Source organism: Trachemys scripta, chromosome 2 (genome assembly GCF_013100865.1).
Source record: "Trachemys scripta elegans isolate TJP31775 chromosome 2, CAS_Tse_1.0, whole genome shotgun sequence".
NCBI lineage: Eukaryota > Metazoa > Chordata > Testudines > Emydidae > Trachemys > Trachemys scripta.
Genome location: NC_048299.1, coordinates 269,721,308 through 269,793,396, shown reverse-complemented (window position 1 = coordinate 269,793,396; position 72,089 = coordinate 269,721,308).

Genomic DNA, 72,089 nt, shown 5'->3' with positions numbered 1-72,089 from the left:
CATGCCAGTGAAAGGTTCGGTGTGACAGCCCTGAAGACTGAAGTCCTCTAGTTATCCTCACAGGAGGTACAGCACACATAGAGGAGCATTGCAAACTTCCCCTGTATCGCCTCATCAATGTACCTGAAGAATGAGTTCTGGAGGAATCATTTCTGAAGGGGACACACTAGGTCAGTTTCCATGGCTCATTTGGTCCTTGGCCTCTTACCCATAGAAATAATGTACTTATAATAACTTACAATTAGGAAATGTAGACCCTAATCCATCAAGGTACTTAAGCATGTACATACCGTTAACCTTTTGAGCTCAATGGGATTTCTCTGAGCTGAAAGTTATGCACGAACTTAAGGCCCTGATTCAGCACAGTGTTTAATATCTTCGGAATAGTAAAATGGGTCTGTAATTTTTAGCAAGATTTAGTAATTTCTAGTAATTCAGTATCAAGTTACTGATTGCCTTAGTCTTGTTGTTGTTTTTTCACCATAGCAATTGAATTACATCATACTTAGCTACAACAAATTGCTGAGAGAGTTGGTAACTTAATAAAAATAAGCACAATAGAAGATGCAAGTTGGAAGCAAGACTTGCCCCATAGGAACTGAGAGTAACAACATATCAATCAAGCAGAGTTATTAAGGACTAAGGTATCCCCTTCTCTAAGGGCAGAGAAGGACAGGAAAACTCCATGAAATGAACTTCACCATGGGACATAGATTATCATCAGTATTTAAGCAGAAGTCTGCAGTAGCACAACATGGCCCTGAATTTCCAGGTGCTAGAAGCTTAGGTAGGCATGAAGTGGACACAGGGTTTGGCTTCCCAGTCACACACCTCCTGGGAATCTAGAAGGAAGGAGGTCTCCAAATGGGCAGAGGCAGAGAGGTAGGTGTAACGGCCACTTGGAGGACCCAAATGATCACGGGCTGCAAAACAATAGGTCATAGTAAGGCATGAGTTATTCTTCCATCAATGGGCCAGATCTGCGCATTCCATTGACTTCAATGGATCTATGCTAGTTAATACCAGCTAAGGGACCCTAAATCTTTAGCCTTGCATTTCAAATGCATGTATTCAATCTGGATCCATTACATATGAGCCATCCTGCTATGAAGACCCCCGGCGAACAGGCTGAATAGGAGCCCTAATGTACATCGTTCTCTTTTATGCAACATTTACCTGCATAGTTAACATTATGCAGCTAATTCATAGATGCAGTAAACTATATATTATTTCTTTTAACTGAAAGATCCATTTATCCAACACATTTCCTACTGCCACTGCTAACTATTCACAGCTTATAAAATGTTGCGTTATGGGGGGATGAGGGGGGTTGTTTCTTCACACTCTTATTGCAGTCATTGAGATTTCCCTTAAAAAAACATAGTGATTTGCAAAAGTATAAAGATGTAGTGGGATAGGGATGGGAGATGTTGCCTGAAAGTAGGTGCAAATTAGCTGCCATTTTGAACTCTGATGCTTCTGGACAGTTCAGACAGAGTGCTGATCTATATTTAGGCTGTAATGAGGGACCAACTGAAGTTCAGTGCCTCTAAGCATAAAAAAGCAGTTGTGTGAAAAGAAAGACAAAGGTTACGAAAATCCCTAGGTAGGAATATAGAGAAAGGCATTGTTCCTTCTGAGGAACAATGGGGAGGGATAGCTCAGTGGTTTGAGCATTGGCTTGCTAAGTCTAGGGTTATGAGCTCAATCCTTGAGGGGGCCATTTAGGGATCTGGGACAAAAATCTGAGGATTGGTCCTGCTTTGAGCAGGGGGTTGGACTAGATGACCTCCTGAGGTCCCTTCTAACCCTGATATTCTTTTAAAAAAAAAAAAGGAATGAGAGAGCAAAAGATGTGGGTTGGCTGAGAGCCAGCCTTTTCATCTAGGGGTGAAAAACAGTTATATAAGTACTCCATCCCCAAATGTTGCTAGCTCTTTTCAGTCACAGTCACTCACTATGAGCAGACCCGGCCTCAGGATCTATAAAAGGATTATGACAGGGCAGGGCTCTCCAGGCCACCACCAGCCACCTGCTGCTGGAGATACAGTGCTCAACTGCTTGTCCTGGTCTCTGAGCGTAATTTCTAATGTCTATAGGAAGGTTTGCCAGTGATGGCTGTCCAGTGGCTGAGTCACCAGCCACTGGCCAATTTTGTGTCCATGTTCTTGTTAATTTTATCACTTCCTTAGCAACATCAACTAATTAACTGTCACCATTGTCACCCCTGTGAGGATGACTTGTCCCAGAGAGTTAGTGTCACAGCAGGAGTCACAATCCAACAGTCCCTTGTTGTCACTCATCTAGACTAGGTTCTCTTCCATGCTAATGAACTGCCCTTAGCTATGGCCAGACTCATATGAGTGGCTCAGGACTGGAGTTGGATTAGCTGCAAGCAGGCAGGGAGGGAGAAATCTTGTGGTGTCACATACTTCAGACAGAGGGACACTGCCCCTCTCAGCCACAAATTATATCAAGGCCCACCCAGAACTAAGGAATTAGTTTCCCAGTCCCAAAGATCAGCCTGGGTGCCTGTAGGGTGGGCCATGTAGCATAATAGCACCCAGAGACCCAGTGAGGATCGGGACCCCTACTGCTGGGAGCTGTGCAAACATATACCCCCAAAGAATATTTAGATGAAATCTGAGACGCTCCTTTATGTTCATAGGTCTCCAAAATCAGGCAGCAGCTTCTTGGGTCCCAAAGGCCTCAGCATTCCAGGCCAAAGTGGCACTTTGAGTGAGGGGCTCCTTTAATGATCAAAGGATCAAATCGTACAAGCCTTCTGAATGCAGCATTGTATCTTTAAGAGGAAAGGAGCATGAAAATCCAGACGTTTGAGGTTTCTGCTAGGAAAGGTGTTTGCTAACTTTTACTGCCCTATAGGGGTAAATCCTTTCTCTCTGAGAAATGCTGAGCACCCACAACTCTCACTGATGTCAACTCACCCTGCCCCTTAGCCAGCAACCCATGCCCCCTCTTGTGGCTATGGTACATTTCCCAGGGTGTCTGTTGAGCTCTAGGTAGGAATCTTGACTTCCCATTGTGTAGCTGATAGGAAGGTTTCCCTATGCCCCTCTCCCACTGTCATGTGACTTGGCAACACAGAACAAACTTGATCCCTTCTTCATATCTCTCCTTAAATTCCTCTCTCTCCCCTCTATAAAACTCTCACCTATGCACAGGCAGCTGGTATGCTGTGACTGGTGCCTATTACACTGATCACTAAGGCTAAGAATTTGTCAAGGTTATTTTTAGTAAAAGACACGGACAAGTCATGGGCAATAAACAAAAATTCTCAGAAGCTGTGACCTGTCTGTGACTTTTGCTGCTGCAGCTCCATGAGCTCCCCTGCCACCGTGGTGACTGGGAGCTGCGGGGTCCGCTCCCCCTCTGCCCACGGCAGCTGGACGCTGTAGGGGAGCTGCCCTACCTCCCGCCCATGGCAGCTGGGACCTGCAGGGTGACCATATTTCCCAAAGAGACAATGGGACACCCCCAGCTGCTTGCCTGAGGCATCCCCTGCCCACCTTTCCATTCCCCCCGCACGAGGCTGTTGCCTGTCGCTGGAACCCTGAGGAGGGCCCCCTCAGAAGTCTGTCACCTGTCACTGGAACCTTGCAGGGAGTCCTCTGTGGCTGCTGTCGTCTGTTGCTGGAATCCTGCCAGGGCCACACTGGCTGCCAGCTGCAACCCCTGGGCCTGAAGTAGAGAATGCCATGGATGTCTCTGGAATTCAGGTAACTTCCATGACCTCTGTGACATAAACATAGCCTTACTGATCATCACTGTCTCCCCATTCCCTTGTGCTCCCACCGTCTGTTTGGTACACCCACCTGTTGTCTTATATGGAGATTGCAAAATCTATAAGGCTGGGTCTGTGACTTTGCAATATGGTCGTACAGCACCTGGAAGGATGGGAGTTCTTGGTGCTACTGCAGTGCCAATATAATATTAATAGTCAGTAATAATAAGTAATCTCAGAGTTTTAAGCAATATGAAAAACAACTGTTTGCAACTGGTAATGTTTTCTGAGAGGGATCAGGCTGTTCCTAAACCTGATAGAAATGATGGCGTGTGAGAGAACTAATCCCTTTCTGTAGCCTTGATAAAGAAAAAAGTATTCCAGTTGGAAATAAAATTTGAAAAGGAGTGGTTTGAGTGGCTGCAGTGGCACGTTATCGCAGCTGGAAATGCAGGTTTTGCTTTCCTTTCCCCCCAACAATATCAGAATGTCGGACACATTCAATGTGTAATATCCCTTTCCCCTGCTACTCTTTAATAACTCTTGCTATATAGCTTTCTCTCTGGATAGAATGAGTAATTCCGCTGTCCATCAAACAAGGATGTAACTGCTTGTAGAGAAAATAGAAGTGTTGGTGTTACAGATATATCCTTGGTCATACTTACTCCCTACAATGTCAATTCTCCCTTCCCACACCCCCCAGCAAGAGGTGTTAATATCAAACTATTTAATTAAACACTAAACAGAAATTAGATATCTAGTTCCCTAAGACTTTCTGGTTCTACTATAGTTACCGTACACTCCATGCTTTGTCATTCTGGTGCTATCGTAGTTGCCAGACTTTCAATATCTCTTCACTATATTCAATTGATGTAATTGTCAAATTGCATTAATCTCTGCAATGGTTAGTTGCTTCTTAATAATCAGAGATCTGCAAATATATAGAAAACGCACTGGAGTAAAGAATAGGAACCCAAACAAGATTATTATGAGTCGGGTTACTCATTGTAGTAAGAGACCTAGAGATGGTAATGGGCAGCAGATTAGACATGAGCATACAATATGACAGAACAAAAAAGGCAGTGAAATTATGGGCTGCAGACCTAGCGACATGGAACAGGAAATTGATAGTCAATCTAAGCATCAATAGTCAAAAGACAAATAGAATCCTGTGCTCTCTGCTGGGCACCTCAGTACCAGAAAATTGTTAACCTTGTAGAATTTGGAGAAAAACAACAAATGATTAAGGATCTGGAGGTACTGATTTATAAAGGAAGATAGACTGAACTAACTATATAATTTGGCTAAATAATACTTGAGACTTATACAGCACTTTCCATCCAGAGATCTCAGAGAAGTGTACAAAGGTGGTAAAGTATCCTCTTTTCCAGTTTACGAATAATAAAATGGAGGCATGGAGAGGTTGTGTGGCATGCCCACATTCACCCAGCAAGGCAGAGCCAGTCATACAAATGTCCAGGTTCCCAGTCCCAAAGTCCTTTTTACTGCATTACACTGCTTCATTGCCCGATAAACATCCCCATGTGTTAGAAAGTTCTCAACACCGTCTAAAAACAAAAAAATAGTATTAAGGGCAAAATGGTATGAAGCTGAGGTGAGGAGAAGTTAGGCTCAACAGCAAGAAAAAAAATCTACCCAAACTGATGATTGTCTATGATGGAAACCAGCTCATTTGGGTTTCTTAAACCCAGGTTGATCAAAGTATTGTATATAATGTAGGGAACAATCCTGCACTGGCAATTAGATAACAATGGATTTTTTCTTGTTCTGCTTTCTATGATTCCACCCTGTGTCAGGTTTCTTGCCATCTCTCTCTGTTGGGAGGTGCAAGATCTTTGCAGTTACACTTAAAATGCTGCTATAAGCAGTATCTCTCTTAAGGCAATCAAATGTCTAGCTGAAAAAGTGCATTGTTAATAAAGCAAAGGGTTAGTACATTGATTTTGTTAAGGCTTACTTGGTCCTGGAGTCAGGATAAAAGCACCTGTTTTTTTTTTTTCCATATTGTGGGGAAAATAATAAAGCCAAAATTCTCTTCTATTCTAGTCTATTCCATGTAGGTTTTTATACTGCACTCCTCACTGTAATATCTGTGCCTCCTCCAACTGTGCATTAAGCAACATAACTACACATTTTTCATGTGTGGTTTGTTCTCTCCTCCTCTGCCCAGAGGGAGAAGCATGTGAAGTGGAATGTCTTGGTTTGGATTTTGGGGGAAGAGGAAATGAGAGTTATGTTAAATATACCGGTTGCTATGTGTTTATATTAGAGAAGGCATGTCAACACAACATGCCTTGCAGTTGGAGGGGACAGTACTGAGGTTTGTGATAGTTCTGAGTTCCTGGGGGAGTTCATTCTTTACCCTTGGAGAAGGTTTTGTCTCCCACACTTTACGAGCTTTATGATACTTTAGAGCATGTCTCTGCCACCTTTATTCACAAATAGCTTGATCTAATGCCCAATGAAGTCAACAGGAGTCTTTCCATTGATTTCAGTGAGTAATGGATCAGGCCTACAGAGCAGTACCTTACTATGCAATCAGTCCTATTGATTCCAGGCGCTCTCTCCCGCTTATAGCCACAGTCATTTTAATTTATAAAGGCTGGTGTGACATGTTCATCTGGAGGATTACTATCCAGAGTCAGACTCAGACAGGGCATCAGCAGGTTTAAATCCCAATGGAAGTTGCATCTGCCTTGGCCAGGACTGAATTTGTCCCTGCACAATTTCTGAAATATCTAAAATAAAAATAAAAGGGTCCCCCAGCATGTTTCCGCCCCCTCACTGTTGCATCTCTTCCCTCCATCCCTTCACCCGCTTGCTGCTCTCTCCACCCATTGTGTTTTTTGTTTATATTAAACTGCAGTTCCTTGGCAGAGCTTGCTCTCACTTTCAGCCTGTAAAGCACCACATTCAACCATGGGCCCAAGCCTGCATACTTTGTGCAACTACATTGACTTCAGTGGGAGCTTCAGGTGCGTAGGGAACCCAGGACATGCTGAGGCCTAAATAAGAACTTTCTGTCTGGGGAGAGAACATGTACTCAGGTAAGGGTTTTGTTTGCAAACTCAGAACAAGGCCTTTTTTTATAATTAATGGAAATATCCCATCTCCTAGAACTGGAAGAGACCTTGAAAGGTCATTGAGTCCAGCCCCCTGCCTTCACTAGCAGGACCAAGAACTGATTTTGCCCCAGATCCCCAAGTGGCCCCCTCAAGGATTGAACTCACAACCCTGTATTTAGCAGGCCAATGCTCAAACCACTGAGCTATCCCTCCCCCCATGTTTTGTTTTTGTTTTGTTTTGTTTTTTTAAAGCAGTGTGGTCAGTGGGTAGGACGATCAAAAGTGGGCCATTTTGAAAATTTGCACTGAAAACTAAACAGTTTGCATTTGTTTCTCTTTGAGATCTTGCATATATTTAAACCAAAAACTCAAGCTGAAACTCATCTGGGCTGGGTGGGGGTTAAAACTTTGCACGGAGCTGAAGAAACTGTTCACAATCCTGAGAAAGCTGAAACTGCCAAGGGTCAGGAGGCGTCAGAAAAATAAACACCCTCCCACAGCCCCTCAGTGGATTAGCAGTTCGCTAAGTACAGTTAAGAATATTTATGCCTTGAAACCAAATGCACCACTGCTGGCCCTTTGCCTTTCTGAAATATTTAGCAATTCCTAGAGGATCCCAATCAGAAAAGCAGTGAGTGAAATTGTGAATTCCCCTGGCGCAGCAGAGGTGCTCCATACTACTAAAAATTTATGAAAAACCTCCTTTAAGCATCTGAGGCTTTGGGAGCACTTCATCCAGGGCCCTGCTACCAATACCTTTTTATGTATTTCCCCCCTCCTTTATTAACTTTTACCAACATTTTTAAATATGACACAGTTGATAAGTGAAACTATAAATAAGCCTTTTTTTTCCTTCCTGGTGCAAATACAGTAGATTAGGTCTGAAGCCATCATTTCTGTTTTGCATAATTGACATCATTATCTGTCAGGTTGCTCGGCTCAGCCTGACAGTCATTATGAGATCATTAGAAAAAGGGTTGTAATAAGTTCAGAAGGCCAGTCGGCTGTATTCTAATCACTGGAGAGGAGAGTGCTGATGGGGGCCTCGGGGAGAAAGTATTGAAGCAACTAGAGGATTTTTAATGACCAAATCAAGTTAGGAAAATCACCACCTGTGCCTCACCGAACAGGATAATTTCGGCTTGGAGTGAGGGCGCGCGTAGAATGGATGTGTAATCACTTTTTTCTTCTTTCCGTCCTTACGGCTGATTGTGCAGTCGGTGAGCAGAGAATCAAAAAATCTCCAAGCAGGGAAAGGAGTAGCAAAGGAAAATGAAAATAAAATACAGTTTTCAATAAGAAATGATTTGGAGAGGGGACCAGAGGCATTGCAAACTCATTTACGTGTCAAGCTGTTCAGAAGCCAGGCAGGATAGTCTCGTGGTTAAGTGGCTGGAGATCTAGGGTCAATTCTTAGCTCTGACACAGAATCCCTGTGTGACCATGGGGAAGTCACTTTAACTATGTATGCCTCAGTTCTCCATCTATAAAGGACATGGTTTCTCCCTCCTTTGTCTCTTTTCTATTAAGCTGGGGATAGAATTGCCACTCTTTGTCTGCTTTGCCTGTTGGACTGTAAATTCACCAGGGCAGGGACAGTCTCTCGCTGTGTGTTTGTACAGCACCTAGCACAGTGGTGCCACACTCTCAGTTGAGGCCTCCAGGTGCCTCTGTAATACACTAACCTTGGGGGCTGCTTTGTTGCTGTTAGCCATAACTTTGTCAAAATTTAAAAAACCCCACAAAGATAAGAAGAAAAAAACCCACATGTCTAATGGAAAGACAATTCATTTGAAAACCTGTCTTTCTACAAAGTTCACCGGATGTCCAATTTCAACAAGTCCTATTACCAGGAGTCCATTTACTCTGTAGCCAACAGAAATATAAAGGGATAGTGGGGAAAATTTAGAGAGAGGAACAGATAATGTTCGAGAATGAATGCATTGCTCAGTAGTGCTGAATAACACAGCTTCGATCACCTAAAGTATGCAGTTCCAGTAACCTCCCTAAACCCAGGCATCACTATGGAGACTGGTGCTAAAAGACAGTATTAGGTAAAGATTTTTTTTCCAGTGGAAACCTTTGACTTTAACTATTGTAGAGTTCAACAAAGGAGGTGATTTAAAACAGAAGACAGATGGTGACACCGCTCCTCCAACTCTCAAATGTTTTAAGGCTCCTGATTTATTTTGTTCAAAAATAGGTTATAGGCTGCCCAAGAGCAGGCTATCTTGTGTAAAATCAATACATAAAAATAGCCAGCACCTACTTGTTTTCACGGAGATGGGATTTTGTTTCCACAAAAATAAAATATGGATCTGAAGATCCCCCACCACAGGGTAGCCCTATGTGGAGCGCCCTCCAGTGGCTGCAGCAGAACAGGCACGCCTACTTCAGTTTCCCTCCTTTAGAGTCCCCACCAACTCCACACATGCTTTCTTGCCTTAGTAAGACCCCTCCATGGGGCCAGTTCATTACAAAAACATTGTCGGAATAATCCAACACCAAAGTCCCCAAACCTAGTCCATTTATCATCCCAGTGCCTGTACTCCTTAAAGTCACAACATCTAGTCCCTTGATGCCCCTCATAATATACTCTGGCATCTTCCACCCCACCTGCCCTCTTCATCAGTCCTCTCCTGTCCTTCTGCCAGGACAGTCCACCCAGCCCTTCCAGCGGGAGTGCAACTCTGCTCTTCGCAGTGGGAATCCCCACAGACTCTCTGCGGGGTGTTCCTCCTCAGAGGATCATCCCTCACTTCCTCAGCACTCTCCGGCCCTCTGGCTCCAGCTGTCCATCATGGAGATGTCAATGGGTAACCCCCCTCCAGCCTCCTGCCCCTAACTCTGACTTTGGGAGGTCAGCTGGGAAACCCCTCGTGCTGCTCTCCTGCCTTCACCCTTCCCCCAGGAACCACCTACAACTTCTTTCAGGGACCTCCTACGGTATTCTGGTCTCTGGAAGTTATCACCAGCCCATCTCTCACGCCCAGGCAGCTCTCACCTGCCCTTTTCCTGACAGACCCTCCATAGTCACCGGCCTCTCCCCATTTATGTGGCCCAGATGCCTTCTTTTAATCTCAATTAGGCAGCGGCTGATGAGTTACAGGTACACTGGCCTCTTCCTTAAAGGGCCAGTGTCACCCTGTGACACCCCCCTGCCCCCTCATTTTTTCCCTATAACCAAAGGAATCAAAAGATTCTTTAGCTGAATTTCATGGTGAGGAGTGGAGGCAGATTTGCCACTATGAAATTTGGGTAGAACTCTGTTTACTGTAGGTGAAGTAGAACACAGCCTCCAGGAACTGTAGAACTATTTGGCTATAACTGGAGTCACTGAAAGATAGAGGATTTATTTGTCCTAGTTTTGGGAAGACTGCCGCAGTTATTTTTGTTGACTGTATTTTTTTTTAAATATATGGCAAAGTTGCTTGCAGCCTTGGCTAGCTGATTTTTTTGTCTATGACGATTCCTCCATCATCTTTGCATGGATTGAACCAAGGATCTTCAGTACCAAGTGTGTTATTCTCCGTATTAATACAAGGAGGCCTGGTGAGAAACAAATATGTCCCCTTATTTATAATTGCACATCATCTGACAGCACACAGAGCCTATTCCTGGCTGCACTGTTCCGATCAGCATTCAGAACCCTACATTGCCATGTGATGAGTGACCCTTTGAACTCTAATGTCACACCCTTACCTGAGAACATCTGCTGCTCCACACACTTAGGACCTGATCCAAAGTTCATTAAGGTCTGTGGAAAGATTAAAATTAATGGGTGTTAGGTGTCTAAATTCCTTTGAACAATTTGGCCCTAACTCTCTTAGCAACGGTCTATAATAGGCTCTTCTCCTCTTATATGGCCCCTACAACTAGAAGAGAGACGTAGCACATGCCAGAGCAGTGGGTGATATTTACATCTAAATTAATTAACAATAAATAAAAAACCACAGCCCAGCACGGCACTGAAACACCTGCCTTGTTATGACAAAAGAGTTTGCACATGGATGCATCTGTATGAAGAAAATATTGCCAAGCAAATGACAAGATGCAGCATCATGCTTTTTTTTTTATTTCCCTTTCAGCTCCTGTTTGTAGCTCAGGCCCCAACTTCCAGTCAGCTTGGCCTTGAAGTTTATGCTGGCATTTCTGCCCAAGCAGCTTCCTGTATTCCTGCAAAGCATGTCTGTTCATGCTGGCAATGTTTGCTCACCACTAAAAACATGCGGAGACCCTCCGATGAGAGCAGTTACTCAAGTGTAAATTTCTAATGGTATGGGGCTAAATTCTGCTACCTTTCCTCCTGCTGAGGAATACCTCACTTCCAAAGCAACTTCTCTGCAATTGGTGGACCTGATACTGCCATCCTTACGTTCATCGAGCCATAGATTCTAATGCCAGAAGGGACCACTGATCATCTAGACTAACTTCCTGTACAAAAGGACTTCCCCGAAATAGTTTCTGTTTGAACTAGAGCAGATCCTTTAGAACAATGGTCCCCAACCCTAGGGTAACACAAAGGAACTTTTGGGGGTCACTCCCTCTCTGTTCCCCCCAGAGGCTGGCCCGGGCACCAACTGTGCCCCCTCCCCGAAAGTTCCTTTGTGTTACCCTAGGGTTGGGGACCATTGTTCTAAAGGATCTGCTCTAGTTCAAACAGAAACTATTTCGGGGAAGTCCTTTTGTACAGGAAGTTAGACTAGATGATCACAGTGGCCCTTCTGGCATTAGAATCTATGGCTCAATGAACGTAAGGTTGGAAGAATCAGGTCCACAGATTGCATCAGGTCCACCAATTGCAGAGAGGTTGCTTTGGAAGTGAGGTATTCCTCAGCATGAGGAAAGGTAGCAGAATTTAGCCCCATACCATTAGAAATTTACACTTGAGTAACTGCTCTCGGAGGGTCTCCACATGTTTTTTAGTGGTGAGCAAACATTGCCAGCATGAACAGACATGCTTTGCAGGAATACAGGAAGCTGCGGGCCCTGGCTGCCAGCCCCATGCCCGAGGATCTGGCTGTCGTTCTTATGGTTGGGGCTTTGCTTCCAGCCATGGTTGCTGGGACCATGCCTGGCAATCTGGCTACCGGCCCTATGCCTGGGGATCTGCTCCCGGCCGCAACTGCCAGCCCCGCCCTTGGGGCTCCAGCTGCTGGACGAGGCCCCTGGCTGAGACTCTGTTCCCACCCGCACTCCCAGATGTGGCCCCAGCCTCGGCCTCCTTACCTGGTCACGTCCCCCCTTCCAAGAGCTGTGGCGCCATGCCTGGCCCTGTTCCGGCTCTGGGAAGTGAGGAGCATGGACATGGGTAAGGGGGAGCGTGAGGTAAAAAGTTTTTACCTGCTTTAGAACAACATCCAATCTTGATTTTAAAATTGCCAGTGATGGAGAATCCACCACACCCCTTGGTAAATTGTTCTAATGGATTATTACCCTCATGACATTGCGTAGTACCTTTTGCTGCAAATAGACTCATCCGACAAGATTCTGCCATGCTTACTCACATTAATAAGTACCTTACTAAGTACATAAGTTCATTGATTTCAATCAGGCTAACCATTAAAAAGATACCGCTCAGTGTCAGTATGAGTAACAGAATAGGGCCCATAGTTATTATTGATATACATGGTAACAACTGCAACATTTTCCTTTTCATTTTAAATGCACTGTGTTTCTTTATTAAAAGTAAGTAGATTTTCTGATATTTGCTTTGAAAATACAGTGTTTCTTTCAAATATCAGCAATGGTTTTGGGAACCTAGCATGTGCCGTTACTTAGGTGCTTCCCTTCCTTGCCTTTGAACTGCACAGAGAGGAGTATTAATCTGATAACTGCAATTTACATAATTATGATTCTCTTCTCTAAAGAATCAGTTTACTGCAGAAGTGGACAAATAAGTTCACATTTCTGTTGACAAGTATGGACTTGTTATGTGGTTCTTCATGATATGGTTATATTATTCATCTACTTAAGTCTGCTTTCACATTTACCTTTGCTGAGAGCAGTATAAACACAGCAAGGGAACAATGAAAACATATTGGTCATCGGTTTTAAGTTATCTCCTTCAGATGTCTTTCTTTCTCCCTTTTAATGGCACAGTGCATCCGTTTTATTTTTACTATTACAGACAAATGCACATGGTTAGCTATTTCCTCTGGATTTAAAATCACTTGGTCCAGAGATGTAAAGGGGCTGGTGTCATTTATCAATAGAAACTTTCTGAAAGTTTGTATTCCTCAACTGGAGAAGCCACTTTGGATCGATTTATGCCCAGTGTATCCATCCCATATTGATTTCCTTCTGAGCAGATGGTCCTTCTTGCCAAAGGGAAGTCAATGTAGCAGAATTTTAAAGCCAGCTTAATGGCTGATTGATGTTTAAAAGTAAAAACAAACAAAAACTACAACAACAAAAAACCCCACACCCAAGAACCATATTATATCTTCCATAAAAGCAACCCCCTTTTTTGCTTCTTTTATCTACTAAGGATGTTGTCTTCCAAATTCTCTTCTTTATTTAAAAAAGGCCCGTCCTTCAGCAATTCCTGATTGCACACAGTTGGTAAAAGGGTTATTCTTCAAATGCAATTTACTTCTGTGTAGCTTTCATCATGCAGATGATATGAATGACAACTGGAGGAACCACTTAAGAGGCACAGGGTTGGGAGTGATGTAAATGAAGTTTATCTTTAGCAGAAAGAACAATTGGGAGTGTACCATAGACGTCCGAATACTGCCATTCTGGATCAGATCAGTATGGAGCAATGGGTTAATCTAGTCTAGCATCCTGTCTCCCACAGCAGCTAGAATGGATTTTTTGGTTTGTTGGCAACTCTGAAAAATTAGGGGGGAAAATATTTTGGGTCAAACAGAAAACTGTTTTTGAAATCCGGTGAATCAAAATGTTGAAAACAAATATTTTGTTCATCCTCAAATGAAATATTTTTATTTCAACCTTTAAAATTTTTTTTAAATTTTTTTTATTTTTTTAAACCAAAACTATAATGGTTAAATTGAGAAAACATATACAATGTGTTTTGGTGTTGCCAAATCTTCATTCTTCACCGACAAAATGTTTTATGCAACAAATTTCACCTAGCTGTAGTGGATAGTACCTGCTCCTTCAGAGGCAGTAATCCTGCAGTAGGCTATTATGGGGTACATCACAGAATGCTCCCTCCTAACCTCCAGTAGCTAGAGGTTAGTTTATGCCCCGAAGCTTGAGAATTTATATCCCAAAGTTCTTTTTTGTAATATTTGCTATTACACTTCTACATATACTTGTTATCCATATAAATATCCAGTCCTTTTTCAATCTGGCAAAGCTCTTGGCATCCATCACATCTTGTGGCAATGAGTTCCATGGGTGAGTTGTGCATTTTGTGGAAAAATATTTCCTCTCTCTGATATCACTTGACATGCACTTGTATCTGGTATCCTACTCTCATCCCAGCACAATGGAGACCCTACCACTATCAGAATGAAATAAATTGGCCTTCACCTCATTTCCACTCCCCATTCGCAGTTATTGCTATTTTAACTTTTCCCAATGATAGATCCTTGTGGAGCAGCTGCTATATTGTAAGTGAATATCTCAGTGGACCCAAAAGCAGCAGCAGAACTTCATTGACCTGCCTGCCAGTCACTAGGCAGCACAGAGGGACACTTTCAAACAGTGAATGAATATCTTCATATAGATCCAAGATGAGTTTTGGCACCCATTTTCAATTGTTGGCCTTGAACCGCTATGCTCCCTGAATTTTTTCTTACCAGCAGAGTGTGCTCATGAGTCAGTGTTGCCCGATGTTGCTCAGAATTTCACTAGAACTCTGCATATTGTTCTTTCAGGAACAAAGGAGTTACCATATCTGACCAAATCAATTGTCTCTCCAGTTTGGTGCCCTACCTTCAGCAGCAGCCTACAACTTCAGAGGAAGGTAAAATCAGACATAAAGGCATTTAAACAGCTATCCAGAACTATATCATGAGGAATTGCAATTGACCACCAGGTTATTCTTTAAAGCACAAAAACTGTTAGATTCTATAGTATTTATCCTAGCTTGAATAATTGCATATGTTATCCCAATTTCTACAGTAGATACCTAATCCTTTCTTTGAGTTCTCTTATGCCTGAATTTACTAACGAGCAATCTCCCGTGTGGCAGATTTATGCCTTATGTCTAATTCGCTTTTCAGTTTTTTTCATGGTGTATGTCTCTATTGTGCCTCGTGTTTCAGAAAACTAGAAATAAAGTGGAAGAAAGAACAAGTAATCTTCAGCTTTCCTCCCCATAGACATCCCAGACCAGATGCACAGTTTTTATCGAGTCAGTCCTCAGAAAGGATTATCTTTAAAATACTTCAAAATCATAATAATTAAATGCATGATGTATTTAATGCAATAGTCTGCAATTTGATGCTCCAGTTTTCCTAAGGAGCATTCAGGTTCCAGATGGAATCATTAGAGAACAAATTATTCTATTTATCTTCTAAACAGGTATAGCATGGGCAGGAGAGGTGCAAGTTTCTTAGGGCTCGATTAACAAAGGGACTTCGATACCTAAGTGCCATTTGAGGCACTTAAACCCCAGAATCAGGCCCCTCTGAGATTCACAAAATCCCCACTCATCTGTCACCAAACGCTATAGGTACCTAAACTCGCTCGGCCCTAAATTTTTGCTGTAAGCATTCCCTGGGTGCCTATGTTTCTGTCTCTGAGCATACACATTGCTTCCTTCCTCTAAGTGTCCTGATGTCTAGCCCCTGGAGCAATTCACATCCTGTGAGAAAATCCTTGTTCCTCCATTGAACTCACCTGTGGGACTTGAACCAGTAAGCATGCTCTGACCTCACCTACTGGGTCTGCCCCATAGGTAAGCTACTACAAAACAGCAAAGATGGAGGAAGCTGTCCATCATAACTTCTAACCTAGTGGTCAGGCTACTCAGCTGGGGTGGGGAGACCCCTGGTTCAAGTCTCTGCTCCATCTGAGAAGGAGAAAGGGATTTCCCACCTCTTATGTGAGTGCCCCAACCACCGGCCTAGGGGATATCCTGGTGTTGGGGTCTCTCCTGTTGAAGCCTGTTCCACTGTGAACAAATAATGAAGGAATCACTGGGTCAGAGAGAGAGCAAGCAGGAGTGACTCTGTAGCCTGATGGTTCAAGCACTCACCTGGGTGGTGGGAGATCTTGGTCCAATGACTTTTTACAATGATTTATTCACAGTGGAACAGCTTCCACTGAGCGGAGGGAGGGAGGAAGCTGCCCCCCTCCCCTGTCACAATATCCTGATGCCCAGTGGCTAAGGCATGCATCTGAGAGGTGGCAGATCCCTGTTCAAATCCCTTCTCTCCCTCAGGAGACTTGAACTGGATATCTGCATCCCAGGTGAGTCAACCCAATCACTGGGCTAAAAATTTCAAGGGAGGGCCTCCTGCTTCTCCCCTGGCCTGGCCTCTTGCTGAAACAGCACAGACTCCTAACCCCAAGAGAGGCTTTGCAGCAGAGAATTCCAGGCAGAGAGAAACACCTCCCTGTGTCTATCTCCGTGAGAGAGGCAGGGCTTAGCACACACTCCTCAGCTTGGCGGCTCCTATTGGCAAGACAGAGAAAGGACAGGAGGAGAAACAGCCATAGAGATGTGAACAGACAGTGGCAGAACTGCAGAGGGCAGCCCAGTCTCTGAGTCTCTAATTTAGTGCTGTTCAGAAACAGAATTTCTACTTCATGGGAAATTCTGATATCTTTAGGGTGACCAGATGTCCTGTTTTTAAAGGGACAGTCCCATTTTCAGGACTTTTTCTTATATAGGCATCTATTACCCTCCCACCCCCCATCCCGTTTTTTCACAGTTGCTATCTGGTAACCCTAGATATTTTGACATTTGTTACTAACCCAAACCACGACAGAAAGCTCAGGTATCAACAACTGGCACAGGATGAAAGGTTCTGAAATGTTTTGATTTGGCAAAGTCACCGTGCAAAATGTTGATATTTTCAACAGAAACCAAACATTTCATATCAATTTGAAAGTAATCTTATTGAAAAGTCAGCATTTTTGACATTTTCAACATTTTGAAACTGAACATTTCATTTTGAATTTTCCCGTTATAAAAATCAGAAAATGTCATCCAAAAAATCAGCATTTTCCCATGAAAATCTCAATGCCTATAGAACCTCATATTTTGTCAGGAAAATGTATGGTTTCAGTGTTTTGACTGGCTTCTGTTCTAATTGAGCAACTATCCTCTAGGCCATACTGCCTCTCAAACATCAGACCTCAAACTTCTCATTTACTTGTGGGAGAGAAACCTACACAAACTCCAGGTTCTGGTATTATCACACAGGGCTGGTCTTCCACATATTTTGAAGAAGAGCAGGTACCACTTATCGGGAAAGGTAGTTTTCTCAATTTCCCTAATTTCTCACCTGCCCCCACATGAAATTTTCCATACTCAATCCCTGATCAGAATGTTGGTACTAACTTCACCCCCAATGTGTCTTAGTGGTTACAGCACTGGACTGGGACACAGGAGACCTGGATTAAATTCCTGGTTCTGCCATTGGCCTGCTATGTAACCTTGGGCAAGTCACTTCTGTTGCTGTGCTTTGGTTTTCCCATCTATAAAATGAAGATAATGATGCCGGCCTCCTTTGTAAAGCACTTTGAAATACACAGATGAAATGCTGTATTTAAGAGCTAAGTACCACTATTCCGATAGAAAGAAAGAAAAATATATACTCTGAGCTATTCTCAGTCCCAGAACTTTCATTGCCAAGTAAATACACCTGATAAGGGGGAACTATATATTTTTCATATTGCTAGGACTAATTTTGTCCCTAGGTTGAAAGTATAAGCAAAGTTTAAGAGCTCAGAATTGAGAATATTAAGGCAAGTAAATCTCAGCCTGATATCATCTCTGATTCTTGCTTCAAGCCCTGCTACTTTCACTACCTGTATGTGCTTTGCCAGCTGAACACCTAACACACCCAAGTGGGCATGACCTTTCTGTTCAGACACATGCTATCATCAACAAGGACAATAGAAAATGGCAAGTGGTAATTTTTGATATATATTCTGTATGCTTGGTGGGTTGGCTATGGCCCATTTTACTTCTCAATGAAATAACTGGTCCTGAACACACATTCATTTCTGGTAATTGCTTTCTGTTTGCATCACCGAGCTGGAGGAGGTATTTTTTGTTTGTTTTTCTGCTGAAGTTTATAAGGCTGCCTAATGGAGTTGTTTCTCTTTCTTTTTACTTAACTTAAGGTTTTGGGCATTGTTCTAGCAGAAGGAGCTGAATAGATGGTGTATCACCATGTCCAGGTTGCACCTGCGTGGACAGCTGGCAGCATGATGCATTTTGGGAGAGGTAGCAGTTTCCATGTCAGATTCAAACCTATGAACTTCTCACTAGTATTAATTGTGCTTATTACAGTAGAGCCCAGGACCAACCCAGAATGGCATCCCATTGTGCAACTACAAAATAGTAGACAGGCCCTGCCCTGACGAGTTTCAAGGTAAATAGACAAGACAAACAAAGGGTATGGGGAAAAGGCTAGACCACACTGACTAGTATCACAGGTTCTGTTTTCAAAGGTTTAGATTCTGACTTTGGGTACATACCAGAGCCAGGGGTAAACTGTACTACCTTAGCAGCTTTGCACCTGAGACACAACTGTGAGACAATTCCCTCCCTGTTCCCCCCTTCTCAGGGGCAGGGGAGACAGTTATTTCACCTTCTGTAGAGCTGTTTATTCATGCCTCTGCACCCAAGCAGCAAGTAGGGGAAGGTGGAGCCAGGCGCCTCCCACTCTTCTCCCCCCCTTCGGCTTTCTCACTCTTAGTGATGACTGCCCTTGCTCTCTCCACCCTGGCTGGAGTCAAAATCTGAGTCAGTGCATAAGTGTGTATGGTGGGGAAGGACATCTCCATCACATTCCTCCTCACATCCAAGGCCTGTGACCATCTAGCCCAAAGAGGGTAGAAAAGGTGATCCCCTTGCAACACCTAATTTGAAGAATCGTTTTCATAGTCTTCAGCAAACCCTTGGTCTGTAACGTTATTGGGCTACAACCCAAAGTCTTTATTCAGCTTTTTCCTCGGTATAAGGATTGCAGGATTTGGTGCACATAATGTTAATACTAGACCTGTTTCATATGTGTATAGCAACTTTAATCCTTTCAAGGATACTTCGGAATATGAGTCACTTTACCCGTCTGTCAAATGCAGTTTCTGTTTGGTGGGTCTCAGTAAAGTTAGGCAGGAAAAGAAGAAGAATACTGTAATCAACAAAATCTGCAGGGCAGTTCTCATTAGCAGAATGTAATGGTAGCACTTGTATTTTACCCAGAACCCTGAAGTTATGGCTGGATCTCTTGATAGTAGTGATGTGGGGTCCTTAATGGCTTTGATCTTGGTAGGTTTCTCTATATGCCATTCAAAGTATGATGCCTCTGGTAGCTTTTAGCACTCTCTCCAGATCTGAAAGTGGAACTTTCATTCACATTCTGACCTACCATGTCCCTACTTAGCTCAGCTCCATAGCAAGTGATTTTAGCATTTTTACCTGAAAGATCCATAGTGCTCTGACTCCATCTGCCATGGGCTGTACAGAACCCACTGACAGATGCAATAAACAAAAACATTATTAATTAGTTCATTGGTGACATCATATTATTTTCTCGGTTAACCTCTAGTGTTGCCAAGTCCAAAGTGAAGACATAGCTGATGTAGTCCCTTTAAAAGAAACTGCCTCCACAAACTCATAGGTAGAAACCACTGTTCCATGTCCTATGTCGCAAGGTATTCCAAATAAAAACAAAGGTGTCTAATTCAACATACAGCATAAATAGTTCTCTACTGTGAAACAAGCGTCCTCATACCAGAACATTTTTTTATTGTTTTGGCTGACTGGTGAAAATTTCTCCTCTTAAAGGAATAATTGTGATGTACTGAGATACATCTGTATGATTGATTCTCACTAAATGCCTGATCCAAATTCCACTGAAGTCAAAAGTATGTGAGGTGCTGAGGTAACTTGGCACAGAGATTGCCCTTTCATGTGTATACAGCACCCTAGCACAAAGGACAGCCAATCCCAGCTTGTGTTCCCAAGGGAGTTCAGAGGAAAAGGATGGTGAGTCTGGACCAAAAGTCCATAGATTCCCTTACAAATATCATATAACTGAGATGGATACAAGGTAATATGATACAAGGTAATTCTGCACTATTTATCTGCCTGAATGAAGACCAGGTAAAATACATCTCCCTCACAGGCAAGGTAGGTTCCCTTCCAGACATAAAGGTACATGGGCTTGAGCAGTAATTGATGTCACCATGGAAAACCAAGGGAGCAAAACTGAATGAAACATAAAAGGAAGGAAAAGTCACACATCAACGGCTGACATAATGAATGGTGTAGTTGAAGGGAAGTCATATGGAAGAATGCAGCAGCTAAGAAAATAGAAAGATCAGCAGAAGGCAAAACATCTAAGGTGCCTTTCAACTTAATGATATCTAAGGTACTGATGTAGCCCTCATTACTGTAGTATCTGGGTACCTCACAATACCCCACTTGGTAGGGAAGCTCTATTATCCCCATTTTACAGATGAGGAACTGAGAGGCAAAGTGACTTACCCAACATCACACAGGAAGTCTTTGGTGAAAAAGGGAATTAAACCCACTTTTCCTCATGTGCTAGGCTGCTCCCTAGCCACCAGACCAATTTTCTTCTCTGAAACTGACCCCCACCCACTGTTATTTCAATACACAGCCTCCCCTTCTGTAGTTAGTTACATTACTGTTGCACCAGGAGGTTGCTGGAGCTTGCTTATTCATGGATTTGGTGAGCATAGCGGGGCAGTTATCCCGCTCCTAGAAAAAAAGGCTAGGCTGATTGGGGAAGCAGCCACAGCTGGGGACATGCCCAAATCAGGCCACACCTGGCCCTGTTATAAGGGCTCAGGGAGGAGCTGAGAGTCTCTCTCTAGCTGTGAAGAGAGAAGGATCTAACTGCTGGGGAGAAAAGGGTACCTGGAGCAGAGCAGGGCTGGGGAAAGGCCAGAGGAGCTGGGGAGCTCCAGCCTGGCAACTCCCCAGGCTAAGGCCTTGGTAAAGGTCTATGCAGGTACCGGGGCTGGGAGGTGCAGCCCAGAGATAGGCAGCGACAGCTGGTCCAACCTCCTTGCCAATGACCAGTGGCCATGACAAATTGAAGTTTGCCCCAGTAAGTGGGGGCTAGATGATGACTGGTAGTAGCTGCTGAGACAAGGTGGGTGAAAGGGTTGGGGGTTCCCCTGGGAGGGGAGACCCAGAGCATGGTGGGGTACTGCTGGGATGACACCCCAAGATAAAGGGCACCGGGGTACGGGAGGGACACGGGGGCCAGCAGCAGGGGAGACACCAGCCAGTCGGAGGTGTTCCATATGCTGGAGAGCTAATTCCCGAGATGACCAGCAGGAGGTGCCGTGGCAGTGAGTCAAGCTTTGCTGCAGTGAGGAAAGTCCTAGGTAGTCCCACTACTCCAGTGCAGCTTCTCGCGTGCCTAGAATAAGCACATACATAAGTGCTTGCATGACTGGGCCTAAGTTGCTATATTGTGTGCACAGCTATTCTGTGCTAGATCATGCTCACATTACTGATACTCATATTACCCATCCGCATTCCCCATTGCCCTGTGACAAAGTCAGGCCAAGCAGCTCCCAGACAGTGGTGGTATACTAGTCCTAAAGTGCTAAAGGCCCTTTTCCCTGTGACCTGAAAAGAGGTAAGCTCAGGTCAACTGGGACACGAGCCCAATTAGGGGCTGCCTGTGACCTTTAACTGCCCCCCTTTCTAGTGAGAGAGAAGGAGAGATAAGCTGCAGCAGGGCTAGGAGCAGTATGGGGAAAAGGCTTCTCCTGGGAGGAGGCTACTCTTCTCCTTTCAGAAGAAGCAACTGAACGAATGGACTGTTTGGGAAAGGACTAGCACCCAAAGGCCAGCATTACAAGCCAACACCTTGGAGAGGGGGCAGGGAGAAGTATTTTCTTTTTGTGTTATGAATTTGTTTCTTTTTGTTTGGCTGAAGAGTACTGCTTGGGCCTACCCCGAGGTCCACTTTCTACACACTGCAAAATAAAACCCAACTGGGGAATAAAAACTCTCCAGAGTGGGAATGATTTGCTCCAGGCCCCTCCACCACCAGAGAGAGAAACACTGAGCCTGGCAAGGTGGTGGAGACTCCTTGCCACAGCCCCCATCTGTTTATTCTTTCATCCGTGTACGCATGTTGTTAGTTACCAAGATTGTAAGTTCTTTGGGGCATAGAGTGTCTTTTTCACTACATGTGGGTATAGCACAGAGGTTCTCAAACTGGGGGTTGGAACCCCTGAAGGGGTCGTGAGGTTATTACATGGGGGGTTGCGAGCTGTCAGCCTCCATCCCAAACCCTGCTTTGCCTCCAGCATTTATAATGGTGTTAAATATATTAAAAAGTGTTTTTGATTTATAAGGGGGGGGTCGCACTCAGATGCTTGCTATGTGAAAGGGGTCACCAGTACAAAAGTTTGAGAACCACTGGTATAGCACCTAGCCCAATAGTGTCCTGATTTCTTATTACAGTCTCTAGAGTCTATTATAATACTCAAAATAAATAACAGTGATTATAACAACAATAAGTTTTCTGCTTTAGGGGATGAAGCAGATGAGAGCAAGCCATAGACAATGTTGGTCCAACCAATGACCAAGAAATGAGTGATAGGGAACCTCTTAAAGAAAGGAAGAGCTGATAATAACTTGTAGATGAGAAATCTGAGCTGAGGCGCGAGGAGCCTAATCATTGTAATGGGAATCACAAAACAATTCTCTGTTTCTGTGTTCAATATTGTTTTATCCTGAACGTTTTGCTGGTAGGAAGAAGCCCTTTTCCTTTATAGCAACATCGCACACAACTGGCCCAAGTGAGTATGCCGAAGGGAGAATTGTTCAGCTAACAGTGGAAGTTCAAGTTTTAGCTGTCAGAAGAAAAATCAATGCTGGACCAGACTTTTGCTTTGTCAAAGTGAAAGTCCCCTCTTGTGTTGCAACATGAGAGATAGTAATAATGACTAGTTTAGAAAGAATACAGCCCTGGGCACTAAATAGCACAGAACAAATACATTCTGTCTCTAGAGACCAGTTGAGCTCATAAGTAACCTAGTTTTGTTAGTATTTGATTCAGACTTTAACAGAGGCCTTAATGTCATACCACTTTTACAGTAAAAAGCCAGCGTTAGGTATCTGGCAAATCACATCTTTGGTCCTTAGTTTAAGGGATCCTTCTAACTACAGCAAGCTGACCATACTCCCTGCTTTGATCTCAGAGAACTCTAAATGAGGGGGAATCACTTACTGCTTTAATCAATTTCTATGCCAGATATGGTTAAAGCAAAGTAGGTGTTACTTTTGAAGCTCCCAATGGAATCTATGGATGCTCAGAACCCCTAAAAATCAGACCATGGATTTAGATGACTGTAACAACTTTCATTGGGCCAACTTCTGTTGGTGAGTGAGACAAGCTCTTACCAACAGAAGTTGATGCAATAAAAGATATTACCTCACCCACTTTGTTTCTCTAATACCCTGGGACCCACATGGCTACAACTACACTGCATGTAATGACTTTAGGCACCCACGTTTGAAAGTTTGGGCTTTGATTTCTCTGTACAATTGTCTCATCTGTGAAAGGGAGTAATTATATTTACTCACTTTTGTAATGTGCTTTAATGGAAAACTCTAAATGGAAAGAATAATAATAATTATTATTATTATTTGATTCCAGTAGGAATTTTGCCTCAGAAAAGAGTTCAGGGTTGGATCCCAAGTATGCATATCATTGTATAGTTTCATACCATGTACTATACAAGACACTTGTGTACATGTCAGTTCTATTTTGCAGTCCTGCACAGTACATTTGGACACGTATATGTAAAAGTAAAGTGAGTGTTTATTTTCCTCCAAACGAGTTAGTGTTCCCGTGCTTCAGGGTGAGTGCGTCTGCATTTCTCTCTTTTATAGCATTGCTAGCTCTCTAACATCAGTCTCCATACGCTGAGGAGGGACATGCTGAGTGCTCGTGCTTGCAATTGTGGCAGGTGCACAGCTCTCACAAAAGAAAATAACTGATCGAAAAAGGAAATGTGAAGCCTTTTGTGGCAGGAGAAAATCGAGGACACAGAGAAGCAGATGACTCAGTGGTGACAAATTCAGCCCTGTCTTAAAACAATCTGTCACTCCATCAAGAACAATCCCTCACAAACCCAGTGCAAAACTTCTAATCACAGGGGGACCTTTCAGCGGTGATGGGAATGTAATGAAGTATCTGCTGTGTTGAACGTACCATAAGATAAAGCTAGAGCTAAAAAAGAAAATGTGCAGGGAGATGCTAAAAACCGTCTAGCAATAAGCACACTGTAAAACTAACTACTGGCTCACAGAATGTAAAACAAACACCTCAGGTTACCTGTGCCACTACCTAGAAGAACTAGGACTTTAGATTCTATTACATCCAGCAGGGGATATTTTAATGGACTAATTACACATATTAGCCACTAGATCTACAGTAGGACTCAGACCAATTGTACTGAGCAGGATTGAGGGAGGGGAGGGCTGGTTGCCTCTCGTTTACTCCATTAGTATAAAACCAGATTGGTACAAAGTGGCCTTAGTATAAATGTGAAAGAAGGCCTAATTTTTGTGGCTCAGGCCCTTCTCTACTTTTCATTTAAGCCACTCAAAAGCAAGAGTAACTCTGCTGTAAGCTCTTTGGGGCAGAGGCCATCGATTTTGTTCTACGTTTGTGCAGCACCTAGCGTAAGCAGAACCTAGTCTATGACTGGGGCTCCTAGGAATTACAGTAATACCAATAATAAATAGCAGCAAAACCAGGCACTCAGTGCTTCAATTTAAGACTATTTCAGTAACCTGGCTTACAGCATCCACCACACTACAGAATACGTGTCCATACATTGGCATACAGTTTGATACTGCAAAATAATAGAGCTTGTGGCAATGAAGGGCTTTTTTCACCCACCATCTTGCATTTGAATGTACTCTTTTTTTTTTCATTTTGGTATTAATTTACCTAGGGGAAGAGAGCAAAAGGCAAAATAAAATATACTACTTCTGTGTCTACATGTATCAGACTAGATTACCCAGCACTTAACTGGTGATTTATTCAAGACATAGTCCAGACAGGTGCCATGAAGTTGCAATAGGAAAAACAAGAAGGCAGCCTCAGACTGGTGCGAGACATAATGACTAAGAAAGGGAAACTTCAGAACTGTATTGAGAAGGAATGGTATCAGAGTTAGATCAGCCGCTGGAAAGTTATCAGTCATGACTGGTACTTACAGCGCTTGACAGATACTCAATGTTTTGATTTACTTTGGTAATATTACAGAAGGAATCCTTTTGCAAATATGGCCTTTCCTTCCATTTACAATGACCCAGGCTATCCAAATATGCTCATTTGACACTGATGAGCCAACATATTCCAATTGTGTCCTAGGCAGAAAAATTCTTTCCTTCAGCACTACACAGAGAATGACACATTTCCTCGTGCCTTCATGGTTTTAGGGTAAAAAGTGTAACCTTGCAAAAAGTGCAGATTCAAAAAGGGGATGTGCAAAACCAGTTTTGTAAAACTGTGAAACACCCCAGCCTGTCTGTCTTAGTACCCCACTATCATGTATCTAAGAGCCTTGCAATCTTTAACATATTTCTCCTCACAATGCACCTATGAGGTAGGGAAGTGCTATTATCCCCATTGCTCAGATGAGGAACTGGGAGGCCAAGTGACTTGCCTAAGGGCACACAGGGAGTCAGTGTCAGAGTAGTGAACTGGACCCCGGTCTCCCAAGTCCCAGACTAACAACCTAGCCACTGATTTTATTTCCTATAGGAAGAACTGAATCTAGTTGTTATAGGGGCAAAGCTATGGGTGATGAAGGGAATCTTACCATTTTAAAATCTAGATTGGATGCTTTTCTAAAAGATCTGCTCTAGGAATTATTCTGAGGACATTCTCTGGCCTGTGCGTTACAGGAGGTCAGACTAGAGGATCACAATGGTCCCTTCTGGCCTTGGGATCTATGAAACTGAGTGGTGTCACACACCGTCCATCACAGTTTTGTTGCCACACCAGTGAGTATGTTAACCCAGAGAAACTCTCCAGACCCAGTGGAAAATGAAGTGTTTACATTTCAAAATTTGGCAGAAATCTATTTTTGTTGGGCTTTGTGGAATCACTATCCTGAAAAAATGGACCAGGATCCTTTTGTCTGACCCCTACTCCACTCCACAAAGTCCATCTGTGCTGACGAGAGATGGGCAAAATTTTTCATCTGAAACTTCTCTTCAGCTAAAAATGCAGATTTGGGTTGACACCTTCAGATGTCTCCTTAAACTCTCCCCAACAAGTATGCCCGTCCACTCTCTTTGCTCGGGGTCACACTGACTTTTTAAAAAAACCCATCTAGATGAATAGTGCCTTCCCAAATTGCAGAGCAGCCGGTGAGGGCCTATTGCTTGAGCATCATAACTAAGGCTAAGATTTTGTCATGGTTATTTTTAGTAAAAGTCACGGACAGATCATGGGCAATAAACAAAAGTTCACGGAAGTTCATGATCTGTCCATGACTTTTGCTGCTGCAGCTCCATGATTTCTCCTGCCACAATGGTGGCTGGGAACTGCAGGATTCTCTCTCCGTGAGGCTGTCGCCTGTCGCTGGAACCCTGCGGGAGGGCCCCTGACGAGGCTGTCACCTGTCCCTGGAACCCTGTGGGAGCCTCACTGGCTGCCGGCTCCAGCCCCTGGGCCCCAGGGGCTGAAGCAGAAAATGTCATAGAGGTTTCTGGAAGTCATGGATTCTGTGACTTCCGTGACATAAACGTAGACTTAATCAACCTCATGGCTTCTGACAAGACTAATTTTTCAGCTCATGGAGCAACTCTTGAGCACCTCAGGACACTTCTGAAAAGGCTATTTGAATAGTCACCTAACAGACCATTCTTAGAGCCACTCCCTCGAAATGTTCAAGTCACTAGTTCCTCAGACAACTTGCCACATCCAAACACCAGCTTGGTAAATTCCCTGGGCCTCCAACTTCAACATGAGCCTTTAGATGGGAGCCCAAGTTCACCTGACCAGGATCTCAAAAGAGGTGGCCTTAATCTCTTTGTACCTCAGCCACTCATCTACATTTAAGGGACAGAAATACTTCCTCAGATTGACAGTGTGTTTGAGATATGCAAATGAAAAACATCTTGTGGGTCTGATTTTCAGAAGTGCTAACAATCTGCCGCTCCTGCTAACATCAACTGGAATGATGGGTGCCCAGCACTTCTAAAAATGAAGCCCAATCAAGGAAGAGTTTTGTTGTTAAAATTTTAACTTTCTAGAAGTGTCCACAGGTAGCTGTTAGTTACCTGACCCACCAGGGGGTTCTTTCTTTCTTAGATAATAACATCCACGATGTAGTACCAAACATCATTCTTCTTCATATGAGTGTTGCAGTAATAAAATGGGTGTATCTTTGGAGCTTTTATGAGCTACCACATGCTCATCTCCATCTCAGTCAATGGAGCTACCATGCTACCTGCATTTGTTTCAGGTGAGGTGATGTCTCTGCTTGTACTGCTATTTTTGCAGGTTTTCATAATTTATACTGTATTCTCAATTAAGCTTTATGGTAAACAGCTGTAGCTAAATCCCATTTGTTCATATTTCATATTCTCTCTTATCATTTTAGAGAAAAAAGCTGCTGTTGAATGTTGACAGTGACAGTAATAAAACGAGATGAGATTCATACTGTATATAACAGTACCTTTTATGCTGGTCTCTAGCACTGTGTCATATGCACACTGGAGGAAAGCAGCGTGAGAGGAGACTTCAGGCTGGAAAGGAACATTTGAGGAAGACTTTCTAAAAAAAACCAGATATCAAATCAAGGGAAATAACCCCTGAAATTGCTTTTGCATTATCAGAGGAAATGTCAAACCTAAGTTATAATAGTATAAACGTTTTGGTTAAGGCTGATCAAAAAGTTGCCATTAAAAAACTGCTTTTTGGCAGAAAAATGGGGTTTCAACTACACTCCTCCCCCCCCCCCCAAAAAAGTGTTTTTGCAGAACCCCCCCCCCCTTTTTTTTTTTTTTTTTGCCAAAATGCAAACTATTTTAATTCAGATAATCCACCGTGGAATCTAATTGGAGTTGTAGTTAGATTACCTCATATCTTCAGACATCATCTCCCATGTGCACCATGGTCATGGGTCTCCCTTAGTGCATTACTTCCCTTCATCAAGAGGGGAGACTCTAATGCATCATAGGAGATGTAGCCTGACCTGGGAGACCTGCCAATAGAGGTGAATGGGAGCATGAGGCACCATGGTGCCATTTCCTAATCTAACTACAGGTATTTCATTTTTTGGCCAAAATAGTTCAGTTTTTGATTTTTCACTAAAAAGTCACAGAGTGGTAGCTGTGTTAGTCTTTATCAGCAAAAAGAACGAGGAGTCCTTGTGGCACCTTAGAGACTAACAAATTTATTTGAGCATAAGCTTTCGTGGGTTCGAACCCACTTCATTGGATGCATGCAGTGGAAAATACAGTAGGAAAATATATATACACAGAGGACATGAAAAAATGGGAGTTACCATACTAACTATAACAAGAGTAATCAGTTGACAAAAATGTGTGAGTAACAGTAGGGGGGAAAATAGCATGGGGAAATAGGTTTTACTTTCTGTAGTGATCCATCCACTCCCAGTCTTTATTCAAGCCTAATTTAATGGCGTCCAGTTTGCAAATTAATTCCAATTCTGAAGTTTCTCATTGGAGTCTGTTTTTGAAGTTTTTTGGTTGGAGTATTGCGAGTTTTAGGTCTGTAATCGAGTGGCAACACCGATTTTTTCATGTACTCTGTGTATATATATCTTCCTACTGTATTTTCCACTACATGCATCCGATGAAGTGGGTTTTAGCCCACGAAAGTTAATGCTCAAATACATTTGTTAGTCTCTAAGGTGCCACAAGTACTCACTGTTTTTACTAAAAAGTCAAAATCTGGGGGGAGGAGGGGTGGCAATTCTGACCAACTCTCATTTTGGTTAATCGGTTCAAAGCAAAGCAAAACCTAGATTTTTCACAATGAGTTAGGTTTATTGATTTATTGCTGAATCATGCTGACATACCTCATCAGCTGCATCTTTGGGAACTGATCCAAAGGAGTTTTTTCGCTGACTCCAAAAGTCTTTGGATCAGGCTCAGGTTGTTCAGGGTTTGTTCAGGGGTCTGGACATGCTTCAGATAGAAGGAGGCATGGTTCACATCTATCTTGCTTGTTGGAGTGGCAAAAACCTGTAGAGTTCTCTGGGCCAGTTAGGAAAAATGGCTTTTTTTTTTAAGAGTAGAAATAATTTAAAGCCAAACTATTTTGCAGAAGTTGAAAGTAAGCTTGTATTGTATGCAACCCTAAAAACAAGCATCTAGTAAATTTCAATGAGTTAATTCATTTTTATAAATTGGGAATGGCTATTTTATTTTGGCAGTTCAACAAACAATCCACTATCGGAGAGAATATTGTCCAGTGGATAGGCCTGGGGACTGCAAGTCAGGACTTCTGGGTTTTATTCCTTCTTTTCTCATTAGATTAGCATGTAATCTTCAGCAAATCATTGTGCCTCTACTTACTCATCTATGAAATAGAGATAATAGTACTCACTTTGTCACTGGGTGTACATAATCAGTGTTAATAAAGGACAATATTTTAAGTTTGTCTAAAGTTAGGCACCTAAATCCATATTTAGGCACCGAAAAGTCTTTAGGTAGACAAGCCTGGAAAATCTGGCCTAAAGTGACAGGCCTATATTCACACATGAAGTTGGGATCTCAGAACCCAGATCTTCCAACTCCGAGACCTGTGCTTCGTCCTTCCTTCATAGTATTGACACTGTGACTTTATAGAATCATAGAGTCATAGACTTTAAGGTCAGAAGGGACCATTATGATCATCTAGTCTGAACTTCTGCACAACGCAGGCCACAGAATCTCACCCATCCACTTCTGCAACAAACCCCTAACCCATGTCTGAGCCATTGAAGTCCTCAAATCATGGTTTAAAGACTTCAAGGTGCAGAGAATCCTCCAGCAAGTTACCCGTGCCCCACGCTGCAGAGGAAGGTGGAAAACCCCCAGTCTGCCCTGGAGGAAAATTCCTTCCCGACCCCAAATATGGCGATCAGCTAAACCCTGAGCATGTGGGCAGACGCCCAGGAAAGAATTCTCTGTAGTAACTCAGATCCTACCCCATCTAACATCCCATCACAGACCATTGGGCATATTTACCGCTAATAGTCAAAGATTAATTAATTGCCAAAATTAGGCTATCCCATCATACCATCCCCTCCATAAACTTATCAAGCTTAGTCTTGAAGCCATATGTCTTTTGCCCCCACTATCGGTTACCTATTAAAAGCAGGTAATGGTAAGTGCTTCCCATATACAATTTGTGAGACACATCATTCTTCTTATTCAGACCTATAATAGAAGCATGATGATATATGCTGAGCTTCAACTTGTTCCCAAGAGCAACAATATCCTCTGGCTCCTATGGTCTGGCATGACTGCACGTCACATGGTATTGCACAAGAGAGCAGCATGAGACACCACTGTACTCAGAACCCATGTCTTTTCCCTTCCCCTGCTTCGGAGACCCTTTCTTAAGCATAGTTTCCCTGAGAACGTTCAGCCCATTTAGAGCAATAGCTGCTACTTGCAGGCTTTAATCATTCATGAGGGACCATTATCTTAAGGTATAATTAATTATGAACTATGCAATTACTTGAGCAGGTCATTGTAATTTCAGAATGCAGGGCCTGATTCAGCAACTCTCACCTCTGTGATTAGTTCCTACGCATATGAATAAAACTCACAAGATTCTCCTAGTTGGGATCAATACATAGTAATTTAATACAATGGTCCTAGAGTACTATTTAGCTTATGGAAGTATATGAACATTGGAGTATACTGTAGGCATTGGTTATTGGCAGATCATTTAAACAGAAGTGTCAAACTCAATCTGTAAAGATGGCCAAATTGCAATCTTTTAACTGTGGACAATAGCCTAGGTCTACATACACTATCTTTCAGCCACAAAGGGCATCCCAATGTTAACCAATAGAGCTTTGAGCAAAGACTGAATATCTTTCCAACTTCAATACATCTGAATAGAGCTACAGATTAGTAACCAGTAGTTCAGAATAAATAAATTAATTAATGGAGATATCCTATCTCCTAGAACTGGAAGGGACCTTGAAAGATCATCAAGTCCAGCCTCCTGCCTTCACTAGCAGGACCAAGTACTGATTTTGCCCCAGATCCCTAAGTGGCCCCCTCAAGGATTGAACTCACAACCCTGGGTTTAGCAGGTCAATGCTCAAACCACTGAGCTATCCCTCCTCCCCCCTTTCTTTAAAAATGACCTTTCTTTTAAAAATGTCTTGGTTTAATTAAAAAGGGGGGGGAGAATCTATATTTTTCTACTGAAAAGTTTTGGTTTTCTTCCAGAAAGTGTTAAACCAATTAAAAACAATTTTCTGTTGTTGTTTCAAAACAACATTTTGATTAAATTGCCATTTAGTTTCATGTTTTTAAACTTAAAATATTTGTTTTGTTTTGAAATGTTAATTAGAAATGAAAAGTTTACATGAAGTATTTTTAAAATAATCTTGGTCAATCTACCATTTCCACAATAACTTTAAAAGAAAAAAAACATATTACAGACACTGGTAGTGTTGCCTATTGTTAAGGCTGCCTGACATTTCCCATTATAAGACCCTGTTTTCAGTTGCTTATAACTTTGCCAGACATCAACCATTTGGCTGGAATTTTCCATGCCAGGTGTCTGCCTCAAATGGGTTATTTTTTTTAGCCAAAAGAGTTCATCTGTCTCCATGATCGGGGCTAGGGAAAAAACACAGTGGTGACCTTTCTTTTAAAAAGTTCTAGAAGCCCGTGCTTTGGAGGAAGAATGCGAAATTTGTCAGGAGGAGAGGGAAAAGAAGGGAGTGGCCTTTTGCCATTCCCATGAAAAATGGCCAAAATTTGGCCAATTTATAAGTTTTTGAAAAAAATATTGCAGTTTGCACATGCTCAGTAGAGAATTCTTTGATTTGCAGTAGGTAAATCTCTGAAGAGACTGGTCTCACTGAATATGCTTGAGCCTCTCACAGCTCTTAGTGTTGACCAGACTGTGCATGTACTATCTGGACAGAGTAACTTTGGGCACGTCTTCGCTACCTGCTAGATCGGCGGGTAGCAATCGATCTATTGGGGATCGACTTATCGCGTCTAGTGAAGCCGCGATAAAATCTATCCCCGATGGCTCTGCCGTCGACTCCGGAAATCCACCGCGGCAAGAGGCGGAAGCAGAGTCGATGGCGGCGTGGCAGCGGTCGACTCGCCACCGTCCTCACAGCCAGGTAAGTCGACCTAAAATACGCAACTTCAGCTACGCTATTCATGTAGCTGAAGTCGTGTATCTTAGGTCGACCCCCTGCCCCCCCGTAGTGTAGACCTAGCCTGAGTGTGCTCTAGCTGAGGGCTACAGAGGCAAAGAAGCTGGACTTCCCCTCTAATGGCTGCTCCGAGCCAGCTTGGTGCTGGACACCAGAAATGAGCACAGTGAGTCTGTCTGTTGTGTGCTCTCAATGACCCTCTGCTGGCTCCCATGGAGCATGGAGGAGGAAGGTGCCTGATTCCAAAGAAAGTGGATACAAGCTAGATCAGGTGGAAAGAAGTAACTTGAAACCAAGAGTCTGGTGAGACTGGGACTGGAGGGAGAGGAGATTTGGAAATGGACTGGCACTTACTTGGCAAGGCAACTAGGACTCGAGGCTGGGACTGGTTGGCCAAGGTGACTGGAACTGGGAGTGATGAAAGAAACTTGGGAGACATTTGGGAGCCAGTTTGCAGGGAGGAGGGAATACTGAGATCGTACAAGGAACTGAGTGAGGGGGAATCTGGGAATGTCTAGACAAGGAGATGGGACTAGGATCCAGTGAGGAGGTGGGAAATGAGGCTGTAGAAGGGAAGAGATCTGACAAGGACCTGGGGTGCAGGGTAAGATCTGAGGCTGTCTGGGCAAGGAGACTGGGATGAAGAGGTGGGAGTAGATTGAAATTGGATGAGAAGCCCTGGAAGAGAGCCCTGGGCATGGGAGTTAGGTGGGGAGGTGGGAATAGGAGAGAGATGAGATGAGGAGCTTGTAGGGGGAAAAGACATGTTAGAATAGATGGGACAGAATGGGTCATGTTTGCGGGGAATGGGCTGAAGATTATATCCCCCTAGAGACACTCCCCTCCAGAGCCTGGAATGGAACCCAAGATTGTTGACTCTGACCATTCATCTTCTGTCAGCAAATATCTGTAAAACCCACTAGCAAAATGTGTGTCTCACCACACTCTGTTGCTTGTTCACATAAAGGATGCCAATCTATTATTGCTAGCAGTTAGTCCATTAGCTCAGGTGGCAGCAGTCTGTGAAGTGGATCTAAAGGTTCTATGCTGATAAGCCAAGTGGGTGTCCATATAATGTCACATGATGGAATTTCCATTTTGTCAGTTTCCTTTATTCAAAAACTAGGAAATTACACAGACAAACTATGTTAAAAGAACATTAAGGTTGCAAAGTTAAGAATTCCAAAGTTAGGCAACACCAGACAGAGGAGGATTAGGGTTTTGTGGGGCCCTGGACCAGAGCAAATGGGGGCCCTCCCTATTCCATCCACCTGCATTCCCCACCCCCCACTCCTCCCCGGCACTCCTGCTGGGGAGCAGGGTCAGGGTGTGGGGGCTTCCCGCACTCCCCAACAGGAGCGCCGGGCAGGTGAATGGAATGGGTCAGGGCATGGGGGCATGCATTTTTTCCAGGGCCCCCCTATTGTCCAGGGACTCTGGGCACAGGCCCCATTGGCCCAGTGACTAATCCACCACTGATGCCAGAATTAAAGTTGTCCATGCAACCTTAATTCAATCCCCTTCTGTGTCTGCATTATTTAATTACATGATCACACACTATCTTTTTTTTCCACAGGACCCCTCTTTCTGCCTCTTTCTGCGTAAAGGTTGGACCTGCTCTGGGGATGACTCAAGGTTGTTTAGTAAAGGAAGTTCCCGTGTGATACTTCACAAGTCACATAAACCAAACTTCTCACACATGATCACTAATTGTGTGTTCCTCCTTTTCTGGGTGCCGGACTTGAAATCCTGGCATCTGATTTGCAGAAGTACTGAGCACTGACAGCTGCAACTGAAGTCAATGGAAGCTGTGTTTTGAACATATAAAGTACTATATAATACTAAGTACTCTGAAAAAATAAGGGTCTAGAGGTCTCAAATTAGGTCCCAAACATTAGTGGATATTTTTTCCCTCCTCTCTGTTCCCCATCTGTAAAATGGGAATAATATCATACACCCCCAGCCTCAATGGGGTGTTGTGAAGATAAATTCATTAATGCTTGTGAAACACTCGGACACTCTAATGATGAGCGCCACAGGTAATCCCATGATCAAATGTTTTCTGTTTTCACAGAATGGTTTGAACAATGTACCGTATAAAAGGTCTATTGCCACACATTGAACCATGAGAAGAAAACAACGTATCAAATAGCTGTTCATTAAGTGATTGCTCTTCATCCTGTGCCCTGAATGAGGCAAGAGTCCTGTGGAAAATATAGTATGTGATTATTTAATGAAAGACTATCTCATCAAGCAGACACACAAGAAGTGTGGGGGGAGGAGGTGAATTAGGTTCACACGGGCAGTCTTAATTATGGCATTTCTTAGCTTTTGAGTGATTGACTTTGCATTCTTAACAATGTTCTTTTAATATAGTTGTTGGTGTAATTAATATGTGTATGTACAGATATAGACATGTCATACCCATATCAGCAAGGTCTAATCCTGCAAGGTGCTGAACATTCTTGGGTGTTGAGAAGTGTCCTCAGTAACCATGATGCCAATGAGAGTTGAGGGTGCTCAGTATAGTGCAAGATGAGGCCTCATATCTAAGGATCCCAAAGCACTTTGCCAGCTTTAATTCCCTGCAACATACCAACATGAGATTAGATATTATTATCCCCATGTTATGGATGAATAGAGTGAGTGTGACGCAGGAAGCCCCTCAATATCAACTGGCAGAGGGCATGCCCTACCTTAACTCACATCAGGTCTGACACACACATAGCCACAACTCACTGCTGTCATAATCTGTATCTGAAAGGTGTCGTGGAAGGTGTCATATGCAAACTGGTCAACGCTGCTCATTAATATTGTTGCATCAACTATGTACAGGTGGTGTGTAAAGAATTATAGGTGTGTGCTGGAAATGTGTTCCTAAAATGTATTTGGTAGGCAGCTCCAGTTCAAGACAAAGGAATGTTGTTGTGGGGGTTTGTCAGTGTCTCCAATGTAAACTAAGCCAGATGAGACCAAAGACAATGAAAAGGACATTTACATGTAAGGTAAACAAAGCCAACAGGAAGCAAGCGGGGGAAGAGGGCGACTTAACAGGGGATGGAGGCTGCACAGAAGCCTTCCTGCCTCTTGAAACAGGATCAATTAACTTTGGGAAGATATAGGCAGAAGCAAAAAGCCATTTTGTGATCCATCACCTATGGGATGAGGGGGAGCAGCGCCCTTCAAGATCATGAGAAATGGATCATTGTGCCTGAAAACCAAGAGTATCTGGAACTGACTATATGTGAGAAACCTGCTTAGACAAAGATCATAATTTGCTGAAGTTAAATTTTAGTCCCTAGAAAACGTGTTTTATTTTGTTTTGATTGTAACCATATCTGCGTGTTCTACTCTTAGTGATTATCACTTAAATATCTATTCTTTGTCAATAAACTGTCTCTTGTTTTATTACAAAACCGTCTTAGTGCTGCGTAGTAAACTGAAAAGTGAAGACCTCAGCTAAACTAAGCAGCTGACATGTGCTCTGTCTCTTTGGAGGCAGAGAACTTACTAGCTTCTGTGAGTACCCAGTGAGAGGGACTGGAGATTGCAGAGAGATGTCTCTGGGGAAATAAGGGATTGGAGCTCACAGATTGTTATCTTCAAGACGGAGTTTGAACTGGCAGAGTCTTGAGAAATTTGCTAGCAAGACAGACAAGCTGACTCCTAGCTTAGCAGCACCAAAGTTCAGTCTCACTGAGGCAGAGCACTAACACAGTGGCTTGCAGCTCTGGGTGACCTGAGCAAGACATCACATGAAGGCACAGAGAATTAAGTGTTTTACCCAAGTTGAGATAGCTAGTTTGTGGCAGAGCTAGGAAGAGACTCCAGAAATCCTCATTCCCAGTTGCTGCTGACCCTAGATAGCACTCCCTTCCCTCCCAAGTGAACCCTCTGAATAGACATGTATATGTCTGTATGTGTCCAGTTGTTCCAGTTATTTAAAGATTACTAAAATACCTACAAATGAGTAGGCAGTAGCTCCCCTTTCAGCCCTGGTGAACCCCCATTGCTCCACTGCAAATATATGCAAATGCACATCAGTGCACAGGCAATGCAACTGCCTCTGCTGCCTGTTATACTCTCTAAGGGTACATCTATACTCAATCTGGAAGGTGTAGCTGGCTGGTAGTCGTAGTCACCTTGGCTTTGTTTGAGCTACTGTGCTGCGTGATAACTGGGCCTACAAATTTACCGTAGCTGTGAGCTCAACTGTAAAAAGTGAGTGTAACGTCATAGTATGTCACCATAACCTGCAACAACATACGCTGATAGGAAAAGGCGCAAAAGTGAGAGACTGAATTAATCCAAACATAAAGGTCTCCTGATGTAACTCAAGCAATGTATTCAGACCATGCCTGGTACACAAGAAAAGTGTGGGACCAGAAATCAGTGAATCAAAATTGGTGTGTCAAAAACTAGTCCCAGCTGGTGAACAAAACATTGATGATGGGATATTCTACCAACCACTGCCTTTCGGGGTCCTTAAGAAAGAGACTTTGGGAGAAAAAATGGGTACTGGAGTGAGTTTCACCAGCATGGCTGCCACCACACCATCTCCTGAAACCCCCGGCCTTCACCATCCTGATCCTGAGAGATAACCTGACTAGACCGGGCCAGAGAGAGAGAGAGATCCAGATGACATAACCATTTCTACCACTCCATCTGAATCCCAATCACACCTGGGATTTCAGACGATGCCATAACCCCCTTTCCCATTTGTTTCCTTTTCCTTCCCTACCTTATTTATTCTCTTTCCTCTCTCTCTCTCTCTCTCTCTCTCTCTTTTCCTTCTATCTAATAAGAGTCTGACTTAGCTGGCCAAGACTGTGTATTTCACAACACTGCTGTAAGCCTGTGATCAGAAAGAGCTAAAATCAGAGCCTTATGCAAGCCAATGCTAATACAAGTTTGCCAGGTCTCAGAGTGGCTGATAAGACTGTGTGCTGTGCCTCTGTTTCTCCAGCAGAGAGGTTGCAAATGAAAGTCAACTCCAGAGACAGAAGCTGAGTTTTCTACCTTTGTTATTCTTTTCTCTCCCCTTTTGTATATGTTTGTCTTGTTTTGTCTTGTAGGAAACAGCTGTCCTGCTGTCTGGAGTGGCTCATGACTGTGAGTGCCTACCTCAGGGCAGACCGTCATAAACAGGTCGGACACCCCAAATTGGTGGGGTGTTCTGTTAGATTTCACCAAGCCAGTAACGGATGTTAACACCTGGATAACTATAACCTTCATACCACAGTGTCACAGATATTCTCCAATCTATCTTGCCACCCAGGCACACTGGACTTTGTGATAAATGATCACTTACATCAAAAATCACACCGCAATCAGGTTGCTTCCAGTCCCAAGAGACCAGTCACTAGATTTTACACCAAAGACAATACAAGTAGCCAATCCTATAATAAACTATCTAAAGGTTTATTAACTAGGAAAAAGAAATGGGAGTTATTTACAGGTTAAAATAAGCAAACATACACTCAAATGAGTTGCCATCTAAATCCTGAGAGTGATAGAGTTGTAGCGATCTTTCAGGGCGGACCTAGAAAGCAGCCCCTGTGGAGCTGTGACTTCAGTTTGGTGGCTTTGGTCCTGTGAGAGTTCAAACAGATGGAAGAGATGGAAAATTTTCCCGTGGCTTTGTTTTATTTCCTTCATTCAACTTTCAAGTCCACAGGATGAACTTCCAAGGTGTGATAGAGACATTAACCATTACTATGTTCCTTGATGGCCAATCTGATTTTGACAGTCCTTCTAGATGGGATGGGGGGGATGGTTCCCACACCTGGGTTCACAAGTTCAAAGCAAACATTTTCAAAGTTATAAAGCAAAATTTACATAGTTTCTTGTAGCTTGGAAGACAGACATTGCAAGTGAGATTAATACATGCAACAATTTACAAGCACTTCACAGGGTCTAAGCTCTAAATACATTCTTATAAGACTAATACTTATTTTGAGCAAAACTAACATACAGCTGAACTGGTCTGGTCTCCAGCTATGAGTTTGTCAGTTCTTAGCTAATGCCTGCAGCCTGGGCAGGAGCTGGCATTTGGCCTGCGAGCATCACAACAGGGCTGAACCTTAACAAAACAACAGCTCTAGCTCATCTCAACTAGAGTCTTTTCTTTTCCCCCAAAAGGACAGTTATTACCATATTTAATACCAGCTAAAAGACTGTCAAACAAGAGGGATTTTCCCTTCTAAAAACTCTCAAGGGAAGGGGGACAAGGGATTTTGTTAAAATGAAAGCCTTACTTAATTCCTGTTTTCAGTGTTGTTGTAGCCATGGTGGTCCCAGGGCATTAGAGAGACAAGATGGATGAGATAATTTCTTTTATTGCACCAACTTCTGTTGGTGACAGAGACAAGCTTGTGAGCTACACCGAGCTTGACAGAAGAGCTCTGCGTAGCTCGAAAGCTTATCTCTTTCTCCAGCAGAATTTGATCCAGTACAAGGTATTACCTCACCCACCTTGCCTTACTTAATAACCTTACATTTCAAATGCTTTAGCTATTTTTCCTTCTTGTCGGTATCGTTAATAAAAGGGTAAAACGATTTTGAATGATGTGTTTGCCACGGTACTATGCAGTCTGTGGTCTCTGTATATCAACCCCCAAACCTTGTTTAAAACTATTTAATGTTGGAGAGTGACTGGGTTATGTTAACATCGTTGGCCCATTCATTCCATCTAAATTAACACATCTGTTAACAATAGCAGTGTATCTGCAAGCGGCGACAGAGGCTAGCTGTCCCAAGTACAATCCCACACGGGACCCTCGGTGCACACTTGGGCAGCCAGCCTGTCCCATCGTGTGTGTCACCATGGCTACGCTTCAATCAAAACTGGTGTGAATACATCTTCCTGAGCTAGAAATAACAGCTCCAGGGTCAATTTACCCTTATTGATACCCATCTCCCTCCTTATAGTTTTTTATTTTTGTCTTTCACCCATTCCCAAATGTGTTCCTTCTTTCGCATACTTTGGAAACAACCAGTGACAAACACTTTTCTAGCTAACTGTTCCACCCGCAGAATCCATGTGTTCTGTAAGTCACCCCAGCTGCAGTAGCAACTAGCAATCAGCACTGGCCTAACCGTTCCGATGGGAAATTTCCTATTGACTTCAGTGGGAACAGAGTTAGGAGAATGCCGAGTACTCTTGAAAATCCCACCCAGCGAACTTGTTTTCGAACGTATTGGTCTGCAATTGTAACTGCTTGTGCCTTTATATTGTAAAGTTCCCAGGGGAAGGGCTTCTGTCCTGTGGCACATTCTGCTCATTATGAAGAGTGATGCATGCTTATCGCAAAGCAGAGGAAAGCAGTTTAAGGAGTTTGCAGTCTCCTTTGGTCAAAGAGGCCCAACCATAAATGGTCAGTTCAGACTGCAGTTCAGGTGTGCTCCCAGATTTTTCGCTAATGCTAACATCTCAGATAGCAGCTTCTGTAAACAACATATTCTACCATCTGTCTAAGAAACTCCATCCCACCTGGGCAGTTAATGACCTAGCCTGAGGTACACACACCTTTGTCACTTCCCACCTGGACTCAATCAACTCCCATGGGCGTTGAACGAGGCCATATGCAGATAAATAACACACCTTCAGACTCTGAAATGCTTCACCGTGAATCTCTTTCTTAGCAAACATCTCAGTTTGAAGAGTGGGATGCTTCTCAGGGTGCCAATTAAGTGGCTCATATTGTACTCCAAACATATGGTAGCTCAATGCAGCATAGAAAATAGACTGTACAGCTCCAGGCTCTATGCAGTTCTCATTTCAGGACCACCTCCTAGCACATATTTCAAGGTATGCAAAGTCACATTAGGAGGGATTACTAAATAACTTGCTGATTCCTAGCCAAGATGAACAACCCTTTATAATTCCTCCTCCCTTAGCAGTGTCTGGATGTGCAGCCGTGTCAGGCGCCATTTGGTGACCATGATTATATATCTATTTTCATCCATGCAGCCATATGCCATATAGAGAAGATAGAGGATTATTCTGTATCTGGCTCCAAACAGAATCCAGGGCCATTTAATCGCATCCATCATTGTCTGGCAAGGATTATGTCACTGATACCAAAAGTAAACACCCATCAATTTATTCCAGGGATCCAGTACACTTAAAAAATTTATGGGAGATACTGTATTTGCAGTCAAAATCAAATAATTGATCTCTGTGTAAGTTGCATTTGGTTCACTTCCCGTGAATCAAATTCACCCAGCAATAAACAAGTTGATTAACCAGCTGAGGATTATTAGAGAGTTCACTTGAATATTAAATAAAGAATTTGCATTTTATAAGTATGATGGCTTTGTCCTTCCTGTGTAAATGTGACTCATTATATATTTATTACATAGCTATGTCGATTCTTGGCAAAAATATCTTACTAGCAAGACTTTACTGAGCTTTAATTTTTCTTCTCATCAGGAAAGATTTTATTTTACGAATGCCTTAATTTTCAGCTTGGAAAACCAAAGTTTCTCTCCAATTAAAGTTAACTCTTCAGCAGTTACAATGGTAGTACAGAGACTGCGAATAAGATTAGGGCCCCATTACGCTAGTACACTGTAAAAAACACATAGTAAGACACATAGTCCTTGCACGGAGTAGCTTACAATGTAAATAGACAAAAGACAAAAGGAGACAGAGACAAATGCTCAAGGTAACACAGTAGTCAGTGGCAGAGAATAAATCCCAGCTCTAAATTCACTGAAACACACTACCCATCTTATTGGAAATACATTCTGAAATTTGGATTTGACAACATTCTTTCACAGTACAAAATGATGTCCACTGAGTAATGCTGCAGGCAGAAGACTGTCCAAGGTTAATACAATCATAAACCATTACAGAACTTAGGATGCTGCAGAAATCATATTGTCTGACAACTCTATAATTTTAATGGTGGCCTCACTGTAAGACAACCCTCTCCCATACACACAGACATCACCTGGTCACATCTCAGTACCATCAGAGGTGACTGCTGCTCAACTTAAGGCCACTGAAATCATCCTGAACCAATAGCTGCATCCATTGCTGAGAGAGAAAGTACACAGTGGACCTAATATCAGGCTGGCAGGAAGGAATATGTCAGTTCTGATCTAGGGTCTGCCACTGAGTCTGTGTGGCCTTTAGGAAAGTCTTTTAGAAGGAAGCACTCAGCTCAAAATTTTCCATCCTAAGCACCTAAATCTACCTCAAACAATGGCTTGAGTTCCAAAGGTGCTGAACACTCATTGTTCCAACTAATATTATCATCTCTGAGAACCTGGCCACTTAGGACAGGCCTAAATATGGATTTAGGGACCTAACTTCAGGCTCTCAAGTTTTCTCCCTCATCTTGGAATGGGTTCTGAGGAGAAGGCACATGGTGTAGTAGACTGGCAGAGCATGAAGTGGGGGCTGGAGACCTAGGAAAGTTAGAAAAGGCGCTTGGAAGTGGGGTAGGAGACTCAGACCATAGAGGAGGTGCTAGGGGCTGAAGGTGGTATGGATGGGGATAAGTAGAGGACCAGGGAAGAGCATGGAAAAGAGATGGAAGGTGTGACGGGTTGGATCACAGAAACCCCCTTGGGAGCTGCCACCAGATGTGCAAAGACTACCCCTGCTCCTGTTTTCCCTGCCAGCTCAGGACTCCAGCACCCTGTCTTGCTGAGCCAGACACTCCTGTTTGGCTCCAGACACAGATCTAGGGTCTGAATCACTTGTCCCAAAGCTGCAAGTTTACCTGAAAACAGCTCGCAGTAGCGTGCTTGTTTTTAGCACTCAGATGCCCAACTCCCAATGGGGTCTAAACCCAGATAAATCCGTTTTACCCTGCATAAAGCTTATGCAGGGCAAACTTATAAATTGTTCGCCCTCTATAACACTGATAGAGAGATATGCACAGGTGTTTGCTCCCCCAGGTATTAATACATACTCTGAGTAAATTACTAAATAGAAAGTGATTTTATTAAATACAGACAGTAGGATTTAAGTGGTTCAAAGTAGTAACAGACAGAACAAAGTAAGTCACCAAGCAAAATAAAATAAAATGCGCAAATTTATGCCTAATCAAACTAAATACAGATAATCTCACCCTCAGAGATGTTTCAGTAAGTTTTTCTCAGACTGGACACCTTCCAGGCCTGGGCACAATTCTTTCCCCTGGTACAGCTCTTGTTGCAGCTCAGGTGGTAGCTAGGGGATTCTTCATGATGGCTTCTCTCCCTCTCTGTTCTCTTCCCCCCTTTATATATCTTTTGCATAAGGCGGGAACTCTTTGTCTCTCTGGGTTTCCACCCCCCTCACTGGAAAAGCACCAGGTTAAAGATGGATTCCAGTTCAGGTGACATGATTACATGTCACTGCAAGACTTCATTACTCACTTGCCAGCACACACATATACAGGAAGACTCACAGGTAAATACAGCCATCTGCAGACAATGGGAGTTATCAAGATTCCAAACCATTATTAATGGTCCACACTTTACACAATTACAATAGGCCCTCAGAGTTACATTTTATATTTCTAGTTTTAGATACAAGAGTGGTACATTTATACAAATCAGATGATCACATTCAGTAGATTATAAGCTTTGGAATGATACCTTACAAGAGACCTTTTGCATGAGGCATATCCCAGTTACTTACATTCACTTATTACCGTATTTTCTTTAAAACTATCTCAGTTACATTATATTGACTTATTATCAAGTTTTTTATAAAACCATATAGACTGCACAACGTCACAGAAGGTGTGGAAATAGAGCAGGGAATTGGATGGAGTGCAGCATTCTGGGGAGCTAGAGGAGGTCAAGGAAAGGGGCAGGGAATGGAGCAAGGCACAAATAGGGTCATGCAGGGCAATAGGGCCTCTGTCTTCATCACATTTTCTTCTTTAACGATCAGTTGTGCCACTACAGAATAAAGATAATGATTTCAGTTCCACTTTCTATCCATACTAACTCTGCTGAAATCAATGCAGTTACTTTGCACTTAGAGTGGTGTAACTAAGGGTTTGATCCAATGTCCAGTGGATTTTGGATTGGGCCCTAATTGCAAAATTCAGCCTTGTTTTTTCCGATGGGAAATGAACTTTAGGAACAGATCCACAACTGGCATAGAAGGATGCAGCTTCATTAGAATGAACGGAGCTACACCCATTTACAACAACTGAAAATGTGGTTCAAAAATGGGGGCTATAGGGCTAAATTCTCATCTCATTTACACTAGTATAAAGACAGAGTAACTACACGGCAATCAACATAGTTTCTGTAGATTTTCAAGCCCACAGAACAAATCCATCACAAAGTGGTGCATTTCCTTTGAGGTCAATTTTGACCATAGAACTTAGTAATGAATATCATAGGTTCTTTTATCAGTCAAACACCTTTAAGAAGCCACTCACAAGAAAAAAGCAGAAAATATCGAATTTTCTATATAGACACAATTGACTCAAAATACATTTTCCCCCATCAGTTTCCTAGAAGATTTCAACAGCTTGTCAGTCAGTAGATCTGGGCTTCAAATTGTCAGTTTCATTTTTCAAAGAGAGCAAGGAAGATTGCAAACAGACACCTGACAATAACTCTTTCAGATGTTATTACTACTGATGCTTAATGGGGCTCTGAAGGGAACGGAGGTTTTAACAACAGGGCACAATAATGTACCAGGAAGGTGTTCATTACCTGGCAAAATTTTGCAGCAAGCAATGATTTTTTTTTTCCAAGTGCGAGTGAACTTTTTGATGTTCCTGCAATGCCTAGTTTCTTGCTCTGTGCACAGTGCTTCTATATATACTGTATAACCTGTCAGTGTGATTTGTTCCAGGGTAAATGAACTAAATCTCACTCTAGCACAGCAGCACTTAAACATATTACTATTAAAATGTAGCCCAAGCCAAAAGTAGGTTCGTGAATTCTTCCGATGGATGTTTCATCAAGTGAATAAAAATAATGTTATTTAACTAAAGCAGAAGCGGATGGCCTGCTGCCAAACTGGATTCAAATACTACTATGAAAATGTTAAAAAGTTATGACAGGAGAGCTTCTTTGGGTTAAAAAATTAATTGTTTCAGACAAGTTGTCAAGCAGTTAACGTTAACATGCCCTGAATCTAAAAAATTATATACCCGGAGTCCCAGATTCACACTTGATTCTACCTGACTAAGAGGTTCTCAATTCTGTAATGATTTGTGGCATTGGAAATATGCCTGCAAGGTTCAAACACTTTAGAGGAAAATTGTCTGGCAGATTCTATGCAGGCTTGTTTGATTACAAGATCAGAGTGAATTGACTATAGATGTTAGGAAGCAGTTTTTTGGTCCTCCTTTTAGAAACTTTGAGAACATACTGTGAAACCTTATGAGCAAGTGATAAAATACCACTGGCTACATATCCCATTGTCCTGAAGAATAGAGAATTGAGCCATAAAGGGAATCTTTGCTATGAACCCCCAAATGCTTTAGGAATTCAAATAAAATGGGATTATATCCACTGCATTCATGGTTATGATTCTGCAAAAACCAAAAGCCATACCTGTATTTGCCCATCTCAAGGGGGAAATTCATTTGTGGGAATGCCATTTCTAAAACAGGATTAGAATGTCAAAAGACAAGACATGTCCACTAGGGATAAGTAAACTGGCTTGGACAAAATAAGAAAAAACCTGGGCTTTTGCCCCCAATGTAAATGGAACTGAAATCAAACTTTTTGTAAGGTTAAAAAAAGTTTAGTTAATGTACTTCCTGTCTCATGCTGTCCTTGTAGTATATCTGGACTGGCCAGAAGCAAAAAATTGTAAACTTTATAAATGGCCTATTGTCATGAGATTTCTTGCCTAGTTTTGTAGGCCCAAGAGATTCCAACATGAAACTAATTTGCTTCGTGACTGCCCACAATGGAATAATGCTCCTAACCTAATTCCTTGTTTCTCCCTTCTGCAGAAATTCACACATAAATAAACCTTTCCTAAAGACTTGGGTATGTCCTTAACACTGGTTCAGAGACATTTTTATCTTCACGGGCATACATACAACTAGAACTATGAAAATAACTAACTTTTTGGTTTGATGGCTGAACCAAAAAAAAAACTAAGATTTTTTTTCCAGATAGATACTAGATGATTTTTTTTTCCAGCCAAATAAAAAGGTAAAAAATAAATTGGATGGAGGGACTTGGGGAAAAAATTGTTCAACCAAAACCAAAATGTTTTGTGTTGTTTAAGAGTTTTTCTATATTTTTAATAACATGGAAGTAAAATTCTAAACAAAAAGTCGTTTCAAACTGAAACATTTAGTTTAGAAAATGTTTAAATGGAGTGTTTCAAATTTTTTCAGCTTTGTCTGTCAAAACAATTTGATGAATTAGATCTGAATTTTTCAATTGACCCAAATATACATTTTTTGGGTGAAAAAACAAATTGTGTCAGAATTTTTTTCCCAGCTTTACATGCAACATGGCAGAGCTGTAGATAGAAACTTCTTGTCCACATTGCACCTCATGGAAGGCTCTGTTGAGGGCTAGTTACAGCGCTGTGTTGGGAACAGTGCAGAGTTGTCACAGTCCAGCAGGATCACTGGGAAATAACATGCTCAAGGGAGCACAATACCTTCCAGTGCTCCTTTCTGCAAGTGGTTATTTTCAAACCCCCATACCCTGTCCAAATCAAAACCAATTTACCCTGTATAACAAATGCAAAGCCACACTCCTAAGTGGGTTGTTAATGGCAGTGAATCAAACCTAAGACCTTTGCATCTAAACACAAGTCTTCTACCACCTGAGTTAAGAGACCCAAATCTGCCATCCAGCACTGTAGCAGGTTCATCAACCTCTACATGTGGCTCAGCCACCACTAGAGGGCGACAGAACACCACAGTGAGTGGGCGTGGCTTAGCCCTCACTAAAAGCGATGTGTATCTTCTTCCACATTTTAGCTTTCTAGCTCCAGCCATTTTGGCAGTGAAAAGTAAAGGCTACAAAATGCATTTGTTTTTTTATAATTCAAAAAGTGCATAAATCCACCCCAGACCATTCTGCTCATCATCAAAAAATGGCTGAAAAAATTACCTATAGGCAAATAACAGATCTGGTAAACTTCAGCTTGAAATGGGAAAGTTTTGAAAAGTCGAGTGACTGAAAACATGATGTTATAATGGAAATCTCTTGGACGGCCTTAACTCTACAGTAGCTGTTGCTAGCACTTCAGCTATAACACAGATACTTGCAACAGGCTGCTGGCTGACTGACACAATTAGTGTCTGCATAAAATATCATTAAAGACACACCAATGGAATTTGTGTAGATATTTAGGTTGCTTGGATGCCTGTGAATATAATAACGAGTGCACTATAATTAACAGAATTACCATACAAATTAATAATGCTATGCCACTTATTGTAAATAGTTGACACTTTAAAACAGTCATTTGGAGCCCAAGCCAACGGATCCGGAACAGGAGATGAGGCACTTAGAAACAGAAATAGCCTTAGTAGGGACAAAGTAAAATGTTGAGTGTAAAAGATTCTAAATGAAAGGATATTGCATTTCTGGTGATTTGTCAAGGACGACCTCTCTGATTTAATGAATACCGAGTCCCATGATGCTTTTCACTTCCACAAGCAGTGAATAGCTGAAGCCGGTATAGGGGTAAGCTCAGAAGGGGAAAGTATTGTTATCTTGGCATCATCCCTTTTACCCTGACCCTGTGGAGTCTCAGTATGGATTTTCCATGAGAATTGTGCATAGAGTGGGGAAGGAAAGTCCTGAGGTGGAAGAGACTATGGATAGAAAGAACAACTGCAATATTGCCAAACCCAGTCATTCCAAAAATCATGAGTCAGACCTGACAAAAGAATAAGACTGAGTTAAAAATCATGATATTTTTAAAAAATAGACAGCTTATTTTTTTTTTGCCTTCTATGTTTTGAACCTTTGGGGCTAGAATTTTTAAATCTTTTCTCTGTGATTATGAGGGTTAGAAACTAACTATTTTATAAAAGAGGAAAGCTGATGTTCTCACTTAATCACATGACTCCAGGATCTGATGCTTTAAGAAAAGATGCCATATATCACAAAACTCACAATAAAATCACAAGGGTTCACAACATGGCAAAGTATGTTAGCTCCATCAGTGCAATGTCAATAGTTCAGGAATGACTGGACATATGTTCATGGAGGTATTTGTTTTCAGGGTCTGATTTATGGTCCAGCTTCTAAGCCTCCCCTTACATGGTAACAAAGTCTCTCCAGACAACCTGTATGGTTGGCATCTCCAACACTCCTGTGCCACTTCCCAGTGGCTGGTAGGGGAACCTAGGCCTGTCCTCTACACTGGATTCCAGCACACGACCCTATCAGGAGCAGCCACGGTCTTCACAGTCCTACTCCTTGTTACTATTTCCTTGGGCTTCTTCCTACCTAATCCTCTCAAGCTTCCCCACAACTCTTCTGAGTTTGACACTTCGTTCAGGGATAGAACCCCTGGGCTTGTTTTCCCTTGGGTTTTCTCCTTCCCCGCTCTCTTCTCCCAAAGATTGACTGCACACTTTCTTCCTGCCACCCCTTTGAAAACTTCCTGGCTTTGCTATCCAGTCGACTCCTGCCCAGCTGGGCTTCTTGTTCAGTTAGGCCTGGCTTTCCCTCTAGGTGTAGTCAGGTAGCCTAATTAGCCCCTCGGGCCCACATCCCATTACAAGGCTGATCCTGTGTTACATACTGACGATGTTACTCCCAGAGATGGGCATGTAGAGACTCCAGCAGGCTGTTGTGAAAGGAGATTGGATCACTGGAAATGCTGATAGCTGGGTATGTGGTGTCCATAACAACTGTCCAGTGAATTGCCTACTGGTGTATCTGACAAGACATCCAGCCAAATGTCCAGGGAGTGCTCAGAGGAGTTCATGGTCTGAGTACATAGCTGTACCAATCACACAGGGAACTCTAAGAAAGAGGAGTTGAAAGGGATACTTAGATTTCGAGGAAAGAAGCTTAGGCCAGGTCCTCTCTGGCAGCTTTCCAGTTCCACATGCAGGGACAGTTAGACAAGGGAACATCAGAGGCTCAGTGTGGATGAGAGGAAAGTGCAAGGAGAAGGGATTGAAATGTATTAGTGTCTTGGGAAATTTTTAGGGAGGGGAGAGCAATGCCAAAATGGAGGGCTCTGCCTTAAACAAAGTGGAACCAGGCTGCTGGCACTAACAAGCCTTAGGGAGATTATTTAAGACAAGAAATAAGAGGAAGTCGCCCTCGGGTCAGACTAAAGGCTAGTCTATGCTACAAAGTTTTGCTGGCATATTTAAGTCAGGGAGGGATGTGAAAACCCCCACCCCTGACTGATATAGCAACGTTAGCCAAAAAAACAAACAAATGTATAATTTGAGCTCTACCTGCCAATACAGTTTATATCGTTCAGGAAGGTGGTTTACTTATAGCGACAAAACATCTCCTTATGCCTGCATAGGCTGCGTCTCCATTTGAGGGCTCTACTGGTATAACTATACCAGTATAGCCATATTTCTAGTCTAGACTAGCTCAAACATCTGAAAGAGATCTCAGTAACACAAGGGTGGTTAGGAAAAAGCCCCTGCTATGGGTACGTTATTCTCTACCTGTCCACAATGGGGTTTCTTCTTCTTCTCCTTCCTCTGAAGAATCTGGCACTAGTCACTATCAGAGCCAGGATCCTGGCTGATCCAGTGTAACAATTCCTACATATTTGTCCTCTTACCTTTTACAGCAGTGTGAATGGCACTTGTTCAACCAATGGCGTGTTAACGATGAATTCAAGTAATGCCCACTTTAACTAATGTCACTTTACCTGAAACATTCAGCCACTCGGGGATCGTGGGCAGTTCCGCCACTTTCCAGCTCATCTTCTCCCCAGTTTCATCGCTTCAGAATTAGGAAACGGAATTTTCTGTCTGCCAAAGTCAGAGCAAACACAAACAAAGAGAAAGCAATAACATTTTGTTGTCCTGTCTTTGGATGAAGAAGTAGGTTGATGTGAAGAGATCCAAAAATGAAGAACAATTGTGAATTTTAAACTGATTGCAAAAACAAAATTAGACCAACGTACTCCTGGTTAGACGGCTTTATGTCATTTTATTATACATATTATAATATTAATATTATTGTAACCCTTCTGCCAGTCAGCATTGGCAGCAACAGGGGCCAGGTTTCATATCTAGGGTTTCCTTTTCAACAATTCAACACAAAACTGGCTCAAGCCCCCACCCAGTGACAATTACACACCACCCCCTGGGTGCCTCTAAGGGGCAATACTTCCCCTCTCGCAAGCACAGAGTCTGAGTGTAGCGAAGAAACTTTTAATAAAAGGGGGGAACTAACTTGGCATTCATTTGGGGAAACACCGCAAACAGGATTCATAAACATAAATCATGAGCAAAAGACCCACCCCCAAATAAGTTGAGCAGTGTCCTTTTCCATCAGGTTCTTAAGTCCAGCAACTAAAAGTCCCTTTAACGTGCCCATCCCTTCTCTGTGCCCCACTCACAGTTGCTGTCCTTGGTCAGTGCAGACCCAGAGTTCAGAGATGCAACTGCAGAGTTCACCTACCACCCTGGGTGGAGCGGGGGTGTAAGAAGGCACCTTACTCACTCTGATGCCTCGGTACTCGCTCGCTACTCCTCTCCACCAGCAGCCCTGCTAGCCGATCACCGTGCCTCTCTGTAAGGCTCTGCTCCAGTCTTCTCTACCAGCCACCCTGCTGGCTGATCACCACACCTTTCTGCTGGCTGCCCTGCCAGCTGGTCACCGATCCACCAGGATGTCTTCAGATCCCACCAATTAACACAGCTCTCAGTGATTTCACACTGGGCAGTCTTTTGCATTAGAGAATCACTGTCCCAAAGCAGGTCTAACACTTATACCTAGGTATCAGTGATTTCAGATCTGCAGTGTGTAACAAGTATCAGAGTGGTAGCCGTGTTAGTCTGGATCTGTAAAAAGCAACAGAGAGTCCTGTGGCATGTGTCTGACAAAGTGGGTATTCACCCCCGAAAGCTTATGCTCCAATACATCTGTTAGTCTTAAAGGTACCACAGGACTCTCAATTGGGTCTAAATTAGCTATTTTATTACACAGTGGAGAGAAAAATGGTCAAACTGTGTTAAAAATCCTTAAGCCAGGCCCACACCACCCAATGCAAATACCTATCCCCACCCTCTCAACTCACTGGGCTTTGGAACCCATCTCCCCAGCCTAGTGAGTGCTATTTAATTGAGGGTGAGTCCCTCAATCACAGTATGCCAAGCACTGTTCTGCTGCCCTTGATGCATACAACAAAAATAACAACCTTTATTACTCCTTCCCCAATAACAAGGAGCCTGGGGGATCCAACACCAGCCACAAGTGATCATTTGGGCAAACAATCCCATCATCCTGCGCACGTAGGCAGGGTGGGTGTGCCCATGTAAATGAGATCAACTCCTGAAGTTCTCTGCCACAGCTCATCACTAGATGTCAGGGGAGAGCTCATTCAGACCCTGCTTACATGATTATTATTGCTAAATATTTAACAATGCTGCTGCCAGCCTTTATTTTCTCTCTCCTTCTTAAACATTTGCATTTGAAGGAAAGAAGCAAACATGATAGTCTATTTAGTGTGCTGGGGACTCAGTACAAAAGAGAACTTGGAACACTTATTGTATCCTTAGTTGCAGTCACCTATCCCCTGTATCACTTGAGATGGAAAAAACTATAATAAAAAACGAAGAGCAGCTTTTCCATTTGAAAAGAGGTGTTTATTGCTTTATATTTTCAGTGGGAGCTGGACTGTTATTACAGTGTCTGAGGGACATTGCAGAATAAGAAGTCTCAATAATCCATTGAGGCTGAGGAAATAAAATTCAACCTATCTCTGACTTTCATTTACAAACTTTAACTAGTGGCTACATGCCCTCTCCCACCACTAAATAAATAAAAAGTAATAACTACAAATGCATCCAGCTGTTCTGATTAACACTGCTTGTTTCTATTGCAGCTTTTTATTTTTAAGTGTCAATTTCAAATGCTCTTTGACGAAAGTAATTAAGTTTGAATTCCTTCTAGGTCTCCACATCATCACCATTTTCTCCTTCCCCATACACACCAATGCAGCCCATGTTTTTAAATTAGGCCTCTTGCACACTAGAAAGGGTTAGCTACTATAGCTTATACCAGTACCTTGAACAAAATATGCTATACAGACTAAAGGAATTTTTTGCTGATATAACTGCATCTACACTAAGGTTTTCTTTGGCATAATGACATCAGTTAGGGACATGATTTTTTCACATTCTTAACAGGTATAGTTAGGTTGAAAAAATTTAAAATGTGGACCAGGTGTAAGGTAAGAGGCAAGAGGGAAGGGGACACAGGATGAAAAGAGAACAGGGGAGTAACTAGAATCAATTTAGTGTAAGTAAGTGTAGTAGAGTCAAGCACCTCCCTGTACCCCCTCATTGCTGGACTGCCTTGGCAGTGCCCTACTAAAAAAATTCTGCCCTCTTCAGAGCTCTCCCACTACATTTCCACCAAACAAACAGTCTTCAGGCTCTTCTGGCCAAGCTTTGTGTTCCTTGTTCATTTTTCCGAATACAACAAACCAAAATCGAAAATAACAAGACGGCCACTACCATGCTGCTCTGAGGCTCTGTCCTCCAAGGTATTCTTCCACCACTCACTGACAGGCCTCCCATCTCTGACAGTCTCAGCAATGCTCACATCCCCCTTCACTGCAGCATCCTGCAGGTCACAGAGTGGAACCACCTGATCCAACTCAGGTGTGGCTCCTTCCTAATCAGAGTTGGCTGGCCGTAGGCCCTCCAGCCCTTGAGAGCAAGCCACCCTATTACATTAGGAACCTCCAGTCCTGTGTACTAAATAACAAAGAAAATAGACCAGAGCCTGTTGCAGGACAGACCTTCAACCCAGTTCTGGCAACCAAGAGCCAGCTGATACTCTTGGGGAAAGAGAAGGACTTGAAGCATCCAGAACCAGAACTCCTCCTGAAGAGAACAAACTGAATTATGGTGGAACTGTCCCCGATACAATAATTCTTCTTTTTCCTTGTGTTAATCCCATCAAATGGGGTCTGCTCTGAGTCCTCCCTTCCAAAGTGCTCTGTTCAGTGGTATGTCCTCTATCACACCACATATTAACATGTCTTCCTTTATAACATCCCACTTCTTCTTGGGTCATCCTCTCTGTCTTCTTCCTTCAATATTGATCGGTTGGACTCTATTATTCACCTAATTGTCATCGCTGCACTTTACATGACCAAACCTTCTGAGCCTACGCTCCCTCTTTTTTTTTTCATTTATGGGTGTTACTTTGAGCACGTCTCTAACATACCTATGCCTCACGTGATCTTTCTTGCTTACATCACTCATCTATCTCAATGTTCACATTTCTGTAGAACAGATCATTTGCCCGGGTTCCATCTTTGTTTCCCAACACTCAGTGCCATACGCTAAAACTAGATGGACTTCCCCTTTAAATCATAGTGGTATCTTCCTGTCACATGCCACACCACTCATCTTTCTCCATTTGAGCCAGGCATTTATTATCCTAGTTCTAATTCACCTTCTTAGATTCTGGAACTCAGATATTTGAAACTTTGTGTTTTCAGTACTGTCTTCCCATCTGGTTTCAAGAATAATTCTTCTGTACTCACATTACTGAAATTACATACCATATACTCAGTTTTTCCTCTGCTTATTTTGAGCCCATGTCTCTCCAACACATCTCTCCATTATCAGGATCCTCTTCTAGACTATCTTTCTCCTCACTGCATAGAAAGAGAGCATCTGTGAAAAACACGCACCAAGAAGCCTCCTTCTCTGTGTTCTATGTGAGGGTATCCAGGACAAGGATAAACAAGAAAGGGCTCTGTGCGGATGCCTGATAGACTCCCACCTTTACCGATAGTTCATCTTTTTCACCACTAGATGTTCTGACTATTGATGTTGCACCTAGACATGTGGCCTGAACAAGCCACACATGAAGTTCCAGTTCCATTTTCTCCCTCACACACCACCAGATGACTTTTCTTGGAACTCGTCCCTTTGCAGATCAATGAACACTATGTGAATATTTTTCTCCTTTTCTCTCTAAATTTTTCCACTAGCTGCCTCAGTGCAAAAATAGCATCTATTGGCGACCTTCTTGGCATGAAGCCACATTGATTTGCGTTAATATCTACTTCACTTCTTAGTCTTTTTATTGATGACTCTCTCGCACAGTTTCATTGTATGATTCATCAGCTTTAAACTTGATATAATAATTAGATAGTATAAAACAATATTCAATAGTTATTATTTTTTAACTGTAGCTCCCTTCCCCATGCTCAATAAAAAAAATTGTCTATGCCCCTGCCTTATATATAGAAAGAGCTCTGGAAGTCCTACCTGTATTCAGGCTTGTCCATGACAGCTTTGAGATTAGAACTCAGGTGTTCCTATTGCCTGGACTTATATGCAGTGTATTATACAATGGGACCTCGAGGAGTCATCTTATTGCTTCAGTCTAAAAAGTCACTGATGTAAATTTTTGGAGTGAAAGTAAATTTTTGAATTTTCAATGATACAAAATGTCTAGGCTTCTTCCCCTCCCTCCTCACGCCACAATAAAATAAACCATCAAGGCTGCAAAACCACCCAAGATGAATTAGAGAAAAAACTCCCACTCATTTTCAAGAAAATCTTGGACCAGTTTCACCTAGTTGCTATGATTAGGCAGGTGGATGATGTGACAAATGTTTATCATGATGATCATAATCATGTTATCTTGCACTCCCACAGTCTGCTTGTTATACCCACCTGTTGTCTTCTGTCTTATACTTAGATTATAAAAAATTTGGAGTTGGGACTATCTTTTTATGATCTGTTTAGACAGCACCTTGCCTAATGGGATCCCTGATCAGGGCTTCTACGTGCTGCTGCAATACAAATAAAATAAATAAATCATAATAATTAACTCGATTACTGACTTGAGGGGGAAAGGACAGAGACTAAACAACCAGTATTTGTTATCTAAAATAATATATAAGAAAGAGTGATGAATGGGAAAATGCAAGTGTCAAGGCTCTGCTGACATCATACGTTAATGGTGTCACCAGAACTGATCCAATCATATCAACTCATAGACTCATATACTCAAGACAGCTGCAGCGGCACAGAAACCAGAAAACAGAGCTGTAAACAGGGGAGTTTGAGTGGGAGTTTGCAAGGGGAGTTTTGGGGGGAAGACTAAGAAAGCCAGGCAGAGGAACAGACAGGGTAGTGAAGGGAGTGTGTGGTGGTCTGGCAGTGTTTTGGTGCTCGTTGGGGGTTTGTTTTTCTGTGTGTGGTGGTGTTTTGGTTTGGTTTGTGTTTCCCGGACTAACAGGACTTGGGTGAGAAGGCTATACAGAGCCATCAGTGGTAGCGACCCAAGCAGTGGAAGACACAATGAAGATGACTGGATGTGGAAGGTACATGATCCTGGAGGGGTACCTGAAAAGAGTTTCATCTGCATGAAGTGCCGCCTGATAGAACTGATGGAAGAAAAGATCTGAGGATTGGAGATACAGCTGGAAACTCTGGTTGAGTTTAGAAGGGGGTTCGAGCAATGATGGAGCAAAGACATGAGGAGGCTGAAGGGAAAAGCTCAGACTTGCAGATGGAAGCAGGACCAAAGAACTCTGAGGGGAGACTGCTGGGTGAGGAAAGTGGACAGTGGAGGCATGTGACTAAGTGAACCGGGCAGAGGAAAAGATGGGCTAGTGAAGGAGAAATAGAGCTCAGGAACAAGCAACAGAGGGTCCTGTGGCACCTTTAAGACTAACAGAAGTATTGGGAGCATAAGCTTTCGTGGGTAAGAACCTCACTTCTTTAGATGCAAGAGAACAGGTTTTTGGAGTTGGAAAATGAAGAAGGGGCACAGCAGGTGGTCACTGAAGGTGAGAGGGCAAGGAAGAAGAGAAGAGCAGCTAGTCCTATAGGAAGAGGGGAAGAGTCAATGGAGATAACACCAAATATAAGCCTCAGGAGGATACGGGATGGGTTGCAGAGGATTGCAGGGGACAATAGGAATCGAGAGGACTTGCAGCCAGAGAGAACAGGGGATAGACCAAAGAATCACACCATCACCAGGAAAAGGCAGGTCTACATGATTGGCAACTCCTTACTGAGAAGAATAGACAGGCCTGTAACCAGAGCTGATCCAGAGAACAGAAGGGTGTACTGTCTGCCGGGTGCTAAGATACGGGATGTGGATCTGAGGCTGAAGAGGATCCTAACAGGAGTGGGAAAGAATCCACTGATTGTCCTTCATGTGGGAACGAATGATATGGCTAGAACGTATCAAGAGAGACTATGCCAGACTGGGGAACGTATCAAGAGAGACTATGCCAGACTGGGGAAAACGCTTAAGGAAATCGAGGCTCAGGTGATCTTCAGTGGGATTCTGCCTGTTCCTAGAGAAGGGCAACAAAGGTGTGACAAGATTATGATGTTCAACAGATGGCTCAGGCAGTGGTGCTATAAGGAAGGCTTTGGGATGTATGGCGACTGGGAGGCATTCATTGACAGAGGACTGTTCTCTCGGGATGGACTTCACCTGAGTAGGGAGGGAAATAGACTTCTAGGATGGAGGCTGGCACAACTGATTAAGAGAGCTTTAAACTAGGAATTGGGGGGAGATGGTTGGGAGATGTCCAGGTAATCTCCATGCCAGAATTTAACATTGAGAGGGAAGAAAATGAAGTAAGAAAGGATACAGCTGTGGGTATGAGAATGGACATAAGGAGGAAGGGTAGTGTAGATACCAGTCTAATAGGTGATACTGGCCGTTGAATGTCTGTGCCTAATCGGGTAAAGAATGTGAGAGAAGCCAAACAGCAAAAATTAACAAGTGTGTACACTAAGGCGAGGAGCCTAGGTAACAAAATGGAGAAACTGGAGCTATTGGTGCAGGAAGTGAAACTAGATATTATAGGGATAACAGAAACATGGTGGAATAGTAGTCATGACTGGAGTACAGGTATTGAAGGGCATGTGCTGTTTAGGAAAGACAGAAATAAAGGCAAAGGTGGTGGAGTAGCATTGTATATCACTGATGAGGTAGACTGTAAAGAAACAAGAAGTGATGGAATGGATAAGACACAGTCTGTCTGGGCAAAAATCATATTGGGGGAGAAAGCTACTAGAGCCTCCCCTGGGATAGTGCTTGGGGTGTGCTATAGACCGCCGGGATCTGATTTGGATATGGCTAGAGACCTCTTTAATGTTTTCAATGAAATAAATACTAATGGGAATTGTGTGATCATGGGAGACTTTAACTTCCCAGATATAGACTGGAGGACAAGTGCTAGTAATAATAATAGGGCTCAGATTTTCCTGGATGCAATAGCTGATGGATTCCTTCACCAAGTAGTTGCTTAACCAACAAGAGGGGATGCCATTTTAGATTTGGTTTTGGTGAGTAGTGAGGACCTCATAGATGAAATGGTTGTAAGGGACAACCTTGGTTCGAGTGATCATGAGCTAATTCAGTTGAAACTAAATGGAAGGATAAACAAAAATAGATCTCTGACTAGGGTTTTTTACTTCAAAAGAGCTAACTTTAAAAAATTAAGAAAAGTTAGTTAGGAAAATGGATTGGATTGAAGAACTTGTGGATCTAAAGGTGGAGGAGGCATGGAATTACTTCAAGTCAAGGTTGCAGAAACTATCAGAAGTCTGCATCCCAAGAAAGGGGAAAAAACTCATAGTCAGGAGTTGCAGACCAAGCTGGATGAGCAAGCATCTCAGAGAGGTGATTAAGAAAAAGCAGAAAGCCTACAAGGAGTGGAAGATCGGAGGGATCAGCAAGGAAAGCTACCTTATTGAGGTCAGAACATGTAGGGATAAAGTGAGAAAGGCCAAAAGCCATGTAGAGTTGGACCTTGCAAAGGGAATTAAAACCAATAGTAAAAGGTTCTATAGCCATATAAATAAGAAGAAAACAAAGAAGGAAATGGGACTGCTAAACACTGAGGATGGAGTAGAGGTTAAGGATAATCTAGGCATGGCCCAATATCTAAACAAATTCTTTGCCTCAGTCTTTAATGAGGCTAATGAGGATCTTAGGGATAATGGCAGGATGACAAATGGGAATGAGGATATGGAGGTAGATATTACCACATCCAAGGTAGAAGCCAAACTCGAACAGCTTAATGGGACTAAATCAGGGGGCCAGATAATCTTCATCCAAGAATATTAAAGGAACTGGCACATGAAATTGCAAGCCCATTAGCAAGAATTTTTAATGAATCTGTTAACTCAGGGGTTGTACCGTATGACTGTAGAATTGCTAACATAGTTCCTACTTTTAAGAAAGGGGAAAAAAAGTGATCCGAGTAACTACTGGCCTATTAGTTTGACATCTATAGTCTGCAAGTTCTTGGAAAAATTTTTGAAGGAGAAAGTAGTTAAGGACATTGAGGTCAATGGTAATTGGGACAAAATACAACATGGTTTTACAAAAGATAGATCATGCCAAACCAACCTGATCTCCTTCTTTGAGAAGGTAACAGATTTTTTAGACAAAGGAAACATAGTGGATCTAATTTACCTGGATTTCAGTAAGGCATTTGATACGGTTCCACATGGGAATTATTAGCTAAATTGGAAAAGATGGGGATCAATATGAAAATTGAAAGGTGGATAAGGAACTGGTTAAAGGGGAGACTACAATGGGTCATACTGAACTGTCAGGCTGGAAGCATGTTACTATTGGAGTTTCTCAGGGATCAGTTTTGGGACCAATCTTATTTAATCTTTTTATTACTGACCTTGGCAAAAAAGTGGGAATGTGCTAATAAAGTTTGCGGATGATACGAAGCTGGGGGGTATTGCCAATACAGAGAGGGACCGAGATATCATACAGGAAGATATGGATGATGCTGTAAACTGGAGTAATAGTAATAGGATGAAATTTAATAGTGAAAAGTGCAAAGTCTTGCATTTAGGAATTAATAACAAGAATTTTTGTTATAAACTGGGAATGCATCACTTGGAAGTAAAAGAGGAGGAGAAGGACCTTGGAGTATTGGTTGATCACAAGATGACTATGAGTTGCCAATTGATATGGCTGTGAAAAAAGCTAATGTGGTCTTGGGATGAATCAGGCAAGGTATTTCCAGTACAGATAAGGAGGTGTTAGTACCGTTATACAAGGCACTGGTGAGACCTCGTCTGGAATATTGTGTGCAATTCTGGTCTCCCATGTTTAAGAAAGATGAATTCAAACTGGAACAGGTTCAAAGAAGGGCTATAGGATGAGCCAAGGAATGGAAAACCTGTCTTTTGAAAGGAGACTCAAAGAGCTTGGCTTGTTTATCCTAACCAAAAGAAGGCTGAGGGGAGATATGATTGCTCTCTATAAATATATCAGAGGGATAAATACCAGGGAGGGAGAGGAATTATTTAAGCTCAGTACCAATGTGAACACAAGGACCAATGGATATAAACTGGCCATCAGGAAGTTTAGACTTGAAATTAGATGAAGGTTTCTAACCATCAGAGGAGTGAAGTTCTGGAACAGACTTCCAAGGGGAGTAATGGGGGCAAAAGACATATCTGGCTTCAAGACTAAGCTTGAAAGGTTTATGGAGGGGATGGTATGATGAGATAGCCTAATTTTGGCAATTAATTGATCTTTTACTATTAGCGGTAAATACGCCCAATGGCCTGTGACACTAGATAGGGTGGGATTTGAGTTGCTATAGAGAATTCTTTCCTGGGTGTCTGGCTGGTGAGTCTTGCCCACATCCTCAGGGTTTATCTCAGGGATCGGCAACCTTTGGCACGCGGCTCGCCAGGGTAAGCACCCTGGCAGGCCGGGCCGGTTTGTTTACCTACAGCGTCCGCAGCTTTGACCAATTGCGGGTCCCACTGGCCGCGGTTCACTGCTCCAGGCCAATGGGGGCTGCGGGAAGCGGCGGCCAACACATTCCCCGGCCCCCATTGGCCTGGAGCAGCGAACCGTGGCCAGTGGGATCTGCGATTGGCCAAACCTGCAGACATGGCAGGTAAACAAAACGGCCCGGCCCGCCAGGGTGCTTACCCTGGCGGGCCGCGTGCCAAAAGTTGCCAATCCCTGGTTTAGCTGATCACCATATTTGGGGTTGGGAAGTTTAGACTTGAAATTAGATGAAGGTTTCTAACCATCAGAGGAGTGAAGTTCTGGAACAGACTTCCAAGGGGAGTAATGGGGGCAAAAGACATATCTGGCTTCAAGACTAAGCTTGAAAGGTTTATGGAGGGGATGGTATGATGGGATAGCCTAATTTTGGCAATTAACTGATGTTTGACTATTAGCAGTAAATATGCACAATGGCCTGTGATGGGATGTTAGATGAGGTAGGATCTGAGTTACTACAGAGAATTCTTTCCTGGGTGTCTGGCTGGTGAATCTTGTCCAAATGATCAGGGTTTAGCTGATCACCATATTTGGGCCTCGGGAAGGAATTTTCCTCCAGGGCAGATTGGCAAAGGCCCTGGGGGGTTTTCACCTTCCTCTGCAGTGTGGGGCATGGGTCACTTGCTGGAAGGTTCTCTGCACCTTGAAGTCTTTAAACAATGATTTGAGGACTTCAATAGCTCAGACATAGGTCAGGGGTTTGTTACAGGAGTGGGTGGGTGAGATTCTGTGGCCTGCGTTGTGCAGGAGGTCAGACTAGATGATCATAATGGTCCCATCTGACCTTAAAGTCTATGAGTCTATGAGAGATTAAGGTTAAAAATTATGAGAGATTAAGATTCAGGTTAAAAATATCCACTAATTTTGAGTCCCCAATGTGAGACATCGAAGACCTGATTTTCCGGAGTACTCAGCATTATACGGCTCTTTATATATTGAAAGCTCTGCCCATGGTGACTTCAATTGTAGCAGTAAATTCACAGCACTTCTGCAAATCAGACCCCTGGGTCTCAAGTCAGACCCCCAGAAAATGAGGAATACACGGTTAGTGAACACCAGTGAAAAGTTTGGTATGCTGAGCCAGAATTTTTTAAGATGGGCAAAACAAATTTTCTCTAACCTCATTCTTGGAAACAGCTGAACAATTTTCACTAAAAATTTCCAGAAAGTTTTAGCTTCAGGCAGACACCTAGCACCGAAAATTTCAGCTTGAATGGTTAATCCTGGGCAAACTGTCAGGCAACGTTAATAGGTTGTGGTATGGCCCCACATATAATAAATATATTTTGATATGTATGACACAGTAGTTGAAAGGAAAAATAACCCATTAATACTGACATTTTCAACACTGATATACATGCATGTAGATTAATATTCCTTTCTTAATCATCTAATAAATCCTTCTTTGAAGAAAACAAAATTATTTTCAAATTCTCCACAGGACGATATTAACCTACTTGTATTTTTTTTTATTTCTTTTAAGAAGTAACTTTTAAGAAGTAACTTTTAAGAAGTGAAAGCTTCCCTAAATGCCCAAATATCCTTCTTTCATCTTGCAAAATAGAAATGAATTCATTTCCCTGCTCCTAGGAGGTTTCGAGGACGAGAGCTTGGCTATTTTACATAGATGTCTACCACTCACTACTGCACACATCTCTGTGAAAGCAATGTGAGAAAAACAACTAATTAAATCCATCCTAGATCATTTCCTTAGTTACCACAGAAAGCTTTGGATTGCGCAGAGTGGATGTAACTGCAGCACCACAGAGAACACTGTAGTGGTTTCATGGCATTTTATATGTCTGGAATATCAAAAAATATTTAGATTAATCAAGCCTAGTGAGGAAATTCAGAGAGACCTAGCCAAGCCGGGGGAGCGCACTTCAGCACAGCAGATGGAATTCAGTTTTGACAAAGGGAAACTCATGCACATTGGAAGGAGTAATTTGAGCTGTTCGTTGACATTGCTGGACCCTAAACTAGCTATAACTGCCCAAGGAGAAAAGACCTGGGCACTGCAGTGGACAGCTCAATTAAACCACTGTTCAGTCTGTAGGAGTAGTCTGTTAAGATACATGAAGAATGGGATAGAAAATAATACTGAGCGTATTGTAATGCCATTATAAAAATCAGTGGCACATCCTGACATGGATTTCTGTGTTCAGTTCTGGTCACCATGGGCCACATTTCCATTAGGTGCCTAAAGATGCAGATAAACACCTAAGTCGGTTAGGTGTTTTTGAAAATCTAAGTAGGTGCTTATCTGCATCTCAAAGCATCTTAATACCTTTGAAGATCTGGGCCTATGCCTAATAAAGATTGAGCAGGAAGAGAAGGGGTTCAGAGAAGGACTCTGAGACTGATTAGAGACATGGAGAGACTTCCATATCACATGAGGCTAAAAAAGACTAGCACCTCTGAGTTTAGGGAGAAGATGAATACAATGGGATATGACCGAGGCATAATCAAATGGATCAATGATATTGAAAAGGTAATTGGACTTTCCTGTTTATCCTCTCTCAAGCTAAGTGAATAAGGGAATATACAATGAAATTGAAAAGTAACAAATGTTAAACTGATGAGAGGAAAAACATTTTTTGCATATCACAGTTAATCAGTGGAACTCACTGCTACAAAATATCACTGAAGCCAGTGGCTTCATAGGTGTTAAAAATACACAGTTAAAATAGATATGAGACAAAATAGGAAGGATATACATCTGCCTCTTTTATGGCATATACTAATCACTAACTTATGGGTGTAAGGACAAAACTTCCCCTCTGGGCAGGTTATTCTATGACTGTCTACTGTGGGGTTTCTTGCATTTTCCTCTGGTGCAAGTATTTGGTTCTAGCTGTTGTAAGAGAGAGAATAGTGGCTAGATGGACTATTGCTGGTCTGTTCCAGTAGGGCAATCTTATGTGGACAAGGTCATTTATTTGTAGTCATACCCAGCAATATGCTAGAGGACACAGATATCAAGAGAGTCCTGACCTCTAAATCTTTACAATCTAACAGGGCCACCACCCACAAATGGAGCATACAGCTCCTAATACAGAAATGGTGGAAATGTTACAAAGGAAGCACTATTGAAATGTATAGCGATCTGCTCTAACGAGCTGAGCCCATGGCTAGACACCCCTACATTCCAGAGGGTTAGACCTAGTTCTGACAGTGACTTCCTTTGTGGCTTTGGGTAAGGCACTGATCCTGTTTGCCTTATCCTGTCTGACAGTACATCTGTCAGCCTCCTAGGGTGTTGTGAGGATTAAGCAGTTAATACTCTGCTTCCCTGAATTCCCATTATTGCTTTCCATACATTCTGCTCATCTGTCTTCCCATGGCTCCGTCTGCCTCCCCATGATTCCCCTACATGCTCACCGGGACAGCCTCTCTCTTTCTGCCACATCTGTCAGCCCCAGTTTCTGCACCCAGCTGCCCTGCTTCTGCTGTCCCTCTTTTTCCTAACACTTAATGCCACTTGAGGAGGGTGGCGGCTGCTACTACATGAGGCCTGCTAGCTGAGTGCTCCCCCCTACCTCTGTGATTAGAGAGCAGTCTACAGTGGAAGGGCATGGGGGTAGGAGGCCAGCATTGATTAATAAATCACACCTTGCTGTGGCAGGGGGATCACAGACATGGGCCAGGACTGTCCCTTCTCTGAATGAATTAAAAAAATTCAGGGGTAGCCTTAGCCACCAAACATGTCTGCCTGGGCCATCACCTCAGTCCTTAGGTATAGCCTTCTCCAATGTATTTCCATTTCTGCATCTCAAATAGCTGCTCTTAAGAATTTCAGTCCAAATTCAACAGTAAGGTATTTCAATGGGAAGTAGGTGCCTAAATAACTTTGAGGATTTCTTGCTATGGGGCTTGATCTGCCTGTGATTTCTAGTCCTACCTCATTATCTTCCTCTGAGCTCCTGTGAAGAGAAACCAGGCTGATGTTAAGCCCTGCCAGCCACCTGTAATCAGGTGTTCTGCATTTTCTGTTGGGTTGCTGTACACTGTTAAAGAGCTCTTCCATGTCACCCAGGTGGTTGCCTTGTGGGGGCGGGTGAAGCAACCCCTGTGTGTCATTTGCATGAAGGTCATTAGGATGGAAGGTGTTCTATACAGGAAAGAGCATTTACTGTGGGATAAGCCTTGATGTGGTGTTCTTTCGGGGTTTTCTAAGCCCTCTGGCAGCCTGCTCCCAGACTCTCCCTGTGTCTGCTCCGTGCTATTAGCTAGAGATGACTGGAAAACTTTTGCAGCAGGCAGAAGCCGCAGAGCTGCATTTAGAAATCCTCCCACTCTCATTAGTGCTGCTTCATTTCGGATTACCTGGGAATGTCTGTGCAGGTTATTAGCACTATTCCGGGAACAGATAAGCCACTCACATCAGAGACACGACTGCACAAAAAACTACCCTTTCAGTGAAACTAGGGTCACCTAGGAAGTTTTCAAGACTGCTATCAGCCAGTGTGTAAATTCCAGCTTGATTTACAGATCCTTCCCCTAGTACTCTCCTCTTGTTGATATTACCTTCAATTATTCCTGTACAATATTCCGGCAATGAAAAACTCAATCCAAAGCAAAGCAGCTAGGAGGTCTAACTTTTACAATGCTGTGATGAAAATTAAATAACCATTCTCCTCCCTCCCTCCCATTCTCCCAACCTCCAACTCAACAGGTAGCAAAAGCGACAAAGCACTGATAAAAAAATACCATTCAAAGAAGAATAATCTCTATAATAGAAGAGGAAAGATGTGAATTGTCTCCATTTTTGCACTCTTCTAGAAATGCATTTACTGCTCTTGAAATGACATGTACATTCATGTATGTCATCACAGCTTTGATGTCCTCGAACATAATGCACTGTAAATATGTACACAATACAAAGTATTATCAGAGAGCTACTGCGGCACCCCACAATTACTTACAAAGGGGTTGTTATTGTTATGCTTTGTCGGCTCACAGGGACTCATTATTCTTACAGGTGCCTGCTCTATTTGCATAAAAACTTGATGACCATGATTCTTTTTTTATTTTTAGGAGGGGGAGGGATGGTGTAGTCAAGAAGAATATGGAGTTTAGTTTAGGTTAGTTTACCCACTTGTTTTTTTACACCTGTTCTGCTGAACAGGGTCATCCCCCAAACGTCATGGTTTCTTCCTCCCAGCACCATTCTACAATACAAAGACCCAGGTGATGAAATCTCAGCTTATGTGGCGATAGTGTACTGTTTCTTTAAAAAGGTAGCAGAGACCAAGTTGGGAGGAGTGGGGGAGATGTACAAGGCTGTAGGCAGAAACTGCACAGTGCAGGAGGAAGCTAGAATGGGCCAGAAACTCATCTACTGTGTGTCAGTGACTTCACTGGAGCTATGCCTGTTTAAACGAGCTGAGGATCTGGCCAACAGCCTTTACAGATGATGCTGTTTTCCTTATTCTGATGAAGTTCCTTGTTGAGCATCAGAAGAAAGCAACTATTTCAGTAGCTCTTTATCATGGTCAGATGACCTCCTTCTGGTGGCACTGGGCTGGATGCTGCTTCCTTTGGAGCTATTCCAGCAGGCCACTAGGGATGGATGCAGAGTTTTCTGTTCTCCCACTGAACCCTTTTCCAGGCTGGAGAGTAAAGTAATAAGAGCAACAGCAACCTAAATGCACCTATTAAGATGAGGGACACATTACTATTTAGAACCGACAGTAGAAAATATCCCCATTGAATTAATGAGCAAATTATATCTTTCAAATTAATAAGGGCCAGATTGTTCCACTCTACCCCCTTTGAGCAGCACCCCACTCTGCAAGCCGCCCCACTGCTGTCCGTGGGACCTTTCAGTGACATAGGTTGTATTCAACATGGGTAAATGTAGCAGAATCTATCCCTAAACTTTTCTGAATTGGCCCACAAGTGTCTGACAATGATTTCTGGTGTCAAAATCTAAGCAATAGGGACGCAAAGAGAAGAAACTAAAAAGGTCCAGAGGCGTTCTGAAGATTTGGGGTAAAGCTTTATAAGTCAAGGCCAGTGGGTCATCCTAATAGGGAGTAGGGTCAGAGTTGGACTGAAGACTTCGGTCCCAAATCTTTCCCCCCTAAACAACTCCCATCCTAAGGTAATTCTCATTGTCCTCTTTCTAAAAACAGCCAGCCAGCAAGCCTGAGGGTCTTTTTTTTTTCAGCTCAGTTGTTGTTTCATCTGTCCCTTTATCGGTTCTCAGTTACGTTCACTGGAATTAGAACTAAAATAAAGTACAATTTTCTTTCATCTTCTGTAACAGGGATGAGTCCCTTTCATGTCTACGCTGTTCAGTTTCTTCCACATTCAGCTAACTTTCCTAAAGACACATGATTTTTGGCACCATTTGCTTCAAGGGTTCGTTACTGGTTAGAAATTCCTTTCTGTCCAGTGTAGGCAAGCTGGCAAATGGCAGGCACACTGGTGGTGAGATTCCACAGAGTGGGGATCTGTGTAACATCTGCTTTGCTGATCTCGTTATTACCAGGATGCTCTGTCCTAGCCTTTTGTTGTTCCAGAAATCTTTCAAGCATATAATAGGTAAAGTTCTAGCATGTCAGAACCTCCAGCTTCAGCTGACATCTTGGTAATTTGTTTCCCATAGCAACTCATTCAGAATTCCTGACCTTGATAGAGTGGCTAATGTGGCCACTCCTAACACATTTTCAACACCCTGGTTAGGTCGCAAGTAAACAATGACAAGTACATTTGCTGTCCAGATTGTTTTTGTCCTGATTTCTTTCTCTTATTGATCCTTGTCTGCTATGCTCCACTACTGGTACCTGCCAACAATGGCTTTCTTTTGGTCCGCTCCTTTTTTAGAAAAAAGCTGTGGTATGCTGACACAACAGCATGGTAAACCATACAAATGACTACATAGCACCTGTATGGACTAGATCCTCAGCTAGTGTAAACAGGAGCAGCTCCATAGTCCTTTTTATCCATAGAGTGTTTACAAAGTTGGTAAGCATTATTAGCCTCATTTCATAGATGAGGGAACAGAGAATAGGGTGCAGCTGAGGCACTTGAAAATGGAGTCTTAAGAGTCTTATCCAAGGTGACAAAGTGAGTAAGCTGCACTTTAGATCCCCTCTTGTCTCTACAAGGAAGTAGAATTGTCTGGGGGAAAGCTGGACTAAATCAACACATTAAATCCCACAAGTGAAATTCTAGACCCATTGAAGTGAATGGGAGCTTTGCCACTGACTTCAATGGGGCCAGGATTTTACCTAGGTGTAACTTAATTAGGGCTGCTTGGAAATTTACTGTCAACCATTTTTAATAAAAAATGGTGGCTTGACTAAATAATATTTTTCATGAAAACTGTCTGCTTTTGTGGAAAATTTCAGCTTTTCACCCCCAAACTGCACACCTGGAAACTGAAAAGTTTTGGGTTTTTTTGCTGAAAACCAGAAAATCTTAATTCAGAAATGGTGCTTTGCTGCTTTCATGGAGTTGTAGTTCATATGCCTCATGCCCCCATTCACCTCCATGGACTAAAGTCTTCAGATGGACTACAGCTCCCATGATGCACCGCAGTGAGGGACTCCTATTATATATTGTGAAGGCTCAGCAAGAGAGGAGACCTTGGTGCACCATGGGAGATATAATCTGGCCAAGGAGCCTGGCCCATGGAGGAGAATGCAAACCTGAAGCACTTGAACTACAGCTCCAGAGACACCACCATGGTGTCTTTGAATCAAAGTTTTCAGCTGAAAGTTTTCAGTTTTTGATTTTTCACCAAAAAGTCAATATTTGCCATGAGAAAAATAAAATGCCACCCATCTCTAAACTTAATATTGTTCAGTTATTGCTACTCAAAATAGTGAACATGCAAAATCCTTTATTTGATGAATATGTTCTTTTTTAAAATAAAAAATGTATGTTGAATGGCGGGAAGCATCTTCTTTCCTCTCCTCTAGTACTGTGTATGAATCTGGTGATCAGGGATAAAGGGGTTTGTGTGAATAACAAAGCTGACAGTAAATAATGTCAGATTTATTCAGTTTTGGGATTGTTGATATTTTTTTTAAAACTGAATCCCTGGACCATCATTAGTGGTCAGTAAAATAGCCGAGCCATTCTCCTATGTAAAGGCCCAGGCAGTAGAACTCCTTTGCAATTTAAATTTAAATGTTCAGTTTGCCAAAAGAAACTATTGTGCAACATCCAAACATATTATAAAAATCTGCTAGAACCTTATGAATATTAATCATACTACAAACTCAGGGCAGGGCAGCTACAATGAGAAACCCAATAAACAATCATTCTGCTAGGAAAGGCAATATGCAATAATTAAGCTATGAGTAACTAATACACTAACCTCAACAAGGACAAGTGCAGAGTCCTGCACTTAGGACGGAAGAATCCCATTCACTGTTACAGACTAGGGACCGAATGGCTAGGAAGCAGTTCTGCAGAAAAGGACCTAGGGGTTACAATGGACGAGAAGCTGGATATGAGTCAACAGTGTGCCCTTGTTGCCAAGAAGGCTAACGGCATTTTGGGCTGTATAAGTAGGGGCACTGCCAGCCGATCGAGGGATGTGATCATTCCCCTCTATTTGACATTGGTGAGGCCTCATCTAGAGTACTGTGTCCAGTTTTGGGCCTCACACTACAAGAAGGATGTGGAAAAATTGGAAAGAGTCCAGCAGAGGGCAACAAAAATGATTAGGGGTCTGGAGCACATGACTTATGAGGTGAGGCTGAGGGAACTGGGATTGTTTAGTCTGCAGAAGAGAAGAATGAGAGGGGATTTGATAGCTGCTTTCAACTACCTGAAAGGGGGTTCCAAAGAGGATGGATCTAGACTGTTCTCAGTGGTGCCAGATGACAGAACAAGGAGTAATGGTCTCAAGTTGCAGTGGGGGAGGTTTAGGTTGGATATTAGGAAAAACGTTTTCACTAGGAGGGTGGTGAAGCACTGGAATGGGTTACCTAGGGAGGTGGTGGAATCTCCTTCCATATGGGTCCTTAAGGTCAGGCTTGACAAAGCCCTGGCTGGGATGATTTAGTTGGGAATTGGTCCTGCTTTGAGCAGGGGGTTGGACTAGATGACCTCCTGAGGTCCCTTCCAACCCTAATATTCTATGATTCTATAGTTTATACCAGGGATTGGCAACCTTTGGCATATGGCTCGCCAGGGTAAGCACCCTGGCAGGCCGGGCCGGTTTGTTTACCTGCCGTGTTCGGACGACCGTGGCACCCATTGGCTGCGGTTCACCACTCCAGGCCAGCGGGGGCTGCAGGAAGCGGCGTGGGCCTAAGGATGTGCTGGCCGCTGATTCCCACAGCCCCCATTGCCTGGAGCGGCGAACCACGGCCAGTAGGAGCCGTGATCGGCCGAACCTGCGGACGCTACAGGTAAACAAACTGGCCCAACCCGCCAGGGTGCTTACCCTGGCGAGCCACGTGCCAAAGGTTGCCAATCCCTGGTTTATACCTTAGCCCTGTGATTCTGTGAGGAAAGCTCAACAAGATTTTAAGCTTTCCTGGGCCTTCTGTAACTGCTACCTTTATTTAATGAACAAAAGAGTGTATGAGACTGCAGAGTCTTTTGCTTACAAAGCAAAAATGCCTATCCACCTGATTTGCAAATAGAAGAACAAAATGTCATCATCCTTAGCAACATAATAATGATAATATCATATATTTATTTAGTACCTTTCAACCTAGAGGGAGTTAACATCCATATATAAGCGACTGCTGACTTGATTCAGACTTTACACCAGCATAAATCAGGAATAACTCCACCACAAGCAGAATAACCCAGATCAGAATCAATCCCAAAGTCTGCAGGTTATTATTGTTGTTTTTATTCTCCAAGAATTCCCATTTTCTTAAGCCACAAAGCTCCCTATGGTTGCTGTCCTTTCTGCTGGCTATGAATCTTATGACAATGTAGGGTTAGCTGTATACAATCACTGTCACAAAAAAAAGACACAGCTAGGAAATATGCCTGCATGTTTTGAAAAATGCTGTGCCGTGTGCGCAATTCAAGTAGGTGCAGGTGAGCCGTAAACAAACCTCACCGCTAAGCAGCTTCTCGGCTTTTCACGCCCTTAGCAGATGGGCCTGCAGTACACAGAAGGGCTATTGTTACACTTTAATCTCTTTTCAGTATAGGGAGCTACTGTTCTCTCTACTGATAAAACATAAATTGCTTATTCTACAAAGCAGCCTTCATCTGACCACTGTCTGCACGCCCCTCTCACTGGGCTCCTGCTAATCTCTCTCCACTTCCTTTTAGTCTGTGCTCTGTTTAGAAGCTTGAGGGATTTCTTTATAAGGCCACATGGCCTTATACAGAAGTGGGATTAGGGTGAGTGTGTGTGGGGAGGGGGAGTTCCTTTCCTTTCCTGCCTGTGTGATGAAACCCCATAGGGAAAAAAATGGGGTGGGGAGGGGAGAAATGTGCAGCCTGTTATCAAGGCCAGTAAAATTTCAAACCCAGATGATGTGTTCGATTTCGTAGTGAGTGTGCGCGTCAATACTCCTGTAGACTCGTCAGCCAAGTCTCCATGTTATATTGGAATTATGGCAATCCCTAGAGGTTAATGATCGGGGGGAAGAGTCTCAGCTGATGTAAACTGGCAATGCTCCATTGACTTCAACAGAGTTCCAGTTGAGAATCTCCACCCAGATTTGTAGGTGTCCTGACCACCTACAACTCCACCTGAAGTCATTTGGGAGTTGCCAGTGCTCAACATCTCTGGAAAATCAGGCCTCCTATTTTATTTATGGAGTTAGACTGTAATAAGAAGGAGATAAAGGATAACACAGAAACACTGTTGTGCTAGCATAGAAGTCAGCGGGGCACCCTGGCCTTGAATTCTGTGCGAGCGTCTGGTCCAATGGGGCAGAGAACAAACAGAAAAAGTCCAGGGAAGTGTAACAAAAACTATTATGAGGACTCGGTGAGAGATTAAATAGAGCAAGATTCTTTAGGAAGGAAAGGAGAGGATTAAAAATGAGGCCCAGAGATAAGGAATGTAGTGCAGGGTACAGAAAAGGCCGGTCAGGTTTGCCCTTTCCTATCAGAGCAAGGAGACACTGGAAAAAAATTGAAATGTAAAACATAAAATGACCAAAAGGAAATATTTTTGAATGTAAAGTGTGCCACGTGATTGAGATCCTATGATTATAGAGGAGGAGGCAAGTAGCCTGTATTATACCCATATAGCAGGGGTGGCCAAACTTACTGATCCTCCGAGCCACACAGGAAAATCTTCTAGAGCCAGGGTGCAGGGCTTCAGCCCTGCTCCTGCTGAAGCCCCAAGACCCCCATTCCTGCTGGGCAGAAACCCTTAGACCCTCCTCCCCACAGGGCAGAAGCCCCTATCCCACTTCCCCGTTGCAAGGCAGAGGACCCAAGCTCCTCGCCCTGCATCTGGTACGTGGAGAATGGGGGGTGAGGGGCTCTGAGAGCTGCACTTTAATAGCAAAAGAGCCGCTTGTGGCTCGTGAGACACAATTTGGCTACCCCTTCCATATAATGTAGGAAAAATAAAAACCAGGATCAGAGTTCAGTGGGGCTCCACACTTACTTACAGTTAAGAGTCTGGCTGGCTTGAAGCCTCGATAACTTGCTCAAAGTCACAAAGTAATTAGTGGAAGAACTAGGAACAAAGCCTAGGAATTCTATTTCCCTACCCCCCGCCACTCCCATTCAGAGGCCTGTGTTCTCATCAGCAGACACTACTTCTTCGTCATAATTAGTACACATTGTATTTACACCTCAAGATTTGCCTGGGGAAACTATCTTTCCATTATCCTTTTTGATTAATGATTCTCATGGCATGAAAACATCCAGGGGGAAAGTATCTTCTTGTCTGATTCTCAGTCAATGTTTGTCTGTTCTTAGATCGTACACATCAGTAAAATCAGCCAACCCTCTTTTGAAATATTTGCAGTAAAGCCATCAAAGGCATTTCCATAAGGACTGGATTCTGCCAAATACATCCCTAAGTATCCAAAGAGGGCAATACCATGGTCCGAGATTTTAGGGTGGACTAAGGGAACTGAATCAAAGGAGTAAGGGGGATGAAATTAAGCAAGGGTGAATTCAGCCTAAATACCAGCCGTCAATTTCCCAGCAGTGAGGGGTATTAGACTATCAAATAACTTCATTAGTTGCGGGAGCCCAATCTCCTGAGTCATTTAAAACTAGGCTGACAAATCACTGAAATGAAAACTGAAAATTAGGGACCAATCTTGCAATGGCAGAAGGATGAACTAGATCACATTAGAGAAGGAAAACCCCTGTTGTGTTAACAGTCCTAGGACAGGGGCAACACCATCCACCTCTGGGCATCACAATTTACCCATGAGGATGCCACCAATTTTCTTGACGTCTCTGATCTCAAAATACCACCCTCCATAGGGTGATGCCTTGGAAATCGGCATTACAGTGTCAGAAACATTGATTTGCTAGCCCCACATATTTGTTCTTAGAAGCAGAAAGCTATAAGTGCTTTGGGTCCCGTCCCCCCCCCCCCCGCCTTCCCATAAGCATCAGAACACCCACGTAGCTTTCATTTTGTGATCATCTCATCGGAGACAGAAAAGGGATTTCTTATTTATTCTAGGTACTTTTGTTGATGACATACTCATGGCCATAAAAGCTGGAAAGTCAGATCAATTTTATGAGCAATTAAATAGGGTCTATTCAAAGGTAATTAATTTTATAGTGGAGGTTGAACAAGGTGATAGTATAACATTTTTACATGCATTGATGATAGAGGGAAATGATGGCTCACTGATTATTAAATG